Source organism: Nicotiana sylvestris, chromosome 1 (assembly GCF_000393655.2).
Source record: "Nicotiana sylvestris chromosome 1, ASM39365v2, whole genome shotgun sequence".
In the NCBI taxonomy this organism is placed as follows: domain Eukaryota; kingdom Viridiplantae; phylum Streptophyta; class Magnoliopsida; order Solanales; family Solanaceae; genus Nicotiana; species Nicotiana sylvestris.
The window spans coordinates 124,521,935-124,594,023 of NC_091057.1; the positions used below are offsets into that span (position 1 = coordinate 124,521,935).

Below are 72,089 nucleotides of genomic sequence, written 5' to 3' on the forward strand. Positions count from 1 at the left end.
AGGCTATCTACCAGCCTGTTCGAACAACTCAGAAACCAATCCTTTTTAGCTGTTTTTTTTTTTCAACTCAAACTTTTAAAATTAGGAACCCCCATCATATTCCCTGACAGTCCCCTTTTAATATTTATTAAACTAAAATAGGCCATGGGCAGCAAGAATATAATCTGACAGCATGTGCTGTCAAACTATTTTAATCAAAAAGGGCCTTTATGCACATGTTGTGCACAAGTGCACATGCCCTCCAATTCAGACTGTAACTAACAATCCAGCCCTTTTATTTCTGATCCAAATTAACAATTATAAGCAGCCAAACTCAGTTTCTAATAGATTCAGGCAATGCTTAATAGAAGCAGGTCACTTTGTTATTGATCAGACAACTGAAACTAATTGACGACACATGTCGACTCGACTATATTAATCATAACATGTACAATCATAGCCACAAATCAGAAATCCAAGAGTATCACACAAGGGGTTCAGATTGCAATGTTAATACAGAAATGACCTTGGGAGCTAATTGAACGACCAATTACGAATTCAATTGAACATACAGTTTACACACACACATTACGAAGAAAGACTTGACCGAATACAGAAGTCCGGGCAAGGTGGACAATAGCAGTTCAAAAACACAAATTAAAACAAGACGTTTGGCCATACGGACAGACCTTTAACAACACAAACACACGAACTGAAATAAAGAAAAGAAAATTAACTTACCTTAAAGCTTTGAAAGAAAAAATCAGAAAAATCAGCTTGTGTTTGAACAGACCCTTCTTAAGGTTGAACGGACTTTAATCGAAGTGTTTCTCAAATGAGAAACACTTCGATTAAGGTCCATTAGACCCTAATCTCTTGGCTTGAACAGACACGGAACAGGCACGCGGAACCCTAGGGTTCAAAAAATCAGATCTGGGATTCGTGTTTCCCTGGTCAGATTCGGACCAAACCAAGCATGGTTTGGTCACGAGGGAGGTTCGGGGACTGTCTGGTGCGAAGCTGGGGTAGATCGGGGTGGATCGAGTTTTGCTCGAATCTTCAAATGAAGATTCGAGAAGGTGCGATAGGATTCGAGCTGAAAGGTTGGTGGATTCATGTTCAGGGTGTCAAGGTGGTCCTAGGGTGTTAAGGTGAAGGCCACCGGCGTTCATGCCGCCGGGGTTAATGGTGAGGAATAAGGGGGCGGCTAGGGTTTCGTGGGGAAGGGGATGAGGACGAAGGCTGGGGTCTTGGATAGGGGGCAGGGTATGGTAGGAAGCTTATATATGGAATGGGTGGATTGATTTCAACCGTTGGATGAGGCGAGATGGAAGGCCAGGATCCTTCAGTTAACGGGAAACGGTGTCGTTTTAGACCTAAGGGGGTTGGGTCGGTCCGGGTGGAATGGGTCGGGTTTGTTCATGGGTTAAGGGGAAGTGATCTTGGCCGTTGATCAATCTGAGATCAACGGCCTAGATCAGACTAGGTCACTACGACATCGTTTGGATGCTCTGGGTGTCAGCTGGTGTGGACCGGGTTACACATGGGGTTTTGGGTTTGAGTTTGGGCCTTGAATTAAAATGAAAATAGGCCCAAACTGATTTCAACCCAATTCTGCACTCTCTTTTTATTATTATTATTTTTTTTATTTTAAAACAAAACCTAAGTAAATCGAATTAAAATTAAATAAACACTTAATACAATTATTTGCACACATATATTAAAATATTTAAAGCAGGTAAAATCAAACAAAACAACAATCACGGACAAAGGTGCATATTTATGATTTTTCTATTTAATAACCGGATTACGGTTCAAACAGCACATGACACACACATTTTTTGTATTTTGTTTCAATAATGGACAAAAATCATAGATAATTAACAAAAATGCCACGTGAAAAATCCAAAAATTGTACAGCAAGACCGATCGCTATTATTTTTTTGTTTCTTTTGGAGTAATTGTCGCGTAAAACAAAAATCACGTGCTCACATTAGCAACAAAAAAAAATTAAAATGATGAAATATTACAAAGAATTGAACGGGGACTTGGATAAAAAGATCGGGGCAAACCAACTCTAGAAAATATGGAAGAAGACAAAGTAGGCCAATAGGTTGGAGATTTGGAGTTAAAATTAAAAAAATTAAATAATAAAATAGAATTATAGAGTAATAAATAAGGGCATAATTAATTGAAAAAGAAAATAGGAAACGATCCCACCACACCAAATCGGTTGTTTCATAAAATGGGGCTTTTAGTTGTTCCGGAATAATGAATTTAACGATACGATACAACCAATTTTAAATAAACAAGCATTGTTTTAGAATAACAATACAATACAGTGTGTAACAACCATTCAAACAACCTGTAAAAGATAATTTCGCAACTTAATCATTTGAAAATTTACATACATGAAACATACTACTATTGTATTTTTTTGGTATATTAATTTTCTTTTTTGTTAAATTCTTAATATTTTAATAGGCTATAGGATTTAAGTCTGCTAGGATGGGACGTCTCCCCGATTAAATTTTACTATTCAATTGTGTCAATTTTCAATTGTGTAAATTTATCAATAATATTTACTTACTTTAATTTATTTTTAAAAAATTAATTCAAAACGTATCCACATTAAGCCACGTATCAGACTAATAATAAGCCACTTGTCATTGGTCAAGACATTGCTCCAAGAGTTAGGAATTAGGAAGCTATTTGAAGAAAACAAATCTCCTACATTTTAATGCAAGAAAAATTTAAAATTATTTATATGTCCTAAATTTTGGTAACTGATACATACGTAATAGCTTATTTTTTTTCTAGATTTTGGCTGTCTTTTTAATTAATTAATTTTTAATGCAATAAAAATTAAAAATTAATTATACCTCCTGAGATTTTTTCATAACACTAATTAAGAAAACATAGTATAACTTATATGATGATATCTTATAGCTTTCAATTGGATCTTAGGTTATACATATTGTTATAAAAATGATGCACACTTATGTTTTCATTACACTAATTTTAAAAATAAATTGTATTAATTATCCTATCATTTTTTTAATTTATTAATTTTGCTAAGTATTTTGCTCCATGCAATCTTTTATTTATTAATTTTTCTAAATATTTTGTTTATTTATTTTACTTTTAAAATTAAATTATTTTTGTGATGACACTTTTTAACAACTTCACAACGTTGTATCACGCCTCATCGGATATTTATGTCTTCAGTTCTTAGACCAGTTAAGCTTATTCTTCATTGTCTGAAGAAATAATAGTTTGTCTTTTTTATCTTTTCGTTTTTTCTATTGTAGGATAATTTGGTCGGTATCAAGGTTGTGTCACATTAATGTATGGTCTTTAGATTTGGTCTTGTTGTAATTTACTGGAAGTTTGGGAAATGCTTCTGAGTTTCCCAATGATAATTTGAGAATGCTTCTGTTTGGAAACCAATTATAATTTCCAAGCACCACAAATATAAATCAGCAAATAATATATTTTCACTTTCTTTAATTCTAAATGTGGTTGTCCGGAGATCATCAAATCTTATGGACCTCCCCTATTCATGATTTTATCATACTCCCTCATCCAAGCATAGAGTAATTTCATTAATCTCTCTCCAATACAAGTTTCAGTTCACATTCATTGTACATGCCAAGACACTAGGTAAATGGCGAAGAATGAAATTTCTTTAATAACAGTAGTGTCGGAACTAGCTTGTATGCACTTGGATTAATCTAAAGGGCAACATACTACAACCACAAGCGCACGTGAGCCATAAACCTCTCCAACAAGGTGTAGTAGTTAGGATCTGAACCTGAGATCTCTAGGTTGTCGCTTATACGGTTATGCCTCAACCATTATATTTTGAAAAATATAAAAGCAAACCTCACTAAACAAAGTGGGCAAACAAAATGATGGTATTTACTATAATTAAGGTAATGTCAGAACTGAATAATTGGCTACTGTAGCTACTTATAGCATATGAATTTCATACTATACAACTGCTAATACTTTGCTTCGGAATCATGGAAGACTATTTGTAGTAACAGTTTCATTACTAGGATCTGATCTTTTAGCTGTCTCAGGAGATCCAGCGGGACTCAGTTTGTAGTCTAAACCAGCTCCATATTGCCAAGCTTCAAGTCGGCGCCTCCATTCGTATCTCACCTTGGCTGGAAATGATCCGATCAACGGCCTAACATATAATAATAATTGTTAGTGACTACGATATCTAGTGACAATGCTAATATCAAGCAGGATAGGGAACTATGTGTTACAAAAGCTCATTACCTAATTGCAGGGTCGACGAAGGTAGAGAGAAATGTATAGTATCCCAACATGAGAAAATGTCCAGACCAGTCAACAAGCACAGGAATTCCAACCTGAAAAATCATCTGGGGTTCAGTCTTCCTCGCTAAGATGCATCACAGCGTTTACACATTTAGATATATTAGAATAGCACAAATACCACAGAGTAAAATGACTCGTAATGATCTATTTAGATGACAGAATTCTGTGTCTTCTGTGAATTTGTGATACTCAAAGGCAGAACAGAAGGAGAAATTGCGGCTTGTTGAGTTTTATAAGGCTCTTGTGAAACATAAGAGTCTCAACTTTGCAACACCACTCCCTTTCTACTCTCACCAGCCTAAAAGAATGACAAATGAAATATTTTCTAAGTGATTTTATCTATAATGCCTTTGGCCAACATGAACAAGCAATTTGATGCTTAAAACATCGCCACAAACTATAAAGATATTTTACTGCAGGAACATTAAAAATGTATAGTTTAGTTATTACATGCTTCGTGGATTTATAAATCCTGTATCAATTAAGGATGTTAGATAAATGTGAAGAAAGAAAAACTTGTTGGGAAATAATAGAGCGAGTAATTAAGAAGATGAATATAATTTGGTGTATAGTACTATTTGACGTACAGCTCGTTGCCACAATCTAATAGCCATAAAATGGTGGCTGTTGCATTGGACTTTAAGGAAAGCGCCCCAGTCAAGCCATTAGGAAACTCGTATCTTGAAGGATGTGACATTTACAATAGAAGAAAAGGAGCAAGGTGCGGGTGCAAAAATGAGTAATGGAAAAAAAGGAAGCCATATATTTACCTGCTTGAATATTGATGGAATAATCTGAGGTCTCGTTAACATTACAAGGCCTAATGTTTTCACAAGAGGCCCAAACTGTATAACATCCTATATCAATTGAGATGAAAGGTAATTAGTTCTAGATATAGAAACCGTATACCACAATATGATAGCTCACCTGAAGAAAAGGTCTCAAGACAGGATCCCCTAGTTTCTGCAAGTAGATGACAACAAGATAAGCGTAAAGAACTCAAAATCCTACACTAAAAATGTCAAAGCATTGAACACATTATCGAGTGAAGTAGGTGGCGTGCCTGCATACTCATGAAATTGGCAAAAAGAAGTTCATTGACGAAATCTGATGGAACATTTGACTGTTTCTTTGCTGACATGGCCCTTTGAAATAACCAGGAAGAACTCAAGTTCGGCTGCAGAACATAATACATAAGTATGGTGATATCTCAAGTTCGGCTTCAGAACTTAATACATAAGTATGGTGATAGTACAGTTATTCAAGTGTTTATGCATCAGCTGAAAACTCACCATGTAAGGATTCAACATGGACAAGCTTCTCGAGTCCAGAAAATTGCCATCAAGTGCTTCATATATACCTTGCATCCCAAAGGAAAAGACCAAAAATAATCAGTGCACTAGAAGTCACATCTTTTTCCAAGAGGGAAAATACCTATTAAGCACAAGCTCATTTGCAGGTCAAAAGTTAAGGAGAGGATGGTCAGATAATAGCTAAAGCATGTAATGATCAAAATTAAGCAGCACAAGAAATCTGCAATCTTAATTTTCTTTCAGCTAGTGCCTAAAATGCCAAGTGCATTTTCAAGATTTATTAGAAGGCTGGTAGTCCATTAGGATGGGTCATTGATAACGGGACACAGCAACATTGATAGTAATTGATTAGCTGCAGTGCATTTGGAAACATTCTGGCAATGCCAGCTAAAAAGCAGTTGACAAGTACCAGTATTATCTCTCCCCTAGTATTTTAGCTAATGATTTTCCATTTCCTCGGAAACCTTCTTTTTGCTGCAACTAGTGTTTAATCGATAGTTTTATTGCATTCTCCATCCCTCTATCATGGATGAAAACGAAAAAACAAGGAAATCAAATAAAGCATAGAGAAAAACAATTTCAGAAAAAGAAACGTGCAGTCCTAAGATCTACAAACCTCTAAGCACAAACCTAACACATTTTGAATTAAACTGGTCAAATATGTAGAAGAGGAAAGCTGGTTGACATATGCGATATTAGTCTTTTCTTCTCGAAAGAAGGTTTCATATATTAGCAAGATGTTATACATTGAGGTAAGATAAGATAAAATTTTACCAGTAGTCAATCTCCCCAAATGCCTAGTCAAACTCCCAAAACCACCAAAAGAAACTGGTGACTGTATGCCGCTAGCATCCCCAAACTGTAGACATTCAAACTCATGTATTCTGTTGATATGTAATTTGTAATTGCAATGTATCATGGCTTTAAAGGGTTTGATGAAACACCTGTAAGATGCGATCAAAAGCTGCTGGCAATGGACTGCCATCAAAATGAAAGGGAACAGAATTATCAGAAAGGTAAGAAAGTAAAGCGATCAAGAAATTTTTATAATAACTCCTGACTTGTAAATATACCAAAAGTCGTGTATCAAAATGCAAGGAGTTGTATATATTTAAGCAGTGAGGAAATGGATGGAACTCTCATTTTATTGCATAGAAAGGATGCTACAGTTATTCACTTATTGATGGAAAAACAAATTAAGTTAGGTGGCAAGTGAAACAATAACAACATCTTATGGATATAAATCATGTCCTAAGCACAAAACTTAAAGTTAATGGTTACCTGTCTCTATATGTTGGGAAAATGCCATATATTATCCTCAAGATTTCCAGGTCATCGAAAGACACGCCCTACAAGTTCAAAAATGGAAGAAATTAGCAGTTGAATAGATCACTAAGGAGAAATAGCAAGTTTATACAACAAGATAGCAGTTACTGTCAAGATCCAAAGCACTGATCCTACACAGCTAATCCAAACAATAAAAACAATAACATGAGTCCCTTGGTTGATATTTATAACCGACGTCAGATCTTTCAGGGGTTAATTTTCTTCTAAAGAACATCGGTTGCAAGGAATATTAACAAGCTAAATCTTCCAGAGTAAGAAAAAAGAGAAAAGCAGAGGTATGCCAGATATAAGCCTCAAATAGGATACTCCAAAGGTTACCTGGTACTTTGGCATCAAATCCCAGTAATCTTCTAGTAACTCTTCCAGCTGTGGAGATCCGGGTTGAGGATCAACATAAGTGAACATATAAGTGGTTCGGTCCATGGGACCCGAGCCGGCAGGAAATGCCTGAAGATCATGGGAACATTATTATTTGCTAAGCACAAAATTTTTCCAAATTATGATGTGCAAGATATTTTAAAGCATCTTAGCGATTCACATTGCATGATTTCCAAGTACTTTGAATACCTCCCAGAAATATTGGACTACTGACTGGCTTGTTTCTTTAATGGAAGCACTGCTAAATATGACATCACTTGTACAGTTCTCCTTAAAACCACGGCAGCAAGTACCAACCACAAGGCACATACCATCTGGTTTCCTTCCACATCTAATCTAAAGCAATTTTCAATCATAAGAGCCAGTTCAAGACATTAGAAAATGAACTAACAAAAGAATCTAAAGGGGAAGTTAGTGAGATATAGAAGACTTTTATCAAAAGCGTCGGCATAAGGATTATGAGGTCCAAGTAATCCTTGAATGTGTGATATTTTTGGGAAATTAATTTGGAATAATAGGAGAGTTGTCTTCATTTACCATCTTCCAATCCAAACATATCATTGGGATGCAACATAACCGGCCATTAACTGTGACTTACCTCTCCAGGACCTTTACATCACGTGATACCAGAATCATTTCTTCACCGAAAGAAACATTTATAGTTGTATGCTTTAAGAAAAGGATTTTGCACCTGCTTTACAATAGGAGAAAAATTTCCCATTGCATCAATGATGAGACGTGAGAATAGAGTCTTTCCCTCCTTTAGTTGCAAGACCTGCAAGAAGAAAAGTAAGAACAATATCTGGATGAACTTTACTCATCTAGTATGAATTCAATAGTAGCAGAAAGATAACTGATAGCATTTGACAACATTCTTTTGACATTAGTTTAAAGCCTTTGACTGAAAGAAACCCAGATATTATACTATCCCTCATCTCATCTTCATAATTCTTTGTGATTTCAGGACTACTTCCAAGTTTTCCTCTCTGAAAGAATTCTAGAATTTTGTGATTTCTATATTTGAGAAATTTTACGCGTGTGTTTTAGAACTTTGGTCTTTTTATCTCAGCCTCGTCATTCTGGCCATTGGTAGGTTGGCCAAATTGAACACAAGTCATTTGAGGTTCAGCACAAATTTAATTAAGGCAAAACCCAATGCCCAAATTAAAATCAAATGACGAAATACAATTGCTCTTTTGCCTAACCTAGGATGCTAGCTAATTGTTAAAGTGCATCCTTAAATAGCCACATTCATGAGTAAGTAAGCCTACTGCTGAGTCCTCATACACGGATATGCTAGAAACGCTGTAACCTTCAAATGTGACACCTCCAAGGGAATTGAAACGCTTTTTCATAATCTCCACAAGTTTTACTGGCCTACGAACAGATAAATATAAAAGAGCATTACGATCTTCAGCTAGGTTTTTACAAAAGTTAAAAGAAAGAAATTGTATGCGACTGAAAAATCATCTAAACTATAATAATAAAAACTTGTATGTTCAGATGCGCCATACTAAGATAGAAGTACTTCACTTCATTTACAGTAGAAAATAGCTGATTCTTCATCTTCCATAACATTGAGAGTATGAAAATAACAACAACAATAACTACCCCTCATTCCCAAGATGTCGGTTATATAAATCCTCACTATCCATTTTGTTCCATTCGGATCCTATAATAGGAAGCGATGTGGGAAGCCTAAACAAGCAGGACCTATTGTGTTGTTAAAGTAGCTTATAGACTGCCTATATATCTTCAGAAAAGGCTATATCTGCAATTTTCCACGGTTTGACGTTCAAAACATTATGCTAATTAAACCTAGTTGTTTGCTTTCATCAGTATGTTCTGTGTACGTCCTGCTCTAATGGCTTCCTAACTGGCAGTTTGTTCTGATCCTGCTTCTGTTCCAAGAAAGAATAGGGTTAATACATCTTTCAAGAAGATTGGATATTGAAGGATGCGCCCGGATTGGAGCAGTAGAGCTGCATAACTCAATGTGTTTCAAAGAATTATCTCAACATAACTATATCAGGATCTAGAAATATTAGGCAAGAAGCTTCAGAAAATCCTCCGTTCTGGTTCTATCTGCGTAATGCATCAGTTTGTTTCAGGTTTTTCTTTAGCTTTGTAATTTGGCAAATTTTGCAATACGATCAAGAAAGCTGATATGAAATCTATCTCAATTTCATAATAAAGCTTATGTGTGATCATTTATATTTCACCTGATGCACTCTCATAGTGCTGATGGATGAGTCTCATGTATTAACTTACATGCAAACAAGAAAAAGAAGAGGGGTTTTGATGTTCTTATAGTAGCAATCACGGTAAAACTTTACAGTTATGAACTTTGGCTGCATGCTGATTCCACAGAGGACAAATAGACTTACGAAACACCAAGATTGAGAATGTCCTGGACCCAAATGTCTCCCTTCCCTTCAAATCCACATCTATTCTGCAAAGTGACACAGAAGCCAAAAGAGAATAAGTAACGATGCCTAGAAAACAGTAGAGGACCCTTAGTAGGAAACAGATCCCAGAAGTCATTTCAAAATTATACACTTGAGCTATAGTATTGTTAAGATGTTTAACTTTTCCCTCTTTTGCTCTATCTATCCTCACCCCAAAAGTCCATTCACAAAAGGAAAAAAAGGTTTCGTTCTTTATAGGCCTTCCAAACAAAAATTGGTAGGTCCACACTGGTCAAGGCAAAATCGTTATTAGCAGAATTAGGCTTAATTTATGCACAAATATAACACTATTTTAGGATAGAGAACATACAGGGTTGAAACTGGCAGCAGTAGCCTCTTCAATGCCATCTTCATTTAAAATGCCAACTTCAACAAGTTCCAGTAGCTCTTTCCTAGATATGTTCCACTCTTGCTCCCTCTGTTCATCAAATTTCCAAAAAAGTCAAGCATTATTGGACTCCTAAGCAGATAACTAATTCTAAATAGCATAACTGAATCCCACTAAGGCAATAAGTATAATACAATACCCCTTTTAAAACATTCCTTTCCACGACTCCAACTCGAAAACCTTTGGAACTTAAAGCTGTGGCAATGAAGATACCCAAAGTACCTCCACAAACAATGACATCAAACATTTCATCCAAATTTCCAACATGCTCAGAATCTTTGTATGATCCAGGGACAGAGGAAACCACCTTCTGGGGTTCTTCAACAACTACTACAAACAGGAAATTAAGTACCCCTATCAATTTCCTCCAATAGAATAAAGGTATGTTTTTTTAAAGTACATTTTTACCTGTTGAAGAAGAGCAAACTTTAGACCATAGCTGGTCCAATCTTTTTAATGCACTATATGAGTATGCACCACCAGCTCCACCAACCTCCCCACTTACTGCAATTCCCTCCATTATCCTCTGATACACCATTCAATCTTCATATTAATTCAGTATCATAAAACATAATTGGCTGGGATTGACAAAAGAAAGCGTACCTGGGTTCTTGTAGGACTGGCTTGTGCTTGAAAAGAAACTTTTTTTCTATTCCCAAAAGGTTTAATTGCAGAAGGGTACTGAAAGACTCCATTTTTTATAGTTGGCTGAAGCTGCAGCTGAAGTGCCATTATGATTATTCAAGATTCAGAAAACAAAGAAAAGAATTGGTTGTTTCCCTCAGGTTATTATAGAGTATTTGAGTAGGGAACCAACTCATCTCTCCAAATAAGAGGGGAGTAATATGAGAACAAGCGTTAGACACGTTGGACTAGTAGTCCATGTTTTTTTGAGTTGTAATTTTGACCACCCATTGCATGCTACCAGAAATCTCGTAGAATTTGTTCCTTAGTTGCACTTTTGGTCTTCTATTTTCAGTTATGTTTGGTTGGGTACCAAGAAAAAGATCCTTCTTTTTTCTCTTCTTGCAAATTATTTTTTTATTTGTTTACCTATGTATTTACACATCCTTGGTTGTAGACTAATTGTTCTACCATTAATATAGATAGTCGGAAAGGCAAAAGCAATAACAACAAGAGTAGCGTGTACGCAGACCTTACCCCTACCCCACCTACCCTGGCGTAGAGAAGCTGTCTCCAATCTTGTCGCAATAAAGATATCACCAAATATTAGAAATCAGACGTGCAGATAATCTATTACGGCAATTTGAGATACAAATTTCTTATCGGCAGAAATACATGATTTAAATCATACGAAAGATAGTGATTTTATTTGTTTTTATATCTCTTCTTAAGCGTAACTAGTAGCGTTAGATTTAAAATTAATTTTTTATCTGTAATCTCTCCAATGGTGAGCCTCCTCCAATGAGCACTTTTCTACTTTGAAAAGCAAAGGACAAAACGAATTGGGGTAGAGCATCAATAATTGTCTGATAAATCCAAAATGACATTTAAATCATCCGACTGAAAACGTCGGGATTGAAATTGCAACTTATTAATTTTAAACTAACTGTACAATTTGTAATTATCAAGTTCGGCCGAAAATCTTTTTTATTCTTATACCTCTTCCCTACACCCCAATAAGGTTGGTATAGGAACAAATGTAATTCCAACAAAGGAATTCAAATCAAACACCAAAAAGATTTTTGTATAAAAATGCGTTAGAGAATGACCAAGTTGCAGCAAAACAGGTGTTCTTGCTCACAGGAAATGGAGCTTATATTTCACAGCCTTGTGAAACACAGCAAAAAGAGAGAGGCGTGCTAGACTCTTGGCTAGAGTGTTTTTCATTTACCAACCATGTCTCTAAATTTAACGATGCAAGTTAATGCACGCTCGAAATCACCATCTTCCAAGGCGATAGTGAAGCGACAGTAACCAGGAATTCCGGTCCACGAAGAGCTATTGATGCACAAACCAGTGGTCTTAAGCATGGCTTCTCTGATATTTGTGTCATCAAGTTTTCCTTCCCATGAAGATGAATCGTTGCTGATTTTAACTGTCTTCCCGAGATAGGTAGATGGCTTTGCCACCACTGAAACGCCAGAATGAGCCTCAAGCACGTCCCAGCCACAACTTTCAAGGGTCTGTTACACATAAATCGGGACATTTGTATGAGAGAACTATAGTCAAGAATTACCAACTTGGAAGCCATTTATAACAAATTCATATATGGAGGCTAAATACGATTTCAATTTTCTTCCAACTGGTAAGAAAAAAGAGATCATATAAATATTTAGAAGTCAGTCGCATGGTTTGGCCACAGCAGCATATGAGCAATTTGTGAAACGTAATGTAGAGAAAATGGTCTACACAGTGACTCTAATAAACTGCCTATTAGTCAAGATGATTACTTAATGCAGCCATGAATGTAATCACAATGACAGATGACTAAAGTTCGAATGCTAGTGCAGAAATAACCAGAAGATGAAGTGATAATAAACATCTATAGATGTGAATTAACCTTTCGAGGAAAAAAAAATACCTTTTTCAAGAGCTTATATCGACTAGCCAGAATATTTTCCTGCTCCGAGACTGCATTGGAAAGTTCTGCTGTTCGTTCTCTTTGATCCAACAGCTTCTTTACTTGGTATTTGATAGTGCTGTGAGGCTTGCTCAAACCTGGAAAACTGTGGAATGCATCAATTAAAGCAGGATGGTCTAGAAGCAGAAATCCAAAACTAATTCCAGCTGTAAGCATCTTCAGATACAATCCTCCAAGCAAAGCAACACAGAATGACTGGTTCTGAGATCTTAGTTTTGCTAGAGTGTCCTCCAAATTCCAGCCATCCCAGCCCTTGGAGTTGAACTCCACACCAGAAAATGAAGTATCAATTATGACCCTAGCCCCAAACTTTGCACACACAGATAATATATTCTTTATCTCTTCGTTGAAGTAAAGCTGCCCAGTAGGGTTGACAGTTGGTCCAGAAATATAAATCCAAGGTTTGTTGACGGTCTTCAAAAAAATTTCAACTGTTTTCTGTGTCAATTTAAACCCTTCCTCTGGACTTGTAGGTATATATGCTATATTTGCTTTCACAAAATTAGTAGCAGACACATAACTACCATTTGAGCCAGCTGGGAAGCATAGAGTCCCACCTTCATGGATGCAACAAAGAACCAATTTACTAAAAAGAGCTAGAGGGCAGTCAGCATATATAAATTCTGTCTTGCTGTTCGTTGGGAAGCCGTAACTACTCTCCATTAGCTGTCTAATGTTGCTTGTCACATCAATTTCTGACTCTGCAATGTTCTGTCTCACAAAACTCTCAAAAATGGCTGCCTTGACAGGAGTTGGTATAGGTAAAAAGCTTTGATCTACATCCATGTGAATCAGAATATTGTCTGAATCAGTAACAGATAACTCTGCATGATTGAGTACTGAGGAAACAGAGCTAGGAAAGCCAATCATCTTGGATGCTTTCAACTTCTCGGCTTCTCTCTGGGAGAATGCATAGAAGGTAACTTTTAGTACATAGTGCTCAAATTAAGCAGCTAATATAGGCAGAGTTAAAAAGACTTGTGCAACTAAAAAGTAGGAAAGTGCACACATCTCAAGATTTAGAATATCTTGTTGTTGGTACATTCCTTTTATTACTACTGATTATTCAATTATTAGCTTAATTAGTGTTAGGATTTGATGCCTCGCCCAATAGATAAACCCAAGTCCTAGTAGCCCTGCCAATGGTGATTAAGCATAGATTCTACATATTGAAACCATGTCATTTTGGCGCTTGTATTGATGGAATCTGGGGTTTTTAGTCATTATAATGCAGTCCATTTGAGAAGCAAGAAATTCCGTATTCATAAGAATTCTCTCTCTAGATAATTTAATATGGCTAAAGACACGAAAAAGAAAAGCCAAATTGCCAGCTTTATATGATCCAGAAAAATGAGTATAACATTGAGATACTCGAAGTTAAAAAGCAGGTCTTCTCTTCTTTTCTCTTTTCTTCACTTTCCTGATTTATTTACATTTTCTGAAAATCCAGATTAGATCTTATACCAGTGATGAAAACCTTAAAGTGCTAGAGTTACAACTAAACTTACATCCAATGGCAATATCAGTGGTGACCAAAGGCTAATGAGCTTTTTCCATTAGGCAATCATAAAAGAGCCAAACTACTAACCTCAGCAGGTGGATGTCGATCAGAAAGCTGAAAAGCTAGGAGCTCATGGAAAAGACAGCCATAATAATATTGGCTTATAAGAGCAGTATTTCCTTGTAGTAGTTCCATGGTTTTGGATAATGCTTTATAGATAGTTTTATCTTCTGATATGACGAAAGCTACTTCCAGATCTGAATATACCTGGAAAAAGAAAGAGATTACGATTATGAAGCTAGCTAACTAAACCCGCCAAGTAACTTAAAAACCAATGATAAAACAGGACCTAGAAATCTTTTAGTAATGCTCTAGCAATAATTAATGGAAAATATAAACCAACCTGATTCTTCACTAAGCCACAAATAATTGCTGCATGTGAGGGAAGAGAAGTTCTAGCAAGGAATTTCAGGACCCCGTTAGATTTGGGTAGGCTGGATAGCTCAAATTGGTCAGATATGTCTACAAACAGACGACATCCAATTTCCCTTGTGGTATCAAGTAGGTACTCAAAAGAAGAACTAGTAACTGATTCAAATTGCGCCATCCCAGTAACTACGACTTGAGGCTTCAACTTCTTTATCAGTTCAACCATCGAATCAGATTGGCGTGGAGCTTCAATAACAGTGATGTTATCCTCTGAACTACTATCAGTTTGACTTTTCTGCGTGAAAGCGAGATTTCAAAATTGTTAAAAATGACCAATAAACCTGTAACAATGCTCATGAAAGATGAATCAACATTTCCCTTCAAGTACTCACTGCGAGTACTATTAAAAGTTAAAACATTAGTAAACTTGGTATTCATAGAGAACTATGCATAAGTTCATCAGGCTAGTGAAATTACATGATCTTTTGAAAAAATGGTAAGGATTATATTCAATGGAGATGGAGAGCAAGTACCTCAATCTTCAATGATGTTAGCCATTGCCTAGGCAGGTGTCGTGACAGTTGCTCATCAACAATTGCTAGATGTGGCAAGAATAACCGCAACAGATTCTCAATAGCCACAGCCCTTGAAGGAAAGACAACGACATTCTGGCATAAAATTGAGAAGCCCATGTTAGAACACATAATAAATGCAATTATACTTTTGCAGAAACCAATCCTGAAAAGATGCTTCCACTTAAGTCCCCAGCCCAATTCTTAAAAACTGAAATCTTAAGATACTTTTTTAAAGATGTGTCTGTTGCATGACTTATCAGATAATCCTAGTTACATGGCTTGCAGCAACTGACTAAGCAAATTATTAGTTGCATTACATTTTCCATAGACCTTACAGTTCCCCTTGATGATGAAAACTACAGCATTCAGTGCAAAACTTGCATTTCACACCGAAAATTGCAACTTTGCACGGCTAACTCGTGTTGGTGAAAACATTGAGCAGGAAAATCAAATAACTTGCTTTTCTAGATTACTTCAGAGAGAAACATGACAATTATGGACGTAGGCGATAAGCCTATGACTGTTTCAGTAGAAACTATATGCTAACATTCTCATAACACACTCCATATCCACACATGGCGTTCTCTACAAGGCCATATCAGGCAGCAACCCTTCTTAAACTCCAATATTTTAGCAAAAGAATCTTGCATCAAGAAAAATAACAAAGTTTAACAATCTTACGTCAGCAGTAAGAGGAAAATGGTGGTATGTTTTCATAAAGCCAGCAATCAGATTGCGGAACCATCTACTTCCTGCTGGTGATTCATATGGGAAAACAGAGTTCTCCTTAAGCACGCTAGCAAGATAAGCTAGGAAAGGGATCTTTTCATCTGCTACTGCATCATCCTCAAATGACAAATCCAGAGAATTACTGATATCATGGAATCCATTTTTTATGAACTCAAATATCTTTTTGACCTGTCAATTCAGTAGAATCAGTTTTAAGCCCATTTGCAGTGCTCTGAATTGTATATCACCTCAATTACCAGATTTGAACATATGTAAGCCCTTTACAGTTACCTGATTTGGCTGACGAAGTTGACAGCTGTACACAGATAAAGCATGAGAGATACGACCGCTAGCCTTGCCATAAGCCCATGCTGTTCGAGCACATATTGGCTGATCTCCAACAAGTCCCATGAAAAATTCAAACCGGTGCATGCTACTTTTTTCAATTTCAACTAGAGCTGATATATCAGTGTCAGCTGCCTGCATTAACCTACTGTTTAGAGGCATAGTCTGTCGCAACTGTTATCTCAATAAAAGAGAATTCAATCACCTGAAGAATTTTAGTTTGCCAGAGCTTGTTAACACAAAGACCACGGCGCTCAAATAACCGTTTGCAAACACCTTGCCCAGGACGGCCTCCCATGTTGAAGATCATAATGCCCAATGGCTTTATGACAGAAATACCTTCCTCAACTGCCCTTGCAATAAGCCCCAAGCCAAACTGATCTTCAACAAAGCCCTAGACATGATTTAAAAAAAAAAAAGATTTAATACAAACAGTTTCAGCATGGAAAGACACAAGGGCATTTTCTATCAATCAATGCCAACCTGAAGCGCACAATAGTTGCTTAATGAATGCAGAAATTCTTCACTAGCATTTTCAGTAATCAACTTGGACATCGCATCTGGATTTGGATTAAGAATCTGCATCCAAGAAAAATGCATAAAATCAGAATACGTGACATACACTTCCATCAAATGACCAAAACATAATCAGAATCTCTAGCTTTCTGTTGAGATTAAAGAGGCACAATGGCAACTGTGTAGATAACCATAATATGGCATGCTAGTTGTAGCAATACCTGTGGTATGCATCCAACAATTCTTTCAAGTTCGATGTGATTATCTTTGCAGTAAGCTAGCAGATCAGACTCGTGAAACTCTACCCTATCTAGTAGTGTTTTCTTTTCATCATCATATATTGGTTCGCCATTGTCATCCAGAGCGTTCAAGTACAAATTTATCCATGAGATCTTTACTGCTCTTGGATTTATATCAAGCCCATATACCTGTAAAACAATATTAAAGTAAAAGGTATTTGTAAGCAATACCCTCAACAAAAACATCATTTCCTGTATCTCAAAATTGCAAGAGGAGCTCTCAAATAAAGCACAACCTTTGACGGTAACCATTTCTCGGCAATGGCAATGGATATCCATCCATTTCCGCATCCCAGCTCGGCAACTGTCTTGTCCTGGAAGATGGAATCAGGGTGTCTATTTAGTCCCTCATAAAAGGTGAAGGACCAATCCTCTGGGATAAAAATACTGGGGATGACAATCATTGTCAGTTTCTTTCGCTTCTGGAAACCTATAAAAAATAAACAGATAGGCGTATAAGAGAAGCAGTCTCTCAACAAAATTAATTTTTCTTTTATCATTTTTCTTGGGCGATATCTCTGAATGGCATTAGAACAACTAAAGTAAAAGCTATGAGAAAGTTACAGAGACTGTGGACCAGAAAGAAAGAGTGAACACGCAGAGAGTTTGGAAGTTGGAATGAAAGGATCCAGAGTTCTATTCCATACTTGAGATACCCCTTCTGCTGAACGACTTTATGCTCTGTGTACACATACTGAATACAAGCTTAATTTGCCGAATTTAAGTTTCCAAAAAGTCTAATGGAACACCCATAGAAGATGATCCTCCTAATATTCATCTCCTTGATTTAAGAAAGGAACAACTTGCTTCAACAAGGTTTACATTTAAGCCAATCCTTTCTTTTGCAGTAGAATATACAAAAAGGCATCATTGATAAATCAAGATCCGCCTAACATGTCCCTTCACATTTCCTAGTGTACCTGATGGATGAAACCAGGAACTGTGAGTCCTCTCTTCCTTCTTCACATTCCCTTTCGGCTCTCATATCTTAACTCTTATTCCTTATATCAACAACAACAACCAATAATTATCCTCATTCTCAAGCTAGTCGGATCAGCTATATGAATCCTCACTCCGTTTAAACACCTCTTATTCCTTAAATCAACAACAATAACAACAAATATCCTCGTTCCCAAGCTAGTCGGGTTCGGCAGTTTGAACAACTTTTTTTCCTTAAAAACAAAATAAAAATTGCTGAACCTAAAACTCACCATCAGTAAACTTTTTTTTACTTTTAAATACAAATCATTCATAGAAAAATTACTCCATGATAATCTTCAACTGTAGTATTCCCTCCTTCCTAAAAGAGCAACAAAATTTGGCGTACGAATAACAACTCATCTAATTTTCTGTGATTCAAGCATTGATTTCCTAATACGTATTTAAAATTTACATAAAATACTATAAATTTCAGAATTGTTTGAAAAAATTGTAGTCAAAGAGAAATAATGTAACTATACGCATAGTAATAGTACCACACAATTTTGGACAAAGTAAGATTTTGGACAAAGTAAGTGATAGCTCATGAACCTCATATTTTCACCAAATATAGAAGCGACAATTTTGACGAAGAAGCTACAGAAACGGGAAAAACGACGAAATATTATGAGGAATAAAAAATTGATCCATCTGCTTTTTCACAACTGTACAATCCTCGTATCATCGCGTACGTACACATCCACGTTTATTATTAAAAAAAATTATACAAGCAAATGTGAGAATCAAAAGTACATAAAAATTTGATCAATACAAAAGGGAGAAAAGGAGAGGACCTTCATATTGCTCAAGGACAATATCTTGAATTTGGAAATGGTAAGTTTGAAGGCACTGATCGGAGGCTTCTTTAGTAGCAAAACGTTTCTGAAGAAGAGCGAGGAAGATCCGAGCCTCTTTCCGGGTAACCGGATCCTCCAGTCGCCCGAGGAGTGATCGGAGGGCACTGTAAGCAGCATCGCCGGACTGCTCGCACCGTTTCAGGAAGTCTTCCGTTGATGTACACAGTCCATTCACCGCCATTTCTGAAATATTGGAGAAATGAGTTTCCTGTGAGGCAGCACTGCGTGTGTTGGGGAATGTGAAAAGTTGAATATTGTGTGTGTCTCGAAGGTCTTGGGAGGAAGTTTGCTGAAACTTCCCGCATATATTGGAGTATTTTGAGTGACTAGTGGAATAAACCTTTTACCCTGTATTGTGAAAATGATTTTTCTTGAATTTTTTAATAAAAGAATCAAAAAATAAAAAGGAAAAGAGAAAACCCTTGAAAGAATTAGGGGGTTCAAGATCGAACCGAAACCGAAGCTTAATGGCTTAATTAACGGCTTATCAATTTGGGGGATCATTCAATTTTTTTAACGGATAATCCGTTAACCCGTTAAGAATATATATATATATATATATATATATATATATATATATAAAATCTATTTTTATCTATGTACATATATTAAATAATCAATAATCCTTCTTCCTCTAGTACTCTATCAAAGTGATTAGAATAAAAGAAAGCCAAATAAAAGGAGTCATCTAACTGTGACAAAAGACAGAATTTGCTGTGTGAAACAAGATAACAATACCACTTATACCATTGCTTCATCAACTTTACCTGGGTTTTAAGGCATCCTATAATTCTAAGCATGACGAACATTTATTTTAACAACTGTCAATTGGAAATCTTTCACATGGACTAATGCCAATGTGCATAAACATAAATAAGATTCTAGACAAATGATTTACTCATCACGGTGTCTATTCTGCTCTGTCCCTCTTAGTACGTCGACCACCTATTTAAACATACGGAGACTAAATTTTATTTTATTTTGATTGAATTAGGTCGATAACCACCCGATAAGAGCTAAACTGATATCAATCTGCCCGATATCTTATCGGGTGGCTAGCGAATTAATACATTTAAAAGTCGATAACCAATAAGCCAAACTGTTAAGAGTAAATAACCGCTCAATCTGCCCGATAAACAACACTAGAAAGAATGAGAACATAGAGTTTGTTTATTATGGCTCGTTTTGGTACGAGGATAAGGAATAATTAATTCCAAAATTAAATTTAAAAAGAGTTTATTCCATGTTTGGTCGGGGAAAAATTGTGATATAATTAATCTCGAGATTAGTTATCCCAGGATTGTAATATTTATTTATCACCATTAAAAAGTAGAATAACTAATCCCGAAATAATTAATCTGGGAATAACTTCTTTCTAATCAAACGATCCCTTAAAGTATCTTTTAAGCAGCAATTGTTTGAAAAGTATATAGTAAGAATTGAAGCTATTACTCTCTCCGTTAACTTTTACTTGGCATGTTTTTGACTTTTCACACCCCTTAAGAAATACTAAATAAAGTGCATAATTTACCATGATACTCATATTAATTGATACATATTTTATTGGATCTGAAAAAATAAAATATTGTGGGTATAACAGATTTTTTTTTTTGTATTTTCTTGGTATGCATAAAGTGACAAGTCAAAATGAAACAGAGGGAGTAATAAGCAGTTATATATAAGCAGTTAGCATTAGGGCTGTTCATTCGGATCGGATATCTGAAATTCGAACCGATCCATTCAATTTCAGATTTCGATTTCGAATTGTGTTTATCAAAATTCCGGAGTTCAGATCGAATTCAGATTGGTATATTTTAATCCGATCCAATCCGAAATTCAAAATTATTAGGGCATGTATAAATACTACACTTTATTTTCGAATAGTTTGTACTTCCTTTACACTTCCTCCAAGCTATTACATTTACAATTGCTGGATTTAGCTATATTTGCATCATAATACTACCATAATTGTATAAACGTTTTTCTTAATATATTGCTTCTTTTACAAAGAAAATATACATATTAGTTTGCAACTTTGAGGCATAATAATACGATCCGAAATTCGATCGGATCCAAATTTTAAAATCTGATCCGATCTAATATAATTCGGATCGGATTCGGATTGCATTTTCTAGAATCCGAAATCCGAAATTCAAATTTAAAATGTGCTAAATCCGATCTGATCTGATCCGACCCGTGCACAATCCTAGTTAGGATACTTCTTCATTTTCAGTTTTTATGTAAATACTACACTTAAATAGTGCAAAAAATCGTATGATATTATAAGCGTTCAAGTTGTGTTTCTCTTTTGCCTAATTAAATACTAGCATATGAAAAGCAATTTAATTGTGACCAATAGTATTCAGAGGGAAAAAAAAAATTAAAAACGAAGGCCTACTTACCTATCTACTCTCAATTTCTGGCTTTTGGACTTGTTTTGATCGTTTAAGTTGAAAAATATGTGGCTTAAAAATATTTGGTGTTCACCAAATACCAAAATAAACAAAAATGCTAAGTTGAGATGTCAAATCATTTACAAATATTTCGTTATCTGTATCTGATTTGAAGTGCTGAATGTGGAGGGAAGGCTGTGTAGGTTGGTGTGCAATCGCACTAACTTATTCGGATGCATTATCTAAATTTCTTTTCCCAATACAGAAATCCTTAAAACTAAAACCAATAAAATATCATTTTGTCGGTTCCAACTTCCCCACGTTGTATTGAATCATGATATCGAGTACTAAAGCCCCTTTTGTCCATATTAAAAAAAAAACTTTTTTTTAAAAAAAATATGTTTGTCTATAAAATTTTGTAAGTTTTTGAACAAATTTCAAAAATGAGTTTTTAAAATTCAGAATTTTTTTCCTCCACTCACAAAAGTGCAACATTTTTTCAAGTAAAATTCATATTCAAACATAATTTCAAATATCATTTTTCAACTTAACTCTAAATAATTTTTCTTTTTCCAAAAATTATTTTATGCCCAAACGCCTACTAAGATATGATTTTCCAGAAAATGACGCCGTGGGCCTTTTCTGACCATACTTTTGCCTTTCGGGTATTCTTTTACTTTTACTTTTACTTTTCCTTCAATTCCGTTGGAAAAAGGTCTTTGGCCTTTTTCTTTTTCCTTTTCTTTATTTCCGTGGGGAAAAGGAATACTTCCTCCATCGTCATGTGATTCTATTTACTTTTATTATTGTTTAGTTTTAATAATATTTTATGATTTAAAATTAATTTAACTTTGATTTATCACTTTATCCTGAGTGACGAGTTATTATAGTCAAACAAGTATTATGATATATTTAATATTATAAGTTGTAAAAGTTTTATAGCTAACAAATATTAAAGACGTTCTAAGCTTATTTAGTCTATTTCTTAAATTTCATTCTAAATCAGGCAGATCGCGTAAAATAATACGGATGGAGCACTTTTTTTAAGAAAAAACTTTTACATCCCTCTTGTTGCCGAATCATTTACCTTCTTTTTTTTTTTTTTTTTTCCTTTGGCTTGTTTGTCATATTAGGAGTACTAAATTCTTTAGGAAACTAAAAGTATGTAAAGGTGCACTCCATTGTTATTTACGCGTAAAACGATACAGTTGAATTTATACGTGATTTATTGACAAATAAATCAATTTGATCCAAAAATAATAGATGAATTAGACAAAAATGTAAGACTTAGACTTGAAACTAAAATAAAACGGGAAATATCTTAGTCTTGGGCGCAGAGCTTCCGGAGGCAATAAGGACAATTAAATAAGCAAGAAAGTAAAATGTTATTGAGTTTTTAATAGAGTATAGTGTATGTTTGTCAGAAAATTTCTCACGTTACAATGATGGTAGAACTCACTTTTTATAGTTACACATAGAGAACGTTGTCCTAGGATCAAGCCCCTCTTAAATGATAATTATAAGACCATTGAAGAATGTGTAACGGTGAGCGGTGAATGTCATATTCTCTTTAACGGGTCATGCACTTAATGCTATAGAATATTATTTATTGAATACTTCTGGATGACATGTATTTTGTTTTGCTTTTATGAACATCATTCTCTCCGATGACAAGCGAGATCATTATCGTCGGATCCGATTGTCTTCTATCTTTGGCTCCACGTGTCACTTTCTCATGCGATTATTCAAATATGAGCATATTTTACTCCAAACAATTGCATACTTGAAGGAGATGACAAGAACTAGATGTTTAGGTAAAAACGAGCATTTCAAGGATGGGAATTGGATACTCTCTTTATTTGTTTCCTCTTTCAGCAGCAATATTCTCATATACACTGAAATCTTAACACGCAGCAAAAATTCGAACGCAAATAAACTTCGCCACAGAAATATTTGTTTTTTCTTGTGTATACAAGTGTCTTGGAACCCAACTACCTTATGGACTTCATTGTTTACAAAGTCGAGTTAAGGTCACGTTAGGGAGGGATAGATTGATATGACAATTTAACCCATGCGGGTTAAGGGTTTGAAGTATATTAGTTTAGAATTTTAATTCTTGTGAATTATTAAGTTCTAAATTGATAATTTACAGTATTAAATGAATTTTTTTAAAATAAATACATGATTTAAACCAAAGCTATTGAATTCGATCGATATTTGAGGTGACTTTTACTCAACTTCTTAGTTAAAATTATACTAATTTGATAAAAGAATGAAATTGGTTTTGCTTTGATGATGCATAAAGATAAACTTAACCAAAACCGCAAATCTTTAAAGCTATTGAGCAAGTAAATCTTATAAGGATGAAAAAGATAAAAGAGGCCACATTTTAGCGAAGCTAATGCTCCAGAAGATAAATTGGCCTGCTATGGAAAAGGCAGAGATCCAGCCATGAGAAAAAACGTTTTGGTTTTTGTATTCCCACCCCTTTTATTCTTAATGAACTACAGGAAGACCTCTATGGAACTGGGACTATACTTTCAGTTACCATCATGTAATAACTTCCGTTTGTGCTATTTAATAAAAGCCTCTTTTATTAGCAAAAAAAAAAAAGATAAAAGAGAAGCATGGGGAACCCTATAAATAGGAAAATATATGAATGATATCGTAAAAACATATAATATTAAAGTTAATTTACTAAAGGCGAAATACATAAACAATCCTTTTACGGTGTCCCCAACGACCATACAAATATCTCAACGATTATCAATTAAACACTCCAAGTAGTTATTAAGCATATCAAATAAATACTCAAGTGCAACAAATTATATGCGCCAATTATACTTGCCAATGACATATTAAAATGAACCAATTAAAGAACGACACGTGTAATTTATAATAATTAAAAGAAAAACAACCATCTGACCTCGTTCCTCACACCCCCGCCCCACCTAGATATCTCAAAATATTAGTCCAAACTTCCGGCGAGTTCTAGTCCGGGAGAAATGGAGTCTTACTGGACTGACCAACAAATTGAATTGACAGACAGTCCAACAACCCAAGTACTATACGAGCAAAAGCTATTTAATCTTGTCAATCCCCATATATGATTACCAAATTTGTTTGGTGAATATATGAATGCTCATTATCAAAACAACTACATAAATATTAGAGGCGAGCTAAGATGGATACATCATATTGTCTCCATAAATAAATAAAGAATCCAGTAGTAATATTCAACAACAAATTGGGTATAATAAAAATAAACCAATAGCAGTAAAGCCCGTCCAGTGATGACAACTCTATTCAAGGAAGCAGAATTAGGAGAGTTGGCAGGAGAACCGCCGGGAGCGGTGGCGATGGATGGAGGAGAAGCACCGGAAGAAGGAGAAGATATCAGAGTATTGACAGTTGGTGGAGCTGGTGGAGACGGATTGTAGATTTGTTTTGCTATGCTTTTTTGTATGTGGTGGAGGCGGCTAAAGTAGTGATGGAGGACAAGAGGAGGTGGACGGAGTTCTTATGGTGGTGGCAGTAGCAACAATGGAGATGGTAGCGGCAGCTTGAGATTGAATGGAGACATTGTATTGGGAAAAAACTGAGTCTGAATATTGAAGATACGTGTCATGACACGTGGACTGGTCAAAAGTTCAAAACGCAATAAATAACCAAGAGACACGGGCGACAACAGATATGGGGAGAAAAAAGCAACATAGGTGTGAACCGTTACTCAAATGACACGAGTCTCGTACCTATTCGAGTAATTTAAAGACCGAAGATGGGAAGAAGTTGAAGATACGAATCTGATGACGTAAAAGAGTCTAAATACAACATTAAATATCAAATACGTTAGAAAATTTGAATTAAATAGAAATGATTGTGTAACGTTTCTTCTAATATCATTTATTGCTCATAATTGCCTCATTAATACAAAGACATTACATCTTCTCCTAGAATCAACTATAAAAGGAGAAAGACTCAACATCTGTAGGGACACGAAATATTATTGAGATTACACTGAAATACAAAACTACTTATTACTTTATTATTCTCAGAAATCTTCTATTATTTTCGTCTCCAGATTATCAGTAACCCAAATTTCACTTTATTTCTAGTGTGAGCACGTGATTTTTGCCCTAAGCAAATTATTCCCAAAATATTCAAACAAAATAATTTTTTTTTATTTTTACAATTTTTGTGAATTTTTGTGTCATTTCTGTTAATTGTTTGCATTCTATTTGTGCATTTTTTTTCATATGAAAAATACAAAAAATACATTTGGCATTTGCATTAAGGATTTAATTTCATATTTTAGGATTAATTAGTGGTCGGTTTGTTTTTAAAACAAAATGTGAAAAATAACAAAAATAGCCCACTTTTGCATTTTAATTGTTAATTGTTGAATTTATCGCGGAATAGATTTTTAAACAAGTTTTAGGAATTAATTAGTATAATTTTGGGAATAAATTAGGTTTTAGTTCTACTTTTGCATTTTTTATAAAATCATAAAAAGTATATAAATACAAAATAAGAAAAGAAAACAAAATGTAAAAGCAAAAGCAAAACAAAAAAAAAGTGTTAAGTCAAATTTGGGCCAAATCAATTTAAAATCCGCCCAGGCCCAATATAATTCCTCATCCGGACCAGCCCATAACCCGTTCCCCGACCCAGTCCAGTCCAGGAGACGCCCAAACGGCATCGTCTCCTTGTCACACAATCCTGGCCATCAATTCCCTTTCATCCAACGGCTACAATTGATCTTTACATTTAGATACAACTGTCTGAATCTAATTATAACCGTAAAAATAATCTGCTTCTTCCTCGTACTCATCTGTAACTCCGCCGCCGCCGGCGACGACGCTACCACCTCCATACCACCCCAAAAATACACCATGTATTCCCCTACTTCCCCTCATTCCAAATCCAAGATTAGTTTCTTTTGAATCCTACTAGAACTCATCAAATCTTCTTCTAAAGTTTTCCGGCCATGACGCAAAGTAGTCCAAATCTCTCCAAATTAACACCATAGACTCTTCACACCACCCTCATCATAAAACACCAATTGGGTTTCTTCGAATCATCCTCAGGCGCTTCGAATTTTAAAGCAAAGTTGGCCGGAAACCTTAAAACCGGCCAAATTGGTACTGCGTGGTCGTTCCTTCCCCCTTTCGTCTGAATTATGTTTCAAGCACCACCAGACTCCGCCAATAGTGAATCCAAAAGGCTTAAGTCAAGATTGGGCATGCTAAGGTTTCCATCCTTGTTGGAATTCAGGTTCTTAATTGTGAGTTCTCTCCATCCGTCGTTCATTTTTTTTACTGTCATTTTCCATCTCTGTCTTCTTTGCCTCTTGATAAGTTTCGTCGTGTTTAAACTTGTTTTATTTGGATTATTTTTGTATATATGTGTGTGTTAGTAGATTAATAGTTTAGCCTAGATTTCTCCTTAGTTTTGCATTTGTATCTGTTTTTTCTCAGCTTTACAGTTTGTTTTGTTAAATACTGGTAGTAATTTGGTGAAACGACGGATTCTTGCTCATGTTTAGTGATTTTGTTCGTTTTGTGATTATTAAGTCTAACTAGTTTATTGGGGATTAGTTCTTAATTTGATAGTGTAGTTTAGTTTAAGTATAATGTAAGCAGTCAAATTGTTTGGTTGATTGTTGTTTGTTAAAGCTAAAGTTCATCTCTCAAAGCCTAGAGAAGGGTTTAGGAATAGCTGTATTAGACAAGTAATTTTAAGGGCAATTAGGGAAATTCAGGGGTGTGGAATTTAGCTCGAGTATCCTAGAATCTTCTAGATAGGGGTATACTTAGAATTTGAGGAAGTTTAAGGCACTAACTTGTGTAACAAGTCTAAAGAATGAGGGATTAAACTGAAAGTGCACGGGGACAATAAGGAAAACTGAAAATTCTGTGCTCACTTCTTGGTTGCCTATAAAAGGCATCACAAATGCCTTGTTGAGGGTCTTCCTTTCAGCTAGCTAGTTCCCCAAAATCTCCCTCTAATTTCGAGATCTGTTTTTTTGAAATTCGAACATTCAAAACCCCCCCCCCCCAAAACAATAGAAAATCATTAGAAAACAAAAAAAAAAGTTTAGGATTACTGTTCCATTGAAATTGGAGATGGATTTCAGCTTTTGGTTGTGACTTGCATTTTGTAGTTGCTATCTTTGTTTGTTGAAGCTTAGAGGTCCATTTCGAGTGTATTTGAATCAAATTAAGTGGGGTTTTTGGCTGAGTTTTGCATCAGTGAAGTTCCAGAAGGATTTTCAGTTCAGTTTTGAATTATTTTGGTCGATTTCGAGTTGACATTGGTATTTCGAATCTAGTTTGGGTGTTTGCTTGTTGTTTATGCATCAGTGTTCATTTCTGGGTTGACTTGTTGCTGTGTTGGAGTGAATTTGTTAGCTTTTGTTTGGTTTAAACATTCCCGGGCTGTTTGATTTTATTGTTGGGCTATTTGTGATTAATTGCTGATTGACGTTGACCTCTTCTTCTCCTTCATTGCTTTCTACTTCCAGGTACCTCCCTTGATCTCATGTAAGCTGTGATGGATCTTTGTAATTCAATTTGAAGGATAAATGAAGTTGAAGTGGATCGTTGAATTCACTTTACTGTGTTTGATTTTAACGTGTTAGAACAGTCATGTGTAATTGACAATTAGTGTTTTTTTTGTAATAATTGGACTCTATGACTATTAATTTCAGATTCATATGATGTTGGTTCTCGTGTTAATGATTAATATTAGTTGTCATGACAGCTTTTAAGCATTGATTTGTTTTCAATAATTGTAAAAACAAGTTGAAATAGTTCTGTGTTTCCTATAACTCAATTCCATAGTCCAGCTAGTTTAAAATACTAAATTGCTTGAGTATTAGTTTAATAGTAGTGGTTTAAATAATGAACTGTGTTGATTTTATAGGTGTTTATCGGGCGGGCTGGGACGGGCTGGACACAAAAATGGTCAGCCCGCTAGGGTTACAGGTGGGTTGTTAGCGGGCTGAAGTTAATGGGCTGGTGGCGGGCTGGGATTTTTCGGGTTTTATAGGGCCCGTACGTGTTCGGGCCTAGCGGGTTCGGGCGGGTCAGCCTTTCGTTTTTATTTTTTTATTTTTAACTATCTTATATTTTTCTTTTTCAATGTTATTGATAGTTAAGTACTTAAGTGTTTTCAAAATTTTAAGGGTTAAAATTAAAGATTAGAATTGAACTTTTAAGGGTTAGAATTAAAAGAACAATCTAAAAGTCTAAAACATAAAATATATTAACATAAATGCATAAGTCTATATAAAAAATATTGAATAAGAGTATAAGACATTATGCAATATAAAAAAATCACAATATTTAAGTAACTTTTATATTTTTATTGAATAATATATAGTACTTCTAATTAATTTGCAAGTTCTTTTTTGATTTTTTTTAAATATTTGAACTTGCAAATTAAAAGTTTACAACAATTGTTAAAAAAAAGAAGTAATAGTAAATCAAATGTTTTGCATCATCTTTGTAAGCTCTTCCATGTCAATGTGAGGTGCTTGGTTTCCGGTATTATAATCGGTACCATAAACCATTATATCTCCAATTTCTTGGTCTTCCTCTTCATCTACCTCGTCGCGCCCTTGATTTCGCCGTTCTGATCTAATCCAATCTCTGAAGTACACTAGAACTTCCAAAGCGTTGCTGCCCAATGAATGACGGGTATCTCCTAGTTGTTGTCTTGCTTGGCTAAATGCGCTCTCTGATGCGACTGTTGAAATAGGCACATTTAGAACGTCTCGAGCCATGGCCGAAAGAACAGGAAACTGATTTGCGTTGCTCCTCCACCAACTCAGAGGTAAAAAATCCTTTGTGAGGGGATCCGGTGACTTTTGCAAGTAGAATTGGAGTTCATCAATATTCCGGCTACTGGTTTGTTGATGCTCTCCTAGTGTAGACCAAATCAAATAATCTTGAACATTATCATCATCTTCCAAATTTGTTCCAGATGTTGAAGTATTACTTGAAGGAATATTTGCATCTACAACCGAAGAAGCATCAACAATGTTAGCATAATAATTATACAAAATTTGTAAATGTTTGTGCAGATCAGAAATACAAGTCTCAGTATCAGGAGTTTCAGTTGGTCCAATATCCATATAAGTATATAAAGCACTGATTAATTGGCGACACTTTATCATTTTGATAGTAGGGTTTAAAATAGCACCAATTAGGTAAATAGGGGGAATTGGGAAGAAATATTTTTTAAACTTATCTAGCATGGTTTCAACAACATTAGTATATCCCTCTTTTGCCTTCAACTTATGTAGTAAAAGAGAAATTTCAGCAATGTGAACTAAACCATTTACAATAGTAGGATAATAAGCTCCAAAAAACTCAAGTGTAGCCACATAAAATTTTTGTAAAAATTGTACAACATCATGAATGACATCCCAATTTTTAGATGTTAACAGACGGTTAGGATTGGTACAACGAGAATTAGCAACTTCAGTTATAGGCATTCTATATTTATAACAACATCTTAGGAACAAATAAGTATAATTCCACTTAGTAACTATTTCTTCAGGCATGAGTCTTGGTTTTAGTCCATAGTGTACACATTTTTTCTTAAATGCATTTAATCTAGCACTTCTATTATTTCCTTGAATTACACCAACAACTCTTCTAACTAAAGTGATGTCATTGTGAAATAAGTCAAGGCCACTCTTCACAATCAAGTTATAAATATGACATGCACATCTAATATGAAATATTTCAGGAAGTGGTGGGCGTAGATGCAATTTTAGTAATGTAATAGCAGAAGTGTTGTTAGAAGCATTATCAAATGACATACACAAAACTTTTTCAGAAAGATTATAAAATAAAGCAACTTCATGGATAGTAGCACTTATAAATGCACCGGTATGACTTTGATCTTCATCATATTTAAAAGCAATAATACGTTTTTGCATACAAAAATTATCATCTATCCAATGGCATGTAACAGTTAAATAATCATTTCCATTTACAGCACGACCAATATCAGAAGTAAGAGAAACTTTACAAGAAAGACTAGCGAACAAATAACGTATATATGTCTGATATTGTCCATAAAGCCTAAAGATATCAGATCTACAAGTACTTCTAGGAATACCTTTAAACATAGGGTTATAAATTCTTTGAATATAAGTAACAAGATATGGTGAAGAAGCAAAACTAAAAGGTAAACAACCTAAAACAATCATTTTAGCTAATTCTTCTCGATCTTTTTTAATATCGTATTTACCCATTAACCCCCCAGTGACCGGGTTAAGTTTTGGTAGCCCAGCTTCATCGCCTACTCCCCAATCAATAGGATAAATTTCTTCCATGTGCCTACGAAGTTGACTCGTTCCCCCATTCTTACCGGGCTCTTGTTTATAAACTTTATTACATATTTTACATAATCTTTCTCATTTTCAAGTCTATCAAAAAAATACCAACACTTACTTCTTAATCTTTTATTCTTCTTAATAGGCAAAGGAGGCTTACTTACACTTCCACCTCTAATATTTTGACTAACATTACCGGATGTAGGTGGTGGTGTTTCAAGATTATCGGGTGATTGAATATCATCTAAAAGATCATCTAAATCATCATCAATACCAATTTTTTTTGAAGTAGCTCATAATCTACATGTACGTTTTCGGGTGAACTTTCAGAAACATGTGTTGCACTACTAGAAGAACCACCTCTTACTCTTTTGGAATTTTTCTTACTACCACCTTTACTAGTGCAAGCTTTTTTGGCCGCTCTAAGTAAATCCATTATCTAATTTAAAACAAAAAATTCAAATAATAATTCTAAATAATAAAGAGAAAGGGATGGAACGAGTGTACCGGGATTCCGAATGCCGCACTAAATTTGATATAGAAACGAGAAAGTAGAAACTCAAACTTCAAATCTTCAATTGATATTTGATAACTTGATGATTAATGTCACACTTCACTTGAATATTGAATTAGAAATTTATGATAATAATACTTTTGTAATGAAAGTATGAAACTTGTAAGTTAAAACTTGAAAGCTTGAAATAATGAGCAATTGAGAATATTATCAAGAGAGAATTGAGAGATAATTGTGAGGAATAATGAAAAAGAAAGGGAGTATTTATAGTTTTTTAAAAGGATTCAATTGCAATTTACAAATTATAAAGGGGGGCTAAAATATAAATAAAATACCAAATTTTGGCTGTTTTTGACAGATTTGGCCGTTGGCCAACGGTCATTTTTGAAATTTGACCGTTGGCAACGGTCAGATTTAATTTTTTTTTTTTTAAAAAATTAGGCGGTTTAGCGGGCTGTCGCGGGCTGAGGCCCGTTAAGAACCCGTTAAGGGCTTAACGGGTTGTGGCGAGTTCGGGTACCCGTTTGGCGAAAACGTAACGTTACTAGCCCGCCCCCCGTCCAACCCGTCCCAACCCGCAAACATATGTACAGTAACGGGCTGGACCGGGCTGACCCGGGTTGAACCGGGTTGTTAGCGGGTCAGCCCAGACCGATTAACACCTCTAGTTGATTTGGGCCTTTAGCTGACTCGTATGTAATAGGTAAGGTCACATGACTTCAACTTGTGCTCCTAGTTCATTTTCGCCATTAATAATTTGATTAGTGTTAGTCATGTTGTGAACTATTTGAATACATTTAGAATAATTTAAAAAGAGACAACAGAATGGAGTTCATTTATTATTGGGCTTTAAGAGACAGAGTTGCCGATGGCCCAGTCTCTAAGACATTTAGTTTTGATTTGAGAAACAGTTCGTGGGTTGACTGGCTCAGGGAATCGATCCCTCGACCTTTCTCACGCAGCCTGACCAGTTTCAGTTTGTTCGAATTGGGCTGTTTGGGGTCTGAAACTGAAATGGGAATTGGGCTTTTCACAAGCCTGGTTCATTGGGCCAACATTCACGAAATAAGTTCATAAGGTTTGGCCATTTCAAATGAAATAATTGTTTAGGATTTTCTTTTATTTTTAGAGACAAATAAATAGGAAAATAATAGTCACTTTAGGATTGACCTTTAAACAAAAATGTTGAGACGAGCCTCGCCGAATAAAATGTACAAATTGCGGGGCCGTCATTCAAATGCTTAACTAAAATTTTAGAAATTCGGGATGGGCCATTTAGCGAATTTCACGGCCTTCCCAAAAGATAATAACGCGTTAGTCACTTTAGGCGTGATTTTAATAAATCACACTCCTAAACTCGGGTGCGCATTGATGCGACCCAAATCCAAATCTCAATGGAGTCGAAATGTGTCAACAAACACGGGCGCATTGATGTGACGTGGTTCGAGACACATTTTCACGACGTTGCTATTCTCATTAAGAATGAACATAAAAGCGGTTTATAGTTAAAAAGCACATAAGCTAAAACATGTTTTGAAATTAGATAAAATCAAATGTAACAGTTGAGCGACCGTGCTAGAACCACGGAACCCGGGAATGCCTAACACCTTCTCCCGGGTTAACAGAATTCCTTACTTGGATTTCTGGTTCGCAGACTGTTAACAGAGTCATATTTTTCCTCGGTTCGGGATTCAACCGGTGACTTGGGACACCATTAATCTCCCAAGTGGAGACTCTGAAATCTTAATAATAAATCTCGTTCCGATTGTCCTTTAAGTGGAAAAACTCCTTTACGCCCTTGGGGGTATAGTGAAAAAGGAGGTGTGACAGCTCTGGCGACTCTGCTGGGGATCGAACCCAGAATCTCTGGTTCAGGGTTTAAGAATTCGAGCTTAGAATAATTTTTGTGTTGGCTTTATCTGATCTCCTTACATGTTTCATGCTAAATATGCTAAATGCTTTACCGCTTTGATATTATCTGAACTGTATATAAGCTGTGCCGAAACCCTTCTCTTCTCACCTCCGGGGATGTGCTTACTGGTTGAGACTCCCTATTCTATTAGCATCATACCCTGAAATAAAAAAGAGGCTCGGATAAGTTGCAAAGCCAGACGATGTCATGGCTTAGGTTGGCCCCAACATAGACTTTCCTTTCACAGGCCATTGTGTAAATAACTCTACAGCCTCCAACCCTTCAATCGTTGTTTTGATATTTTCATTTTCCTCTGGTTCTTGAATGGAATCGGGCCTTTAGTCCACATCTGTTCGCCCTTGTTCAGTTGAGGCTTGTGTTGTGGTATCCTCAACTGGATTCTTTAACGACTATTTTTCTTCGTTTCTCGTATTTGAATCTGCTACGGAGTTGATGTTTCTGGATGTCTGTTGATCCCCACGTATTTGACATATTCCCTATGGTGATGGAAATTTAATAACTTGATGTAAGGCATATGGAACGACATCCATCTCGTGGATCTATGGTCTCCCGAGAATCATATTGTAAGTCATTTCCATCTATACCTCCTGAAATTTTGTATCTTTGACAACCCCTTCTGCGAATGTAGTAAATGTTACCTCCCCTTTCGTCACAACGCTTGAATTGTCGAATCCAGACAAAGTATGCGCCTTTGGTACTAGTTTATTTTTGGCTTGCATATCGTTTAGTACTCTTAATAAAATAATGTTCACGGAACTACTTGGATCAATCAAAACTCGTTTCATATTAGTATCATGCACAAGTAAAGATATTACCAGTGCATCGTTATGTGGAGTTAACATGCCATCCGCATATGCATCATCAAATGTAATACTTTCTTCCTCCAACACATGTAGGATCCGCTTCCCGTGGGTGATTGTAACTTTAGAGACCTTATTAGCTGCGGTATACATGACGCTATTGATTTCCTCGTCCCCGCTTATAGCATTGGCGGTCCTTTTTGGAGAGGGAGGTTTAGGGGGCTCCTGCCTGTTCTTCATGTATGCTTGCTTACCTTTCTCACTAAATAATTCGGTGAGATACCCTTGCTTTACTATATGGTCAACTTCACCTTGTAATAATCTACAATCTGCCATTTTATGACCATGATCGTTGTGAAATTCGCACCAGTGATCAGGATTGCACCTGTTTGGATTCGATCTCATTTTTTTTGGCCACTGTACCTTATCTCCCATGCCTCTTAATACCGCTACTAACTCTGAAGTGCTGACATTAAAATTATAACTACCAAATCTTGCCTTCAAGTTTCTATCATCATCTCGGGTTTCTCGTATGTTTTGATTTTTTCCAAACCTTGATGATGAACCCAACTCTCTATTTCTCGATCTGTGATCGTACCTTGAATTATCCTTCTTTGATCGTGAGTCTTTTCCTGCTAGGCCTATATATGGTTCGTATCTATTTTTACCGGACCTTTTTTTGGTTTCTGAACGTCTCGAACTTACCTTTTCCTCTTTCTGAGATCGGGAGATAATGTCTTCTTCTATCCTCAGCTTCGTGTTGTATCTGTTGTAAACATCATTCCAGGTTGTTGCTGGTAATTCAGCAGACTTTCCTTGAGTCGTCTCGTAACTTTTGAGCCTTTCTCATTCAAATTACTCGCTAAGGCCATAGCCTCCCAGTTATCAGGTACGCGTGGTAACGTCATTTTTTCACGCTGGAACCTATCCACGAACTCTCTAAGTAGCTCTAAATCTCCTTGCTTGATTTTGAAAATATCTTCCATTCTTTTTTCAACTTTTTGAGCTCCCGAATGCGTTTGATAAAAGAATCTGCAAGCTCAGGGAAAAAATTTATAGAATTTTCGGGTAAAAGGGAATACCATGTTAATGCTCTCTTGGTAAGTGTTTCACTGAATTTCTTCACCAGCACCGATTCAATTTCTTGTTTGGTTAAATCGTTGCCTTTCACACCAGTTGTGAATGTAGTCACGTGGTCTCGTGGATCAGTTGTGCCATCATACTTTGGAATATCAGGCATTTTGAACTTCTTCGGGATCGGCACTGGAGCAGCATCAGGCTTCCATGGTTGTTGTGAGTGCTTCTCCATGTCTATTCCTTTGATTACGGGTGGCACTCCAAGTATTTGCTCTATGTGATCGCTTTGCTCCTTGAGCTGCTTCTGCAAGGTTAGAACTAAATTTTGTAAATCAGAATTAACTATGTTACCTGGTTCACCATCATGAGATTCGCTTGGAGTTCCACCAGTGCCTGAGTTAACGAGCCCAGAACGTGGGTTTTCCAAAGTATTCTGATTCGGAGTCGGTGTTGGTGGTGCAATTGGTAATTGACTGGTAAAAGCTCGAAGAGCATTGCTAACTTGTTGAGCAATGAGATTTTTTAAGGCATCATCGAGTGCTTGTTCGTTTGCAACTCTAGCATTTTGATTTGCCTCGAATCCATTTTGATTGGCAACCCCATTATTTGTTTCAGAGCCATCTAGAGTTCCTTCTCGTGATTGACGTTGTGAATCACGCAGTGAGGGAAGTGGTGTCCTATGACCCGCATCATTCTCCTAATGTTGAGGATCTTGTTGGTTGTTGTCGTTGTTATTCGACATGGTAAGTTTTTTTATGAAAGAATTGATTAAGAAGGTAAACGATTATCAGGTTCCCGGTAACGGAACCAATTTGTTTAACCAAAAATATGAATTTCGGTCAAAGCTCTATTTTAGAAGAACTCGGGTTACTGATAATCAAAAAATAAAATAAATAAAGGAAATTGATTTTGATAATAATAAGATGAACAAAAGAAAACAAAGTAAATCAGTATATTCCGATGATATTTCGTATCCTTACAAATGATCAGTCTTCTCCTTTTATAATTATTTCAAGGTAATACGTTTCGTTTCTACCATAATTGAGCCATTATTGTCTATGAATGGCATTTATTGACAATTAATATAACGTTATAATCAGCAATCATATTTAATTCAATACAGATTCATTAACGTTTTCTGTATTTAATGCCCAATAGTACGTATCTATACCTTATTTACTATCAGATTCATTCCCTTCCATCATAAAAAGGCTCAAGTATCTATTTTCCTTGCTTTTTCTCTGAATATATGTCCGTGTCTGTTGAAGCTCGTGTCTTCTTTGATTATTTTTCATCACTTATTCTTCTTTGACTGGTCCACGTGTCATGACGTGTCATCTTATAATGAATTCCATACATAAACTTAATTTTTCCCAATACATCAATGGTGACCTTAGATTCTTTAATTAGCCAATCAATGGTGACCTTAGCTTCTTTAATTAGCCAATCAATGGCCATACTTGGACGCTGGTGTACTATAGCTAGACGGACATTTCCAGTTTGAGACGTGAAAAAGACAGAAAGGTTGCCGAGTAATTATTTACTTTAAGAAGAATTATTACAAAAAATAAATAATATAGAGAATTTAATAAAGTATTACAAATTTATCATTTTTTTTACATTAATAAAAAATAGGTTTAAAAAACATATTACAAAAAATCAAAACGAGAGATGTAAGCCACGAGTGAGGTCAATAAGATCGAGCGAAAAACTTGAGTTGAGGCCTCTGGAATTATCCTTTTAATAAATTATGACATTAAAGAATTTCGTAGAAATATATTCTAGATCACATATTTTGGTGCCCTCTCTTCTAGATACCAACTCATATGAGCATGAAATTAGGGATGACAATGGAGCGCGAGGCGGTGCGGATTTAAACATATATGGATACGGTACAGGGCGGGGGGTTGAAATTTCTTTTTAAATCTTATGCAGGTGCGGGTTAGAGCTTAATTTTTTTACAAAATCACAACATGTTAATGATGTCTTCGGTCTACTTTTAATATATTAAGTTTTAGTGTTCCTGTCAAAGTATATTTGTCTGCATTAGAAAGGTTTTCTGCATATCATAATAAACAATCCTAAATTTATTAGCCTAATTCATATTTTTTTTAAATAAGTAATTCATAACAAATAATTTACATGGATTATCAGTTATTACATGGTGTACTGAATCTAATCTATAACTAGTACGGAAGCATCACAAGTCTTTATGCATACAAATTAGTTTCATGTTTACTTACTACTTTTATATAATTTTACTACTTCAAATATTTTTAAAAAGAATTTAATTTCTAGATATCCTTATTATTTTTAGACTTTGTCTACTTTTAATCCTATGCAATATATTGGAGAAACTAAGCAAAGTAGTTGCACCCAAACTTAAATTCTTAACTGACATGGAGAATTTTAGCCAAAAAAATTTAAAAAGAAACAAACTAACAAAAAAAAATAATAAAAATAAAAGTAAAAACTAAAGCGGGGCGGGGCGAGTGGATGCGAGTGTGGTTGTGGTGCGGGTGGAAGTGCCATGCGGGGCGGGGCGGGTTAAAATTTAGCAGTTTTATATAGAACCCGCCCCGCACCGCCCCGCCTGCCATCCCTAAATGAAATGCTTTGCTCAAATGTTGTCGCTTACCGCACTACTTCACCCGTTTTAAAAAGATTGTCTTAGTTTGACTTAACACAAATTTTAATGAAGATAGGAAGACTTTTGAGATATATGATCTTAAATAAGTTATAACATTTGTGTGATCATAAACTTTTGAAACTTGTGGTCTAAAACCTGTCATGGTACTTGTGTGACAATAAAATATTTTTTATTAAAAAAATATTGAAATGTATTAATCTTTTTAAAACATACTAATAACAAAATAGTACCAATTTTTTTTGAAATGGGGGAGTAGATATTTCAATTGATTTTGGCAGTGATCTTGACCAACGCTTAAGTAAATTGATAGGAAGCTATGGATCTACCAGCATTAATGATTAAACCATTAAAGAGTAAAAATAGCACGGTATAATGAGTTTTCGGACTGGTCATTCAAAAATAATTAGCGTTTACCAAGTTAATGAAAAATAGTCTGTATATATTTTGCTGCAACAGAGACCGGTCCAACATAATATACTGGAGTTCGGTGCACCTGTGTATGAACTCCAGCATATTATGCCAGACCGGTATACTTTGCTGGTTCCAGTATAATATACTGGAGACTGGAGCACCGGTGCTCCAAACTCCAGTGTATTATGCTGGACGGATATACTTGCTGGAACTCCAGTATATTATACTGGAGTTCTAGTGTACTTATGTTGGAACTCCATCATATTATGCTGGAGTTCCAGCATACTTATCTTGGAACTCCAATATAATATGCTGGAGTTCAAGTATACTATGCTGGAACTCCAGCATAATATACTGGCGTATTTTTCGAGTTTTGAACAGTATTTTCGCTCAGATTTATCTTTACATAAAAAATAGCTAAATTTCGATTACTTTTAAAACTGAGCTATTTTTGAACGATCGATTTTAAATTTGGTTATTTTTAAATTTCTCCCCGTTAAAGAAGGGCCACTAGCTTTGAATGGCTTGATAGTGGAAGGATAGGTTGATAGCTATCTGTGTGGAAAATACTTCTTGAAGTACTTAAAAGTAAAACACATCTAACTTTATCCTTGAAAATGTTATTCAAGTTTTGAGTTTTCGCAGCAACCCTGGTTGTTTGACTTTTTTTTTGCAAAAGGAGTTAATTTTTGCTCAAACAAACAATTTGGAAAGTCTCTCAACTCCAATTTGGACATAGATTTTTTGTCTTTTATTTTTTATTCAATCATGGATTTTGATCAATTTTATGATTTTTTTGAAGAATTGTTTTCAAAATTTCAACCAAATTTATATTCGAAAGCTAATTTCAACTTTCTTTTTGGGTCGGAAAACTCTCGAACAATGCTAAAGTAGCTTTTGAGATATTCTTAGCTTTGGGCAAATTTCAAAATTCAGTACTCTGTAAATAATGTCAAATTCAAAGTGTAAAACAACGACAACAACAACAACTCAGTGAAATCTTACAAGTGAGGTCTTGAGATGATAGTGAGTATGCATTCCCTATCACTACCCCTAGGGAATAGAGAAGTTATTTCCGAAAGATCTCTGGCCGAAGAAGACAAATTCAAAGTGTAAAACGCAAGGGCGGCTCAAGGGTAAAATCACTCAAGCAATTGCTTGAGGCCCCATATCTAAAGAGGCCCCAAAATTTTCTGGTACTGTATTAAATAGTTGTATATGTATTTGATGATTTTTTTTTAAAAAAAAATATAGTATATATAAAAAAAGTATATCTTTCATTTATAATAAAATTATGGGATCTTTATAGATATGGAAATAAAAACAGATATATTTCTTGTCTCCTTTATATATTATGATTATTATCACAAGATCCGCGTTACTTTTATTACTTTCTCTTTAAACTAGTTTTTAATTAATCAGAAGGTCTAAGCACCATCGTATACACCTACAATATTTAACTTATCAAAATATTTGGAGTATCTAGTTATCTTTTTAAAGATGCATAGATCAATAAAGTTAGACCATTCCTTCTAACCTATAACGAAGAATGAATCTGGCTTCATAGCAGATAAGGTAATACATACTCTTATTTCCCCATTGTTGTCATCTAATAAATAGGTCATCTGCTAAGAGAATCCTTTTGAAACATAAAATGCTATCAAATGGAATCCACGAATATCATACTTTTTCAAATTCTAACTCCATCATTTTAGTCAAATAGGCTACCATATCTTCCATATATATAGTTCATGCTTGCCATTAATTTTGAAGTTTGAAAGTAGGGATTGACCACAGTTTAAACTTAGGGCGGGGGCGGATCTAGAGCACAAGGATCGAGTTCATCGGAACCCAGTATGTAGCTTTTATTTATACTTTGTGTATGTACTAAGAAATTCATTAAATATCTATAAATATCATATTGTGAACCCATAAACTATTGTATATTAAGTTAAGATTGTTGTAGGAATCCATTAACTTTAAATCTTGGATCCGCCTCTGATTCAGGGGCACTTGAGAAAATATATTCCAGTAAAGTATTAATTTTTGTATGTTGCATAAAGTTAGCTAAATGGATCAACATTTGTGTTAATGCCTATGAATTAGTGAGTGTTTTAAATTTATTATTGAACTACAATAAAATAAATCCCAAAATTGCTTATGTAATAGGAAGATTTGCATACAAGGATGGTTTGTCCATCATTTTCTCCGACAAGTAAAGAACATTGACGCCCACTTTGTGCATTTTGACTCAAAATTGATTATTATAACCCCTGACAAATTCGAATATACAACCTTTTTCCCCTTTTTCTTCTAACTTGTTATATCACTTTGCAACGTGTGATAATTTTGATTCAATTTTCAGAAAATCATTAAAAAAATTTCACCGCTACATGATAACAAACTTGAAGCATTGATCCATATCTCATGAATTTAAAATCAAATGAAAAGCAGATCATGAAAAAACTCCAAATCTCCTTCTTTTGGAAATCCAAAGACATGATCTTCATGCAAACCATGAAATGACTCTTTTGTTTTCCTGCACCAACTCTATTGCAGAGTGAAAACAAGAATAGGAGAGCCACTTAGTAATATTCATCTCTTGGACTTTGTGTAAAACAACACTTTTTATGTTATATATCATAATAGAATTCTTCTATACGTCCATATCATGAAGGTTCATTTGGGTATATGACAACACATAGAAGATTGTGGTCGATACAGAAGGTTTTTTTTTTTTTAAATTTTTTTGGTGACTTCTGAAATGCTAGTTGTTGGGTAAGAAAATACCGTAGAAAATAATGTTCATGAGAATTATTGAGTGGTTGTGTCTGTTGGTGAAGAATTATGTAAGGGTGAGTTTTTTTAATAATAGAAGTAGAATATTATTAAATTTTAGAGGGGTATTAAAGTAATTCAACTTTTTAGTTTAGGACTTCCCATTTTTATAATTATAGTTTCTCGTCGCGTGCGTTGTACGTATATGCCATGTTATTAGTACAACTTTATTTATATTATGAGATAGTATAACATAGATTCTAAAAGGATATAACTATATTAAAACATGTATGTAGGTATAACACAAAAATTGAAGGGGAAAAAAAAATGCAAGTTCAAAATGTTAAATGGTTTAAGTGAAATCATAATCTAGCATAATGATTGTTTATAATTTAAGTAACAAAGAAACATAGTACGGCTAAATAACAGAACTTTATATAGTTCAAAGAAGAAACGTGGAAAGGAATCAAATACCAAGAGGTCTTTGTGGTACCAAAATGTCTCAATATTAGGTTAGCCAACTAATGCTGAAAATCTATTATGTACAAGCACGACATTTGGTTAGTCGCATATCTTTGATCAAGTCTATTGATAGGAAATTCAACTCTCTCTCTCCATATATTAAAAAATAAGAAGCCAGCCCTCCTTTATACTCTTGCTCAAGGGCGTTCGTAATAGTTTTATCTACGATCCAAAAAGTCATGGTTTAGGAAATAAGAGGAAAAAAATGATAAACCTGGAAATTGTAAGATTAATTCTGGAATATGTGATTCATGAATTGGAATTTGAAGAAGTACGTCTAGAATATTATGGGCTTGGAATTTGGATACACGCACAATAACATACTTTTGAATATTCCAAAGTGCCCTCCGGGGATTGGCGTGGAAAAATAACTAAGAAAATATACAGACATTAGATACATGAATTGTAGTAAGTTATTTTATAATTCACATGCAAAAATATTAATATATTATTTTGTACCTTTGATATTCAACTTTGTACTTCAATAACTTTTTATATTTAGAACAGTAACTCAGTAAGTACACCCACTATAAAAAAATTGAAATTAGCTACGAGTGTCATAGCTAATTTATCGCTAAAACACTCGTAGCTAGCAGAATTTCTTGATAATCTGTTGCTAATTCGTTGCTAAATGAAATTAGCGACGAATTTTTCCGTTTAGCTACAGAATTTATCCGTCGCTAAAACCTGATTTTTTAGTAGTGACAAATAAACCTAAGGTTAAAGTAGTGTGCATGTAACCTTATTATTTTTAAAAGGTTAGTTTTTCATTTGTATTTATTGTGTAATATACTATAAAATAAAGTTGATTGAGTTTACATTAAGGTTTAGACCTTCTTTTGTGATGCAAATCTTTAGCCACTTATCAATTTCAGATCTAAAATTACTATGATTAAAAAAAAAAAAAAACTTATTCTAAAAGATGAGGCTTGTGCAAAATGGAAAATATGTTTTATCCTATTAATATACCTCAACCTTTTCTTACATAACTCTGAATTGTCTCAATCCTTCGTCGAAAGTTTAAAGCTGAGATGTTTGCCATGCATCCAAATATATACTGCTATCGTCTTGAAAGAGAGCACTTGAGCATTGTCTCTCTCAGTATCAACTGTAAAGGAATTAATATAAAAATATCATTTCACAATTGGCCGAGCCAAAACTTCAATACTAAGAGCAAGGAATAGTGACCAGAGATCTTCGGAAGAGAAAAACAAAATAACAATGTATCTATATTAAATGAAAATTTACCTTAATAACACTTTTGCACATTTCTGAATGGATAAAATTATTTGGTATTTCACAAAATACTTTTTCATATTTTTTACATCAATTTTACAAGCACATAAACTTCTAAAGCACAAAGAAAATAGATCGAATATAAATTACAATCATCACTTGAATATTAGATGCACTTAAAAGAATATTCACAGACATGACCGCAAGTGTCCAATCCATGAGAATATTTACTTCTTCTTTAGCATAATTAAGTTCGTACATAAACTACAAGTTGTAATATTAATGTCTCAAAAGATTTCAGGTAAAAACGTATAACTGAGATGCAAAAGAAAAAAACTATATGGATCATATATATAAACAATGATTAGGAATTTTACAAAATATAATTCTTGTCAATAAACACAGAGATAATGACAGGTAATTAATAAAAAACTTAAAAGAACAGCTAAATGCCACAACCAATTGAAACTCAAAATGATTAGAGGTGGGTGGACTTCGATCGCGTGTGCTTCATATATCTTTAAGTGCTACTTTTATTTCTTCTCCTCGCTAGGCAAGAAATAAAAATAAAGTAACAAGTCTATGAGTTAAAGCAGTTGCAGCCATGATTGAGAGTAATCGAATAGACTTAATGAATACCATCTAGAGATAATATGTGATTTTGAAGATGAGGATGAATTCATTGGTATATAAAGCAGCGGCATGTTAATTTGTAATACTCCATTAATTTGAAAGCAGGTGAATTGGCTGCCCCAAGCTAAGTGACTTTATTATTTGGTACCAAAAGAAAGTGTACGTTTAAATTAGTCATTTAATTATCAAAAGGATAATTTGGTAATTCAATTTTTTATTTAGGAGCTTCCCACTTTTAATATAGTATAGATAGATAGATAAATTAGAATTTTAATATGTCAACAAAGAAATATGAATCCGCATATTAAAAATACCAAAAAAAGAGAGAAGAATTGAAACTTTAATACAATCTCCAAAAATAGGAAAAAATTATGGTAGATAAACAAATTACTAATATAATTGAGCTAGAAGAGAATGGAATCCTAGAAGAAAGAAGAAGTTGGTGAGAGTTTAACAAAGATGTTTTAGAAAATCTGGAAATCCTAAAAGAATTGAATAATAGCTCTAGAAAGTAGAAATATATATATATATATCCTAGTTAAGAAATCGATTATAAATAAAATATTAAAAAAAATTCTCAAAAAGCTAGAAAAATAAACTTCAAAATAAAATTTTATTAAATAAATTTTTAAATATGGAAAAACTTAGGGCCCTTCGTTGAAGTTTGGCTTTAGGCCCGGATACTGTTGAGCCGCCACTGGTAAAACGTTAACTGAAATTCATTAGCTAATTAATGAATAATGAATACTCCGTACATATATCAACTACCAAACTGTCTTTTACATTTACAAAATTAATAGGAGGAAGAAAAAAAATCAACCAACTTGGACTAAATATTTGATTCGACAGTTCAAGCTTCTAATGGATTATGTCACGAGCACTAAAATATTCTTTCAACAACGCTTCCCCTTTTATGTTAATTAATAGTTTTACTAAAAGTGTCGGGACTCTTAAAATGCCTCTTTTTTAGTCTGTATGGCTAAGTTTTTAGAGACTCAAAAAAGTACAAATTTGAATTTATAATTGTTTGGCTTGACAATTTTCATAATGAATTGGGAAAAGGGCCAAATATACCCCTTTACTTTTATATACTGTATACATTTAATATCCGTTATACTATCGGACCAAATTTATCCCTATCGTTAAATTATCGTGCCACATTTATCCCTACAATCAACAAACTTTTAAAAATTACCCATTGATCTGTTAAGTAATTCAAAATCTCCCAAATTTCTTTTATTTAAATCACTTGTTGTTCTTCTTGCTCCATTATTTTCAAAAATTACTATTGATGTGAATGTTAAAGTTACTAAACTATACAAATTATTCATAATCTTTTTAAAATTACCAATGCATCCATTTAAAATTGGTTTAAAATTTATTTATTTTTCAATCATATATACACCATAGAGTTTAGTGGGTCTATTGTGCATTATATACAACTGATCGTCATATATGTACATGTATATTTCTATGAAACACATTAACTGCTTATTATCAGTTTCAGCACATCTATCCAAACACGTAAATGCTTATATAAAAAATCAATTTCAACACTTAAAAATATTTTTCAGTACTTTAAGCTTATTAATTATTTACAATCAGCTAATACAAACGGGCTCTTAATACCGTTAAATTAGCAAAAATTCTGGATTCATTTCAGTGGGGCTGCACTAGCACAGTGAACATCACTACTCTCATAATGGTGTATCAATCAAATTAATAAGAAAACAAATGTTGTCTTACCCTTTATGTTAGAAAAATATTTCTTAAAATACTATAAAAATGTATTCAGCCGAGGGAATCTAATTATTTGTAATGTCACTTCAGCGGGAGACAGGGAAAAGGCTTGAATTGTAAATAACAAAGTATAGGAGTGGGTTATATTAAATTATGGAAGAAAAAAGAAATAAAGTTGCTGATTTTTCAATAGCTTTCACATGGAAAAAAAAAGTTTACATGTTCAATATCCCCCACATTTTTATTTTCGCGATATTGCCTTTGCCTTTGCCTTTTATTATTCAGAAAAAAAAAAAAAACAGTTGGGGTTGGGGAAAGGATACAAGATTTTGCAAACTAATAGTGCTTAATATACTGAGTGGCATTCGTTCACACACCAACAACATTTACTTTGGGTGTTTCTCTTACTTGTTTTAAGTTTCTGTTTTGCCATAGATTTTGGCTTCACTTTAAAAAAAAAATATTATTTATTTATAAAATATGATCATATTTTGGGAGAAAATTCAAAAAATTTTAAGTTCCCAAAAAATGATTTAGGCAATTTTTGGTGAAGTTTTTTCTTCAACTCATAAAACTTCAACTTTTCTTCAAATAAAATACATGTCAAAACACAATTTCAACTTTCAAATATTATTTTTCAACACAACTTCAAAACTCTTTTTTCGAGTTGTAATCAAATCTATGTGTATACGTGTCACGATCCGGATTTCCCGCCCTTGGGAGTCGTGATGGCGCCTACTAGTGAAACCTAGGCAAGCCAACCGTTTGAACAAATTACCTTTTTTCCATTTTAATCCTTTAACAATTGTGAATCAACAGTTTATAAACAACAGTTTAAACAAGCGGAAGAAACAAATAAAACCTTTAAATAATCCAATACGATTTCTTAAACAAAGACTACCCAAAACTGGTGTCACAACTTCACAGACAGTCTAGGAATACTACAAACAAGGTCCGAAAAATAAATGCAACACTGTTTTTGAATTATATAAATGAAACAGGAAGAATGGATAGAGGGAGACGCCAGGGCCTGCGGACGCCGGCAGGACTACCTTGGATCTCCGTATGGACTGAAGGCAACCACCCCAAACTAAGGTCCAAAAGCTGTTGCGCCGGGATCTGCACACAGTGCAGAGTGTAGTATCAGCACAACCGACCCCACATGCTGGTAAGTGCCTAGACTAACCACGACAAAGTAATGACGAGGCTAGGACCAGACTACCAAATAAACCTGTCTAGTTAAATCATATACATCGAAAAATAAAAACAGGAATATGCAGTTAAGAATGGGGAGGGGGAAACATGCTGCGGGAAACATCAAAGGATAATAAAAGGACATCAGGTAAATACAAGGAACACCATAACTTAATTATCGACAAGAATCAGAAATCAAACAAGTGCACGGCATCACCCTTCGTGCTTTTACTCTCGTTCTCACCGTAAGAATCAATATAATCTGCACAGCATTACCCTTTGTGATTTTACTCTCGTCCTCATCATAAAATATATAATCGGTACAGAATGGTACATCATGCAGTACGCCATCACCCTTCGTACTTTTACACTATTCTTCACAAAATCATACACGGCATCGCCCTTCGTGCTTTAACACTCTCTCACCAAAATAATGCACGGCATCACCCTTCATGCTTTAACACTCTTCCTCACCCAAACAACAATCACAAGCAATATGGCAAGAAAACAAATGAAATCACAATAAAATCCCGGTAAGGGAACAATTGTACAACAATCAAATCCCGACAAAGGAACAATATCAAAGACAGCAATATCCCGACAAGGGAGATAGCATGAAAGCAACAACATCCCGGCAGGGGAGACAATATAATAATCCTCTTCTCTCTTTCGCACTTACTTCACAACTCACTTCACAACTTGAGCCGATGCTCTATAAGGTTCAATTGCCAATTATACTTTCATAATTCATTATACAACTTGAGCCAACGCTCTTCAATATTCAAATACCACTATTACTTCCACAAGCTTTGTTCAACAATAGAAACCATCACATAAGGCATGGACAATACAAACAGGGTCATAATAGTCATAATATAAGACTCACGGGCATTCTTGACACCAATGTATAGATACTCGTCACCATGCCTATACGCCGTACTCAACAAATAACACATAGCAAATAGGACACAACTCCTAATCTCTCAAGCTAAGGTTAGATTAAACAGTTAGCTCGATGCTACGAACACAATTCAAGTCTCAACTATCGCTTTACCTCTTGATTCCACCACCAATTCGTTCATATCTAGTCATAAGTTACTTAACTATATCAATAAATGCTAAATGAATCAATTCTAATGCATGAAAATATATTTTCTAAAGTTTTTTCCAAAAAGTCAAAAGTCTGCTATTGTTGCATTTGCGACTAATGATCGCAATTGCGAAGTCGCTTTTGCGATGGGACTGTCGCATTTGCGACGAGGGGAATTTCTGGGCATTTTCGCATTTGCGAAGGGACATTCGCATTTGCGATGTTGCTTTTGCTAAAAACTCGTCGCATTTGCGACGTCTTCGCATTTGCGATGGAACTTCGCATTTGCGGGCTCACATTTGTAAAGCCTGCAGACCTGCAACATACCAGCTAAAAACCTGCAACTCCCTAAGTTCAATTCCACTGTGTGGCCTATCCAAAACTCACACGAGCCCTCGAGGCTCCAAACCAAACATGCACACTAACATAAAAACATCATACGGACTTGCTTGTGCAACCAAATCCTGAAAATAACATGTAAAACTATGAATTAAACCTCAAAACTCATCATTTTCATCAAGAACACTTTAAAGTTCATAACTCTTCGACCGGAGGTCCAAATCACGTCAAATAAACTCCATTTACTCAAAATTTCACAGCTATCATTTAAATACTTTAACAAGTTTGTACCGGGATCCAGAACCAAAATACGGTCTCGATACCAATGGTTTCAAACATTAATTCTTTTCTTTATTTCATGAATAACTTAGCAAAATAATTTCTTTCAAAAATTGATTTCTAAGGCTTTGGATCTCGGAATTCATTTTCGGGCATACGCCCAAGTCTCATATTTTATTGCGGACCTCTCGCGATCGTTGGAACACAGATCCGGCTCCGTTTGCTCAAAATGTTGACCAAAGTCAACCATAATCAAATTTTAACTCTAAAAATTTCTATTTCTCATATTTTCACATAAAAGGCTTTCCGGATATAGGTCCAGACCACGCACGCAAATCGAGGTAAGGTAAAAAGGAGGTTTTAAGGCTCAGAACACAGAATTTATTTCTAGAACAAGGGGTTCGTCCTAGAACGGACATAAGAAGGAAGTACCCGAGTCGGGGAAAAGATGGGGATAACGGCTCCGCATATCGGACTCGGACTCCCAGGTCGATGCCTCAACAGGCTGACCTATCCACTGAACACGAACAGAAGGGAAACTCTTCAATCTCAACTAACGAACTTGCCGGTCTATAATAGCTACCGGCTCCTCCTCATAGGACAAGTCCTTGTCCAACTGGCCAGTGCTGAAATCTAACATGTGAGACAGATCACCGTGATACTTTCGAAGCATGGACACATGAAACACTGTATGCATGATTGATAAGATCGGCGGCAACGCAAGTTTGTAAGCCACCTCTCCCACTCGATCAAGAATCTCAAACATGCCAATGAACCTAGGGCTAAGCTTGCCTTCTTCCCAAATCTCATCACGCCCTTCATAGGCGACACCCGAAGCAATACCCGCTCACCGACCATGAATGCCAAAATCGAACCTTACGGTCGGCATAACTCTTTTACCTGGACTGGGCCGTACGAAGCCTATCCTGAATGATCCTGACCTTGTCTAAGGAATCCTATACTAGATCCGTACCCAACAACCAAACCTCTCCCGGCTCGAACCATCCAACCGGCGACCGACACCATCTACCATATAAAGCCTCATATATTATTTGGTACCAAAAGAAATTGTACGTTTAAATTAGTCATTTAATTATCAAAAGGATAATTTGGTAATTCAATTTTTTATTTAGGAGCTTCCCACTTTTAATATAGTATAGATAGATAGATAAATTAGAATTTTAATATGTCAACAAAGAAATATGAATCCGCATATTAAAAATACCAAAAAAAGAGAGAAGAATTGAAACTTTAATACAATCTCCAAAAATAGGAAAAAATTATGGTAGATAAACAAATTACTAATATAATTGAGCTAGAAGAGAATGGAATCCTAGAAGAAAGAAGAAGTTGGTGAGAGTTTAACAAAGATGTTTTAGAAAATCTGGAAATCCTAAAAGAATTGAATAATAGCTCTAGAAAGTAGAAATATATATATATATATCCTAGTTAAGAAATCGATTATAAATAAAATATTAAAAAAAATTCTCAAAAAGCTAGAAAAATAAACTTCAAAATAAAATTTTATTAAATAAATTTTTAAATATGGAAAAACTTAGGGCCCTTCGTTGAAGTTTGGCTTTAGGCCCGGATACTGTTGAGCCGCCACTGGTAAAACGTTAACTGAAATTCATTAGCTAATTAATGAATAATGAATACTCCGTACATATATCAACTACCAAACTGTCTTTTACATTTACAAAATTAATAGGAGGAAGAAAAAAAATCAACCAACTTGGACTAAATATTTGATTCGACAGTTCAAGCTTCTAATGGATTATGTCACGAGCACTAAAATATTCTTTCAACAACGCTTCCCCTTTTATGTTAATTAATAGTTTTACTAAAAGTGTCGGGACTCTTAAAATGCCTCTTTTTTAGTCTGTATGGCTAAGTTTTTAGAGACTCAAAAAAGTACAAATTTGAATTTATAATTGTTTGGCTTGACAATTTTCATAATGAATTGGGAAAAGGGCCAAATATACCCCTTTACTTTTATATACTGTATACATTTAATATCCGTTATACTATCGGACCAAATTTATCCCTATCGTTAAATTATCGTGCCACATTTATCCCTACAATCAACAAACTTTTAAAAATTATCCATTGATCTGTTAAGTAATTCAAAATCTCCCAAATTTCTTTTATTTAAATCACTTGTTGTTCTTCTTGCTCCATTATTTTCAAAAATTACTATTGATGTGAATGTTAAAGTTACTAAACTATACAAATTATTCATAATCTTTTTAAAATTACCAATGCATCCATTTAAAATTGGTTTAAAATTTATTTATTTTTCAATCATATATACACCATAGAGTTTAGTGGGTCTATTGTGCATTATATACAACTGATCGTCATATATGTACATGTATATTTCTATGAAACACATTAACTGCTTATTATCAGTTTCAGCACATCTATCCAAACACGTAAATGCTTATATAAAAAATCAATTTCAACACTTAAAAATATTTTTCAGTACTTTAAGCTTATTAATTATTTACAATCAGCTAATACAAACGGGCTCTTAATACCGTTAAATTAGCAAAAATTCTGGATTCATTTCAGTGGGGCTGCACTAGCACAGTGAACATCACTACTCTCATAATGGTGTATCAATCAAATTAATAAGAAAACAAATGTTGTCTTACCCTTTATGTTAGAAAAATATTTCTTAAAATACTATAAAAATGTATTCAGCCGAGGGAATCTAATTATTTGTAATGTCACTTCAGCGGGAGACAGGGAAAAGGCTTGAATTGTAAATAACAAAGTATAGGAGTGGGTTATATTAAATTATGGAAGAAAAAAGAAATAAAGTTGCTGATTTTTCAATAGCTTTCACATGGAAAAAAAAAGTTTACATGTTCAATATCCCCCACATTTTTATTTTCGCGATATTGCCTTTGCCTTTGCCTTTTATTATTCAGAAAAAAAAAAAAAACAGTTGGGGTTGGGGAAAGGATACAAGATTTTGCAAACTAATAGTGCTTAATATACTGAGTGGCATTCGTTCACACACCAACAACATTTACTTTGGGTGTTTCTCTTACTTGTTTTAAGTTTCTGTTTTGCCATAGATTTTGGCTTCACTTTAAAAAAAAAATATTATTTATTTATAAAATATGATCATATTTTGGGAGAAAATTCAAAAAATTTCAAGTTCCCAAAAAATGATTTAGGCAATTTTTGGTGAAGTTTTTTCTTCAACTCATAAAACTTCAACTTTTCTTCAAATAAAATACATGTCAAAACACAATTTCAACTTTCAAATATTATTTTTCAACACAACTTCAAAACTCTTTTTTCGAGTTGTAATCAAATCTATGTGTATACGTGTCACGATCCGGATTTCCCGCCCTTGGGAGTCGTGATGGCGCCTACTAGTGAAACCTAGGCAAGCCAACCGTTTGAACAAATTACCTTTTTTCCATTTTAATCCTTTAACAATTGTGAATCAACAGTTTATAAACAACAGTTTAAACAAGCGGAAGAAACAAATAAAACCTTTAAATAATCCAATACGATTTCTTAAACAAAGACTACCCAAAACTGGTGTCACAACTTCACAGACAGTCTAGGAATACTACAAACAAGGTCCGAAAAATAAATGCAACACTGTTTTTGAATTATATAAATGAAACAGGAAGAATGGATAGAGGGAGACGCCAGGGCCTGCGGACGCCGGCAGGACTACCTTGGATCTCCGTATGGACTGAAGGCAACCACCCCAAACTAAGGTCCAAAAGCTGTTGCGCCGGGATCTGCACACAGTGCAGAGTGTAGTATCAGCACAACCGACCCCACATGCTGGTAAGTGCCTAGACTAACCACGGCAAAGTAATGACGAGGCTAGGACCAGACTACCAAATAAACCTGTCTAGTTAAATCATATACATCGAAAAATAAAAACAGGAATATGCAGTTAAGAATGGGGAGGGGGAAACATGCTGCGGGAAACATCAAAGGATAATAAAAGGACATCAGGTAAATACAAGGAGCACCATAACTTAATTATCGACAAGAATCAGAAATCAAACAAGTGCACGGCATCACCCTTCGTGCTTTTACTCTCGTTCTCACTGTAAGAATCAATATAATCTGCACAGCATTACCCTTTGTGATTTTACTCTCGTCCTCATCATAAAATATATAATCAGTACAGAATGGTACATCATGCAGTACGCCATCACCCTTCGTACTTTTACACTATTCTTCACAAAATCATACACGGCATCGCCCTTCGTGCTTTAACACTCTCTCACCAAAATAATGCACGGCATCACCCTTCATGCTTTAACACTCTTCCTCACCCAAACAACAATCACAAGCAATAGGGCAAGAAAACAAATGAAATCACAATAAAATCCCGGTAAGGGAACAATTGTACAACAATCAAATCCCGGCAAAGGAACAATATCAAAGACAGCAATATCCCGACAAGGGAGATAGCATGAAAGCAACAACATCCCGGCAGGGGAGACAATATAATAATCCTCTTCTCTCTTTCGCACTTACTTCACAACTCACTTCACAACTTGAGCCAATGCTCTATAAGGTTCAATTGCCAATTATACTTTCATAATTCATTATACAACTTGAGCCAACGCTCTTCAATATTCAAATACCACTATTACTTCCACAAGCTTTGTTCAACAATAGAAACCATCACATAAGGCATGGACAATACAAACAGGGTCATAATAGTCATAATATAAGACTCACGGGCATTCTTGACACCAATGTATAGATACTCGTCACCATGCCTATACGCCGTACTCAACAAATAACACATAGCAAATAGGACACAACTCCTAATCTCTCAAGCTAAGGTTAGATTAAACAGTTAGCTCGATGCTACGAACACAATTCCAGTCTTAACTATCGCTTTACCTCTTGATTCCACCACCAATTCGTTCATATCTAGTCATAAGTTACTTAACTATATCAATAAATGCTAAATGAATCAATTCTAATGCATGAAAATATATTTTCTAAAGTTTTTTCCAAATCCCCTGGGCCCATAGGGTCAAAACCTGAAGTTCGAACCAAAATCCGATTACCCATTCCCCACGAACCCAAATATATAATTTGTTTTGAAATCGGACCTCAAATCGAGGTCCGAATTCCCAAAATTTAAACAACCTAGGTTCTACCCAAAACACCCAATTTCCCCCATGAAAACCTTTGATTTTGAGTTGAAATCATGAGAAAAGATGTTAAAGATTAATAAAAACAAGTTAGAAATGACTTACAATTGATTTGGAAGAGTACTTGTCTTTGAAAAATCGCCCAAGAGTACTTTGGTTTTGAAAAGGTTTGAAAAATGAAAGATTTTCGGCTAAGTTATGAATTTGCTAGTCGCAGATGACGCAATTGCGACAAGGGTTCACAATTGCAAACCCTCCAAAAGTCTGCTATTGTTGCATTTGCGACTAATGGTCGCAATTGCGAAGTCGCTTTTGCGATGGAACTGTCGCATTTGCGACGAGGGGAATTTCTGGGCATTTTCGCATTTGCGAATGGACATTCGCATTTGCGATGTTGCTTTTGCTAAAAACTCGTCGCATTTGCGACGTCTTCGCATTTGCGATGGAACTTCGCATTTGCGGGCTCATATTTGTGAAGCCTACAGACCTGCAACATACCAGCTAAAAACCTGCAACTCCCTAAGTTCAATTCCACTGTGTGGCCTATCCAAAACTCACACGAGCCCTCGAGGCTCCAAACCAAACATGCACACTAACATAAAAACATCATACGGACTTGCTTGTGCAACCAAATCCTGAAAATATCATGTAAAACTATGAATTAAACCTCAAAACTCATCATTTTCATCAAGAACACTTTAAAGTTCATAACTCTTCGACCGGAGGTCCAAATCACGTCAAATAAACTCCATTTTCTCAAAATTTCACAGCTATCATTTAAATACTTTAACAAGTTTGTACCGGGCTCCAGAACCAAAATACGGTCTCGATACCAATGGTTTCAAACATTAATTCTTTTCTTTATTTCATGAATAACTTAACAAAATAATTTCTTTCAAAAATTGATTTGTTAGGCTTGGGACCTCGGAATTCATTTTCGGGCATACGCCCAAGTCTCATATTTTATTGCGGACCTCTCGCAATCGTTGGAACACAGATCCGGGTCCGTTTGCTTAAAATGTTGACCAAAGTCAACCATAATCAAATTTTAACTCTGAAAATTTCTATTTCTCATATTTTCACATAAAAGGCTTTCTGGATATAGTCCAGACCACGCACGCAAATCGAGGTAAGGTAAAAAGGAGGTTTTAAGGCTCAGAACACAGAATTTATATCTAGAACAAGGGGTCATCACATCCTCCACCTCTAAAACAACCGTTCGTCCTAGAACGGACATAAGAAGGAAGTACATGAGTCGGGGAAAAGATGGGGATAACGGCTCTGCATATCGGACTCAGACTCCCAGGTCGATGCCTCAACAGGATGACCTATCCACTGAACACGAACAGAAGGGAAACTCTTCAATCTCAACTAACGAACTTGCCGGTCTATAATAGCTACCGGCTCCTCCTCATAGGACAAGTCCTTGTCCAACTGGCCAGTGCTGAAATCTAACATGTGAGACAGATCACCGTGATACTTTCTAAGCATGGACACATGAAACACTGTATGCACGATTGATAAGATCGACGACAACGCAAGTTTGTAAGCCACCTCTCCCACTCGATCAAGAATCTCAAACATGCCAATGAACCTAGGGCTAAGCTTGCCCTTCTTCCCAAATCTCATCACTCCCTTCATAGGCGACACCCGAAGTAATACCCGCTCACCGACCATGAATGCCAAATATCGAACCTTACAGTCGGCATAACTCTTTTACCTGGACTGGGCCGTACGAAGCCTATCATGAATGATCCTGACCTTGTCTAAGGAATCCTATACTAGATCCGTACCCAACAACCAAACCTCTCCCGGCTCGAACCATCCAACCGGAGACCGACACCATCTACCATATAAAGCCTCATAAGGAGCCATCTGGATACTCAACTTGTAGTTGTTGTAGGCAAACTCTACTAGAGGCAAAAACTGATCCCACTAGTCTCCAAAATCAATGACACAAGCTCAGAGCATATCCTCCAAAATCTGAATAGTGCGCTCGGACTGCCCGTCCGTCTGAGGATGAAATATGGCACTCAACTTAACCCGTGTGCCCAACTCTCGCTGAACTGCTCTCCATAAATATGAGGTAAATTGCGTACCTCGGTCCGAGATGATAGACACGGGCACACCATGAAGATGAACAATCTCCCAGATATAAATCTCAGCTAACCTCTTGGAAGAATAGGAGACTGCCACCGGAATGAAATGTGCTGACTTGGTCAGCCTATCAACAATAACCCACACTACATCAAACTTCCTCTAAGTCCGTGGGAGTCCAATAACGAAGTTCATAGTGATACGCTCCCACTTCCACTTAGGAATCTCAATCTTCTGGAACAAACCACCAGGCCTCTGATGCTTATACTTAACCTGCTGACAATCCAAACACCGAGCCACATATGCAATAATGTCCTTATTTATTATCCTCCACCAATAATGCTGCCGCAAATTCTGATACATCTTAGCGGCGCCCGGGTGAATAGAGTACCGAGAACTATGGGCCTCCTCTAAAATAAACTCTTAGAGTCCATCCACATTAGGCACACAAACTCGACCCTGCAGCCTCAAAACTCTATCGCCTCCTAATATAACCTGCTTGGCACCTCCGTGCCGCACCGTGGCTCTAAGGACACACAAATGAGGATTATCATACTGCCGATCCCGGATACGCTCCAATAATGAAGAACGAGCGACTGTGCAAGCTAATATACGGCTGAGGTCAGAAATATCCAACCTCACAAATTGATTAGCCAAAGCCTGAACATCTAAAGCAAGCAGTCTCTCACCGACCGAAATATAAGCAAGACTGCCCATACTGGCTGACTTCCTACTCAAAGCATCGGCTACCATATTGTCCTTTTCTGGATGATATAAGATGGTGATATCGTAGTTCTTTAATAGCTCCAACCACCTTCTCTGCCTCAAATTTAGCTCCTTATGCTTGAACAAATACTGCAGACTCTTGTGATCCGTGAACACCTCACATGACACGCCATATAGATAATGCCTCCAAATCTTCAACGTGTGAACAATGGCTGCTAACTCCAAATCATGGACTGGATAGTTCTTCTTATGAATATTCAACTGCCGCGAAGTGTAGGCAATGACCTTGCCATTCTGCATCAACACCGCACCAAGTCCAATACGAAATGCATCACAATAAACTGTATATGGCCCTGAACCTATGGGCAAAACCGATACCGGTGTCGTAGTCAAAGCTTTCATGAGCTTCTGAAAGCTCGCCTCACACTCGTCTGACCACATCTGGGCACCCTTATAGGTCAACCTGCTCATCGAGGCTACAATAGATGAAAACCCCTCCACAAACCAACGATAATAGCCTACCAAACCCAAGAAACTCCGGATCTCTGTAGCTGATGCTGGTCTAGGCCAGTTCTTGACTGCCTCAATTTTCTTTGGATCTACCTGAGTACCCTCTGCTAATACAACATGACCCAAGAATGAAACTGAACTCAACTAGAACTCGCACTTCGAAAACTTCACATACAACTGACTATCTCTTAAAGTCTGAAGAACCACTCTAAGATGTTGCTCGTACTCTTCCCGACTGCGGGAATAGATTAGAATATCATCAATGAAGACTATCACGAACGAATCCAAGTAAGGCCTGAACACTCGGTTCATCAAATCCATAAAAGCTGCTGGGGTATTTGTCAACCCAAATAACATTACCAAGAACTCATAATGCCCGTACCGAGTGCGGAAAGCTGTCTTAGGGACATCGGATGCCCCAATCCTCAACTGATGGTAGCCAGATCTTAAGTCAATCTTTGAAAATACCTTGGCACCCTGAAGCTGATCAAACAAATCATCAATCCTCGGCAATGGATACTTATTATTGATTGTAACCTTGTTCAACTACCGGTAATCTATACACATTCTCATCGACCCGTCCTTCTTCATAACAAACAACATCGGCGCACCCCAAGGTGAGACACTAGGTCTAATGAAGCCTTTTTCGAGCAAGTCTTGCAACTGCTCCTTCAATGCCTTAAACTCAGGCGGGGCCATATGATACGACGGGATAGAAATGGGCCGAGTGCCCGGAGCCAAATCAATGCAGAAGTCAATATCCCTGTCTGGTGGCATACTCGGCATGTCTGAAGAAAATACCTCCGGAAACTCACTAACAACAGGCACATAATCAATAGAAGGAATCTCAGCACTAGAATTACGAACATATGCCAAATAAGCAGACCACCCCTTCTCGACCATATGCTGAGCCTTTATATATGAGATAACACTACAAGTAGATTGACTAGGAGTCTCTTTCCACTCTAAACGAGGTACACTCGGCAAGGCTAAGGTCATAGTCTTGGAATGATAGTCCAAGATAGCGTGGTAAGGTGATAACTAGTCCATCCTCAATATGACATCAAAATCAACCATGTACAGGAGTAACAAATCCACATGAGTCTCAAGACCCCCAATCACAACTATACATGAACGATGGACACGATCTATCACAATAGAATCACCCACCGGTGTAGACACATATATAAAAGCACTCAAAGAATCACTAGGCATGACCAAATATGGTGCAAAATAAGATGACACATAGGAGTATGTAGATCCTGGATCAAATAGAACTAAAGCATCTTTACTACAAACCAGAACCGTACCTGTGATAACTGCATCGGAAGCCTCAGCCTCAGGCCTGGATGGAAGAGCATAACATCGGGGCTAGGCCCCACCACCCTGAACTACATCTCTGGGACGACCTGCTGCTGGCTGGACTCTACCTCTAACAGCCTTACCTCCACCTCTACCTCCATCTCTAGTTGGCTGAGCGGGATGTGGAACACTCGGTGCCTGAACCATGGCACGGGAACCCTGATGCTGAGAGCTGCTCAATGCTCGAGGGCAAAATCTAGCAATGGACCCATGTCACCACAAGTATAACAAGCCCTTGGCTGCTGAGACTGTTGACCCTGACGACCTGGATGACCACCCCGAAAACTCTGGAGCGGCGGTGCACTGATAGGAGCTGGTGGTGCACTGTAGGACTGCTGATCAGAATACTGTATATGAGAACCACGACCACCTGAAGTGCCGTAAGAAACCTGAAGTGCTGACTGAAAAGGCCTAGGAGGATGGCCTCTACCATACGAATCCCTGCCTCCAAACGAGGTACCACTGAATCTACCTGAATGACGAGGCCTCTTGTCAGACCCCTGACCACCTCCCTGCGATAGAACCATCTCAATTCTCCTGGCCACATTGGCCGCCTCCTGAAAAGAAATCTCACTCCCCGTCTCCTTAGACATCTGAAGTCGAATAGGTTGAATGAGCCCCTCAATGAACCTCTTCACTCTCTCTCTCTCTCTCTCTCTCTCTCTCTCTCTCTCTCTCTCTCTCTCTCTGTGGGAAGCATAAGTAGAGCATGATGAGCCAACTCAATAAACATGGTCTCGTACTGAGTAACAATCATGGAACCCTGCTGGAGATGCTCAAACTGCCTCCGATAGATCTCTCTCTAAGTGACAGGAAGAAACTTCTCCAGAAATAGCTGAGAAAACTGCTCCCAAGTCAAAGCTGGTGACTTAACTGGTCTATCCAAACAATAATCCCTCCACCAAGTCTTGGCAGATCCAGATAAGCGAAAAGTAGCAAAGTTAACCCCATTGGTCTCCACTATCCCCATGTTCCTGACACCCTTATGACAGTTGTCTAAATAATTCTGGGGATCCTTAGAAGATGCACCGCTGAAAGTGGTAGTGAAGATCTTGGTGAACCTATCCAATCTCCACAAAGCATCGGCAAATATAGCTGCTCCATCACCGGTCTGAGCTACCACACCCGGCTGAACTACTCCAACTGGCTGAGCTACTGGAGTCTGAAACTTGGGAGCCATCTGCTCCGGAGTGCGAGTAGCCGGAGTCTGGGCTCCTCATCCAGCCTGAGAGACGGCTGGTGCTATAGGAAGTAAGCCTGCCCAGGTGACACTCTCCATAAGGCTCACTAGACGGACTAAAGCATCCTAGAGCACTGAGGTAGCAATGAACCCCTCTGGGACCTGAACTGGGCCCACCGGAACTGCTTGGGCCGGAACCTCATCATCAAACTCAACTTGAGGCTTCGTTGCTGGTGCTACTGCTCTAGGCTGAGCTCTGCCCCTACCTCATCCTTTAGCACGGCCTCAGCCTCACTCTATGCCCCTCATAAGAGCTATTTCTGGGGGCTCGGGATACTGATCGGTGGATGAGGAAGTGCGTGTTCTCGCCATCTGCGAAATAACAGAGTAGAAATTCAATTAGCATTGAGAAACCAAACCGCACGATAGGAAAGAATAGATGTGATGTTTTTCCTAACTCTGTAGCCTCTAGGGGATAAATACAGAGGTCTCCGTACCGATCTCTCAGACTCTACTAAGCTTGTCCGTGAATTGTGAGACCTATATAACCTAGAGCTCTGATACCAACTTGTCACTACCCGGATCTCCCGTCATCGGGAGTCGTGATGGCGCCTACTAGTGAAAGCTAGGCAAGCCAACCATTTGAACAAATTACCTTTTTCCCATTTTAATCCTTTAACAATTATGAATCAACGGTTTATAAACAACTGAATTTAAATAAGCGGAAGAAACAAATAAATCATTTAAATAATTCTGATACGATTTCTTAAACAAAGACTACCCAGAACTGGTGTCACAACTTCACAGACGGTCTAAGAATACTACAAACAAGGTCCGAAAAATAAATACAATACTATTTCTGAATTACATAAACGAAACAGGAAGAATGGATAGAGGGAGACGCCAGGGCCTGCGGACTACCTTGGATCTCCATATGGACTAAAGGCAGCCACCCCAAGCTAAGGTCCAAAAGTTGCTGCGCCGGGATCTGCACACAGTGCAGAGTGTAGTCTCAGCACAACCGACCCCACGTGATGGTAAGTGCCTAGCCTAACCTTGGAAAAGTAGTGATGATGCTAGGACCAGACTACCAAATAAACTTGTCTAGTTAAATCATATACAACGAAAAATAAAAGTAGGAATATGCAGTTAAGAATGGGGAGGGGGCAACATGCTGCGGGAAACATCAAAGGATAATAAAAGGATAGCAGGTAAATACAAGGAACACCATAACTTAATTATCGACAAGAATCAGAAATCAAACAAGTGCACGACATCACCCTTCGTGCTTTTACTCTCGTTCTCACCATAATAATCAATATAATCTGCACAACATTACCCTTCGTGCTTTTAGTCTCGCCCTCACTATAAAATTAATATAATCGGCACGGAATGGTACATCGTGCGGCACGATATCACCCTTCGTGCTTTTACACTATTCCTCACAAAATCATACACGACATCACCCTTCGTGCATTAACACTCTCTCACCAAAACAATGCACGGCATCACCCTTCGTGCTTTAACACTCTTTCTCACCCAAACAACAATCACAAGCAATAGGGCAAAGAAACAAATGAAATCACAATAAAATCCCCGCAAGGGAACAATTGTACAACAATCAAATCCCGACAAGGGAACAATATAAAAGACATCAACATCCCAGCAAGGGAGATATCATTGAAAGCAACAACATCCCGGCAAGGGAGACAATATAATAATCATTTTGTCTTTTTCACACTTACTTCACAACTCACTTCACAACTTGAGCCAATGCTCTATAAGGTTCAATTGCCAATTATACTTCCACAATTGATTATACAACTTGAGCCAACGCTCTTCAATATTCAAATACCACTATTACTTCCACAAGCTTTGTTCAACAATAGAAACCATCGCATAAGGCATGTACAATACAAACAGAGTCATAATATAAGACTCACGGGCATGCTTGACACCAACGTATAGATACTCGTCACCATGTATATACGTCGTACTCAACAAATAACATATAGCAAATAGGACACAACTCCTAATTGTGAGCACATGATTTTTTCCCTACAAGAAACTACTCCCAAAAATTCAAAATTAAATAGTTTTGTGTTGCTTGTGATTTATTTGTATTTGTCTGTGCATGTTTATTTTTACTTTAATTAAGAAAAATACAAAATATGTGTTTCATGTGCATTTAGGATTTAATTTTACAATTAGGAATTAATTAAACAATATTTGGATTTGCAAGAATGAAAATCACAAAAATATGTACTTGGCATTTTTTAGCATTTAATCTCCAATTGTGTGATTTTATTTTAGTTGGTATTTAATTGTGTGTGATGATCGTTATCAGGAATTAATTGGTATTTTTAATTTGGTTTATAGTTAAAGTTAAGATTTTAGTTTTGAAAAATAAATTAAAAAAGGGAAATAAAGGAAAAGAGGAAAAATGAAAAAAGGGAAAAGAAATCGACCAGGCCCAAAAACCAGCCCAATTCGACACCCCTGTACCCGGTCCAGTTGATCTGGTAAACGAACGCCCTAACGGCGTCGTTTTTGTCACGCTTAGTCTGGACCGTTGATCTCAATCCATCAACGGCCGAGATCATCTCTCCCTTACCCATTCCTATACCCGCTCCGACCCCGTTACTACTAAACGACCCCGTTTGGCTTAAGTGAATTAATTTGGACCGTTGGTTCCCATCATCCAACGGCCCAGATTAATCAACTAGTTTTCAATATATCAAAACACCCAAACCCCTTTCACCCGCCTCATTTTCACCATTTCGTCTCCAAATCAGAGACTAAAACGACCCCCCAACCAAACCCTAGCCGCCCTCATACCCCTTCACCTGAAAGCCGGCGGCAACGATGCCGGTGACCACGAAACTCACACCCCTGAACCACCCTGCTCCCCCATCTCCGATTCCACACTCTATTAACCTCGAATCATACTATGACTTCTCGAATCTTCGATTGAAGATCCCCGTCCCAAACCCTAGCCTGTCCACTTAACCCCAAAATCACACCCAATAATCCCCTAGACCTCCTCATCACTAATCCCTAACCAAATTGGCTCGAATCCGAGTAAAACTTGTCGAATGGCGGATCTAGGGTTCAATAGTTCGAGACTATTTCGAAGCTGTCAGGGTTGAACGGGTTCTAGTTAGTATTATAAGCCTATTTCTGACGAAATAGGCGTATTATACTAACTGGAACTCAAGTTCGAAAGGGCATGCTGGTGAGATCCGAGAAAAGAACAGTAAGTTCTTATTAGCTCCTTCTTTGCTTTTTTTTTTATGTTTGTTTGTCTGTGTTAAGTTGCAATTAGTCACTTCTTCAGGTTTTCATCATTTTGTCAAGTAATTCGTCCGTGCTAAGTTGTAATTCATCACTTTTGTCAATTAATCCTCATCCTCTTTCAGACCTTTTTCTGGTCCAGTTTTTCTCATCTTGGTCGATTGGCATATGTTGAATCAATTAAATGGTCTCATCGATTGACCCGTTCATGTCTGTAGTTCAGTTGTTCTCCTCAAGTTATTGGATGTTGTTTTATCTTCTGACCTTTGTATTTTCAGCCTCAGGGCTCATAGCCAGTATACTTGTTGTTCCAGCATTTTGTTCGAGGTTAATTTAGAGTTATATTTGTTCCCAATATAGATAGCTTACTCTCATGCATATGTGTGAATCAATTTCTTGACCTTAATAGTCCAGTATGACTATTGTCCTGAATCATTGAATCCCTATCTTGGTTGAAATGCTGTTGGATTTGATTTGAGTTCAATTGATGATTAAGTTTAATGATTCGAATCTACTTGTTTGTTCTGTTAAGCTTGTTCTGATATGAATCTAACCTTGTTGAATTGTCCTAATGTTGTTGATTGGGAGTTAGTTTCATGTATCTAATTAGTCAATAGATAGGCTTAAATTGGCTATAGCTGAGGTTTTATACAGGTTTAAAGTGATTGGGGTAGGATAGTAATCACAGGGGTTTCAGGGGATAATTTGGGACTTAAAAGTTTAAAAATGGTTGGTTTAAGTGTTCTGTCCAGTAAGTGCTAAAGTAATATTAAATTAATGCATTTGTTTAGTGCTAATGGGGAACAAAACATAATGGTATGAGGAGGCTTAAAAGGGATTGATTAAAATATGTTGCCCATACCTGCTTGAACATTAAATAAGGAAAAGATAAGGGATAATGGGGAAAACATACTCTAGTGGAGTTCTAAAGAAGATCATGGGCAGAATTAGGTTCTTAATTCTGCCTGAGTGCTCTTGAGAGCTGACAAGGTCAGTGTTTGGGTATAAGTGGAGGGACTTAGGACAGAGTTAAGGGGGATTGAAAAAAAAGCAATCTGAAAAAGAGAGTAAAAGATAGAGGAAGAGAAACATACAAGAAATAAAAAAAATATTATTGTTCCATTGAAGAAGTTTTCTGATTCTATTTCATCTAGGATTAAAATAGCTTAAGTTTTCTTGGTATTGTTCAGTAACTGAAGCTTGAAAGGTCCAAGAATATGATTTCAAGTTGAATCTGGTTATCTGCTTGGGTTTATTAATTGCTGGGTTGATTCTTGGATTCTCTGGTATGTCATTTGTTTCCTGAAAATTCTCCTATTGTTGTTGTTGAACCCGCCTGGATTGGTCATTTGCTGTTGCTGTTGCTGTTTGACTGACCCCCTCATTTTTCTTGGTTTATACTTCAACTTCCAGGTACACGGCTGTAACCTTGCCAATTTGTAAGCTGTAAACATGAAGCATGAATATACATGAAGATTTGACGCTTAAGTTTGATTTAGCTTTTCTACTGATTTGTACATTAAGATACTTCACTCACTAATATCATATAAATGTCTGTTGAATGTGTAACTAGACTGATGCGAACTATTGGACTATTTTTTTTAGCTGAGACTGTTAAACGAATTAGATGCATGCCCTGTGTCTTAGCCATTTAGTTTGGTTTAGTTGAGGCTATTAGTGTAACGTAGTTTGAATCGGTGTGTTGACTACTTATTGAAACTAAAAATTAGGTTTGAAAGCAAGCGTAGGCCCTGTCAATACTAAAATCCAGGAGCCCATCAGCCTAAACACAATTCGAATATGAACAGGAGCCCATCAGTTAGTAGTTCATAAGTCTGGATAAAGTTGGATATTGTCCCGTCTATTACTAATCAGTGAAGTGTATTCGAAGCATTTTGAAACGAGTTTTGCTCAGTAGTTTAGCTTTCATTGACATGGACCTAATCCTATAACTGCCCAATTGCTTTTATAGAGTATAATCCGGGTTGTTTAGAATGAATTGCTAACAAAAAATGCTTTATTTGTTACTTCTTATGTTGTAATTAAACCAAGATTGAGGCATGAGAATTTGGTCCTTTCAAATACATCAATTAATTAGGACTTTTTCTTTATTAGAGACAAATAAAAATAGAAAATCATAGTCACTTTAGGTTTGCCCTTTTTCAAATAAAAGGAGCCTCGCCTCGCCAGATGAAACGCACAAATTGCGGGGCCTTCGTTAAATAACAACAAACAACAACAACCCAGTATAATCCCACTTAGTGGGGTCTGGGGAGGGTAGTGTGTACGCAGACCTTACCCCTACCCTAGGGTAGAGAGACTGTTTCCAAATAGACCCCCGACATCCTTCCCTCCAAGAACTTCCCACCTTGCTCTTGGGGAGACTCGAACTCACAACCTCTCGGTTGGAAGTGGGGGTTGCTTACCATCAGAGCAACCCCTCTTGTCTATATTAAAATACTTAGATTTCAGGACGGGCCGTTTAGCAAATTTCACGGTTTTCCCCCAAAATAATAACGCGCTAGTCATTTTAGACGCGTTTCTAATAAATTACTTTCTTAAACTCGGGTGCACATTTATGTGACCCAAATCTAAATCTAAACGGAGTCGAAATGTGTCAATAACCACGGGTGCATTGATGTGACGTGGTTCGAGACGTGTTTTCACGACGTTGCAATTCTCTCTTAAAATAACAACAATTAAAAGCGGGAAAAAGTAAAATTGGCACATAGGTTCAACATGTATAAAAATTAGATAAATAAGCCGAATATGACAGTTGAGCGACCGTGCTAGAACCACAGAACTCGGGAATGCCTAACACCTTCTCCCGGGTTAACAGAATTCCTTATCCGGATTTCTGGTTCGCGGACTGTAATACAGAGTCATTCTTTTCCTCGATTCGGGATTAAACCGGTGACTTGGGACACCATAAATCTCCCAAGTGACGACTCTAAAATAAATAAACAAATCCCGTTTCGATTGTCCTTTAATTGAAAAAAACTCCCCTACGCCCCTGCGGGCGCAAGTAAAAGGAGGTGTGACAGCTCTGACGACTCTGCTGGGGAATGAGCCCAGAATCTCTGGTTCAGGGTTCAGAATTCGAGCTTTAAATAATTGTTATAATTGACTTTTTTTATCTGATTTTTTACATGTTTGGGCCTAATGTGCTAAGTGATGCTTTTTACCGCTTTGATATTATCTGAACTGCATATAAACTGCTACGAAGCCCTTCTCTTCTCATCTTCGGGGATGTGCTCGCTGGTCGAGACTCTCTATTCTGTTAGTGTCATACCTTGAAATAAGAAAAAGGCTCAGACAAGTTGCTAAGCCGTATGGCCTTTTGGTTCCCGGTACGTAGCCCCCTCTTCGACTCGAGTTGTCCGATCGAGTACACAGTCTAGAATAAATACCCAGGTATGAACCTAGAATAACTCAGCTTCATGCCGGATCCTTAGTAGGAACGTTTGTTTGCATCACGTGCATTTGACTTTGGAGGCTCAACACAGGGGTTGAGTCTGTCTAGGACAGGTGTACCAAAAATGACAAAAGACCATCCTGATGCATCTTACTTGCTACTTGTGCATTTGTTTGCTTCGGACTTGCATACTGACCGACTTTTGAATATTTTGAGGAAAGAGAGATAGAGGTACGAGGGTTAAAGAGAGTTAATCGCCTGTTTTGAAAAAAACCAATGTCCAAATAGTGTCGAAATTCTGCCAAATTTTTGAGAAAATGAAAAAAAGAAAAAAGAAAAAAAGAAAAAGAAAAAAAAGTTTTGTTTATGAAAAAATAGTTTTATTTGCCAATGAAAAAAGAGTCTTATTTTCAAAAGAAGTTTGTTTTATCAGCCCGAACTACGCCAGTTTGATTCCCATAGGGTGTGAGATACGTAGGCAATCCCCATCGGGTCCAACTTCACTTTTTGCGAAATTAGCCAAAAGAACAAAAAATTTATTTGAAAATAATTAGGGTGATGCCATTCTTGCTAGAAATAGCCGAATGTCCCTAAAAGAGCGCCGAAAGGCTATTTTTGCAAGAACAGTCGTCTGTGGTCATTTTTTTAGGCTTTCACCGGTTAGCCGACACAGCCTTAAAATCTTCGACCCCGAGGTGCTGTAAGGCCGTATTGGCAAAATCGGGTCTTATTTTAAATGAAAAAAGAGAGAAAAGTGTCCATGTTATCTTTGAGTCAATTGAATCGTGATTTTTGCTTAACCACCCTGATAAATGTGCAGAATGAGCACAAGTCAGAATTTACACGTAACAATTGTGAACAAGATCCCTTTGGAGTTGCATATGTGGTGGGATGACTTGGGCGAATCAAGGCGCGACACAGTCAATCTATACCTGGGAGGCCTCACTGGGTTGCTGAAGATTAATCCTAGGGGGGATATCATAAAGGCTTTGATCGCATTCTGGGACCCGGCTCACAATGTATTTCATTTCTCAGATTTTGAACTTACCCCAACATTGGAAGAAATAGCCGGATACATCGGGGGTCCCAAGGTTCCTCTGAGACACCAGTACCTGATTGCTCCAAGGGCCGTAGCCGTACACAGGTTCTTAGACTCTTTGAAAATAAGTAGGGGGGTCCACAATCCAGATTTGGCAGCTGATTTTTGTACTTTGCGGTTTATATACAACAGATATGGCCACATAAGGGGGTTCAACAAGCCGGAAAACAAAATCTGTAGCAAAGGAAACCGCCTTAATTGGGAAGAACATAGGTGCTTTGCATTCATGGTAGCCTTTTTGGGACTCCTAGTGTTTCCTAGAAAAGACGGGAACATTGACATACAAGTATCTGGGGTTGTCAGCACTTTACTTACTCAGGCCAACAACACCCTCGCACCCATGATAGTAGCTGAAATCTTCCGCGCTCTCACAGCCTACAAAGCTGGGGGAGTCGTTTTTTAGGGGTGCAATGTATTGCTGCAGATGTGGATGATCAAACACCTATGTCGTCGTCCTCAATTTATGAGTTATGGGTCGACAGAGAAAACATGCATAGAGGAATTTTCTACGAGGGTTGACGGAATCAGCCTACCAGAAGGGGTCACAGAATGGATAGCACATCTCCGTTCCGTCACTGCAAGCCAAATAGAGTGGACATTTGGATGGCTACCTGTGGATGAAATCGTATATATGCCAGCCACTGGACCTCATTTCCTTTTGATGGGGCTCAGGAGTGTGAGCACGTGATTTTTGATTGCGCGACAATCACTCCAAAAGAAATAATGGCAAATGGTTTTGCTGTACAAGTTTTGGATTTTACGTGGCATTTTTGTTAGTTATTTGTGATTTTGTTCGTTTTTATTTTTATCAAACAAAATACAAAAATGTGTCGTATATAGTTGGACCATAATCCGATTATTAAAAAAGAAAAATCACAAAATATGCATCTTTTGTCCTATTTGTTGCTTTGGTGTGATTTTACCCACTTTAAATATTTTAATATGTGTAATAATTACATTAAATTGTTAATTAATGATGTTTAATTTTATTTAATTAGGTTTGTGTTTAAGAATTAAAAAATAAAAGAAAAAAGGGGGGTACAAATTGGTCTAAAATCGGATTGGGACCATTTTTATTTTTAAATCTGAGGCCCAAAAGTAGCTAGTCCAAACAGTCCATTTGCAGACCACCAAAACTACGTAGTTTGACACCAAAACGACGTCGTTTCAATGCCAATCCATCTCGACCATCAAACCAGATTGATCCAATGGTCCAGATCTCTCACCCGTAACCCCATTACCCGACCCTTTACCCGAACCAACCCAACCCTTTACTAAGCCAAACGACACCGTTTGGATGAATCTTTGAATCCAGGCCGTTGAAGTCTAGTGATCTAACGGCCAAGACACAACCATCCATCCTGTATAAAAGGCCACATATCATACCCTGCCCCCCTATCCAAGACTCCCTGCCTTCGTCCTCATCCCCTTTCCCCACGAAACCCTAGCCGCCCCCTTTACCTTCACCATTAATCCCGGCGGCATGGACGCCGGTGACCCCCACCTTAACACTATATGACCGCCTCATTACCCTGAGCATAGATCTGTTATCCTTTTCCCTCGAATCAAACCCTAGGTTCTCGAATCTTCATTTGAAGATTCGAGCAGAACTCGATCTACACCGATCTGCCCTAGATTCATACCAGACAGTCCCCGGACCTCCCACATGACCAAACCATGCTTGGTTTGGTCCGAATCTAACCAAGGAAACCCAAAACCCAAATCTGCCCTCTAAGAACCCTAGGAATCCTCATGCCCGGTCTGTGTCCGTTTGAGCCGAGTGATTAGGGTCTAATGGACCTTAATCGAAGTGTTCTCAGTTGAGAACACTTCGATTAAAGTCCGTTCAACCCCAAGAAAGATCTATTCAAATCCAAGCTAAGGTTTTCTGATTTTTCAAAGTTTTAAGGTAATTTTTGTTTTCTTTATCAGTTCGTTTTGTCTGTTGTATTTAAATGCCTATTTAGGTGTCCAAATGTTTTGTTTAATTTATGTTTTGAATGTTTATCAACTATTGTTGTCCACTTTGCCCGGACCTCTGTATATGGCCAAGTCTTCTTTCATTCACTGATGATGTGTGTATTGTGTAAACTGCACAATCAACTGAATTTGAAATGAGTCGATTAATTTGTTCCCAGGTTCATTTTTGTATTAACAGTGCAATCTGAACCCCTTGTTGATACTGTTAGATTTCTGATCATTACCTTCGACTGTATGTGTTACAATTAGTATGGTCGATTCGATACGTGTCGTCGAATAGTTTCAGCTGTTGGAATGTTAACAATTTGATCTGTTTCTGATAAGCATTGTCTGAATCAAATTGAGAATCGAGTTAGCTACTTATAGTTGTTGATTTGAATCAGAAATTTAAGGGTTTGGCCTGTAACTGCAGTCTGAATTGGTGGCATGTGCACTTGTGCACAACATGTGCATAAAGGCCCTTGCTAAGATTAAAATAGTTTGACAGCATATGCTGTCAGATTATATTCTTGCTGCCCATGTCTGTTTTTAGTTTAATAAGCTAATTAAAAGGGCTGTCAGGAATCTCATGGGAGGGGTTTCATATTTTAAAATTTTGAGTGGAAAAACAGCAAGAAAGATAGGGGTTCTGATGTGTTTTAACAGGCTGTGAATAGCTGATGTTAGGCTATAAAAGAGAGACGGATTTTGGAGAGAGCACATATACAAACACATACACAAGAGAGAAAAACACACAGAAAAATCAGAAACTGTTTCTTCCTATTGTTGTTTGGGCTTAATTTGTTTTCAGCCTTTTCAATCAATTCTGATTCTTTGAAGTTCCAATTGAGTTTATTGGTTGAGTGTTTTTATTGGTTTATTATTGGTTTTGGTCTGCCTGGAGTTCTGATTCTACTCCATTGTGTGCTGCTGTCATTTGGCTACCTTTTCTATCGGCTATAGTTGCATTCTTGCATTCAAGCCTGTTCTGCTGTTACCAGTTGTTACTGCTGCTGTTTCTATTGCCATTGTTACTCTACTGACTTCTCTTCTTCTTCTGTAAGCACTTCCAGGTACACACTTTCGAAACCATGTTTGTTGAAAGTTTGAAGTTTGAAGCAGAAATAAAGAAATGAATGTTTGTTTACTTCACAATACTTGTGTTCCAAAATAGGTTGAATGGTAGTTGGCCTGTATTTGTTTAAGTTAGTTCCAACTGCAGTTGCTCTGTATGAATTAACACACATCCTGATTGACATATTAGATAGTATTGTTTGTTAGATCAGACGTATTTTCAATGTGTATAACCATTAGGTTTCGATTTAGTTATGACAGTATAACATAGAATCATGGCAAGCATCTGTATGTATTTTTGTCTAGACCTCTGAACTGTCAAATCTGTTATATTTGGTCCCATTTGATTTCAAGATAAATGTACCCCAAGCTAATTCTCATGTGGTGTTACGTTAACAGGGTGGCCATGTACGCCAACTCTCTTGTTAGATTCCTTGTTTCGATATAGGTTCGATATGGGTTTCGATATAGATTCATTGCTTCGAAATAATGCGACAATTTTGAGGAAAATCAATTTAATAAGCATGATTTAGAGTAAGAGGTTTTGGCGTTTAGATCAAATAAATTCCCAAATGAGCATTAATAATTAAGGATAATCCCAGCACTAATAGTCGCGGACGAGTATTCGTTTGTTCACATAATCATGGGGAGTTAATTTAGCTATAGGATGATTAATCATGTTTGATATATTGTTTCATAGTTTTCGATTTGGTTCATAATTTCTAGTAATGTTCCTTTCAATGAATGCGCTCCTCGATCTAGCATTTAATATGGTACACATCTTTTAAGCTTGTAACGATTTAGGATGTTTTCTCATTTATTTTTAGAAAACAAAAGAAAAAAATGTAGTCATGGTAAGATTATCCTTTTAAAAATAACGAGACGAGCCTCGCTAAATAAAAAATGCAAATTGCGGGGACCTCGATAATTAACCATAATAAATACTTAGAATTCGGGATGGACTGTTTAGTGAATTTCACTGCCTTCCCCCAAAGATAATAACGCGTTAGACTCTTTAGGCGCGATTCAATTGAAATTACATTCTTAAATTCGGGTGCACATTGATGTGACCCAAATCCAAATCTCGACGGAATCGATGTGTCGAACAACTATGGGTGCATTGATTGTGACGTGGTTCGAGATGCATTTTCACGACGTTACAATTCTATAAAAAATAAATGATAATAATAAAAGCGGTTTAAACTTAATAAAGGCACGCGAGTCGTAACATGTATTTAAATCAGATATTTAGCCATTATAACAATTTAAGCGACCGTGCTAGAACTACGGGATTCGAGGGTGCCTAACACCTTCCCTCGGGTCAACAGAATTCCTTACTTAGAATTTCTGGTTCGCAGACTTCATTTGGAAAAGTCGAAAATTTCCTCGATTTGGGATTCAAGATAAACCGGTGACTTGGGACACCAAAAACCAAACCTTTCCCAAGTGGCGACTCTGAATTGAATAAATAATACCATTTCGAATATTGTAACTTAAATTGGAAAAACTCCCTCGCGCATTTTACCCTTCGGGGCGGGGCGCGCAAAAAGGAGGTGTGACAGCTTTGGCGACTCTGCTGGGGATTTGTACCCAGAACCTCCGGTTCAGGGTTCAAGATTTCGAGCTTAGAATAATTGTTATATTTGGCTTTAGTATCTGATATTTATTACATGTTTTGACATAACGTGCTGAATGTTTGTTTTTTACTGCTTTGATATTATCTGAGTTGTATATAAACTGTGCCGAAACCTTTCTCTTCTTACCTACAGGGAGAAGCTCGCTGGTCGAGACTCCCTATTCTGTTAGTGTCAATACCTGAAATAAGAAAGAGGCCGGACAAGTTACAAAGCCGGAAGATCTCGCGGGTCCCGGTACGTAGCCTCCTCCTCGACTCAAGTTGTCCGCTCGGGTACACAGTCTAGAACATATACACAGGTTATAAACCTAGTATAACGAAACTTCATGCCGGATCCCTAGTAGGAACGTTTATTTGCATCATGTTGCATTTGACATAGGGGACTCAACACAGGGGTTGGGTCCGTCTAAGACAGGCAACCTGAAATGAAAAGACCATCCTGCTGCATCCCGTTTGTTTTGCGCATTTATTTGCTTCGGATCTACGTGTTGACCGGTTCCTAAAAAAAAAGAAAAACTTAAAAAAAAGAAGGAAAAATAGCAGTGTAGGGAGATAAGTACTTACTTTGAAAAATAAAACCAATGTC

General features: G+C 36.5%; 3 protein-coding genes across 4 annotated transcripts; all 3 read right to left on the bottom strand.

Moving 5' to 3' along the window:
* Positions 1–3,878: 3,878 nt before the first annotated feature.
* On the bottom strand, positions 3,879–11,087 carry LOC104242874 (uncharacterized). 2 transcript variants are annotated; one of them, XM_009797990.2, is made up of 18 exons: positions 10,827–11,087; positions 10,632–10,749; positions 10,363–10,550; positions 10,146–10,253; positions 9,755–9,819; positions 8,639–8,744; positions 8,059–8,142; positions 7,557–7,703; positions 7,308–7,436; positions 6,924–6,991; positions 6,587–6,620; positions 6,417–6,501; positions 5,622–5,689; positions 5,393–5,506; positions 5,257–5,292; positions 5,100–5,186; positions 4,270–4,361; positions 3,879–4,174 (listed from the first exon to the last, which is right to left on the bottom strand). In XM_009797990.2, exons 1-18 carry the CDS (start codon positions 10,953–10,955, stop codon positions 4,003–4,005), a joined length of 1,830 nt encoding a protein of 609 aa, XP_009796292.1. In that variant the 5' UTR covers positions 10,956–11,087; the 3' UTR covers positions 3,879–4,002. The 2 variants fall into 2 exon arrangements, with proteins under 2 accessions (XP_009796292.1, XP_009796291.1); XM_009797989.2 differs by having other exon boundaries at positions 10,363–10,553.
* Positions 11,088–11,728: 641 nt separating this feature from the next.
* LOC104242875 (methionine S-methyltransferase) lies at positions 11,729–19,369 on the bottom strand. The gene is made up of 12 exons (XM_009797991.2): positions 18,995–19,369; positions 17,459–17,652; positions 17,145–17,351; positions 16,891–16,986; positions 16,613–16,801; positions 16,354–16,542; positions 16,015–16,251; positions 15,292–15,426; positions 14,733–15,053; positions 14,417–14,596; positions 12,769–13,728; positions 11,729–12,370 (listed from the first exon to the last, which is right to left on the bottom strand). Exons 1-12 carry the CDS (start codon positions 19,236–19,238, stop codon positions 12,071–12,073), a joined length of 3,252 nt encoding a protein of 1,083 aa, XP_009796293.1. The 5' UTR covers positions 19,239–19,369; the 3' UTR covers positions 11,729–12,070.
* Positions 19,370–33,824: 14,455 nt separating this feature from the next.
* LOC138874403 (uncharacterized) lies at positions 33,825–34,382 on the bottom strand. Its single transcript, XM_070152773.1, has one exon. The coding sequence runs from the start codon at positions 34,380–34,382 to the stop codon at positions 33,825–33,827; it is 558 nt and encodes a 185-aa protein (XP_070008874.1).
* Between the last annotated feature and the right edge of the window lie 37,707 nt (positions 34,383–72,089).

Excerpts from the sequence above, each read along its gene's own strand:
- LOC104242874 (XM_009797989.2), bottom strand. The coding sequence starts at position 10,955 with ATGGCACTTCAGCTGCAGCTTCAGCCAACTATAAAAAATGGAGTCTTT. Across the intron at positions 5,690-6,416 it reads TTTGGGGAGATTGACTACTG|GTATATATGAAGCACTTGAT; the intron begins GTAAAATTTTAT and ends TTGGGATGCAAG. Across the intron at positions 5,293-5,392 it reads CCAATTTCATGAGTATGCAG|AAACTAGGGGATCCTGTCTT; the intron begins GCACGCCACCTA and ends ATCTACTTGCAG.
- LOC104242875 (XM_009797991.2), bottom strand. The coding sequence starts at position 19,238 with ATGGCGGTGAATGGACTGTGTACATCAACGGAAGACTTCCTGAAACGG. Across the intron at positions 16,987-17,144 it reads TTGTTGGATGCATACCACAG|ATTCTTAATCCAAATCCAGA; the intron begins GTATTGCTACAA and ends TCTTGGATGCAG. Across the intron at positions 15,054-15,291 it reads TAACATCATTGAAGATTGAG|AAAAGTCAAACTGATAGTAG; the intron begins GTACTTGCTCTC and ends GCTTTCACGCAG.
- LOC138874403 (XM_070152773.1), bottom strand. The coding sequence starts at position 34,382 with ATGGCAGATTGTAGATTATTACAAGGTGAAGTTGACCATATAGTAAAG.